Below are 72,089 nucleotides of genomic sequence, written 5' to 3' on the forward strand. Positions count from 1 at the left end.
TACAAATCAAAAATAATAATTTATATTTAACTACCTTCCCACCCTAACCACCTAGAAACTCAACAACATGCCATTGAATGAAAAATTGCTAATTGTTTTAAAAAATGTTAAATTATACATTAAACATTACAAAGTGTAACAAGAAGCAATTATTATTGTAATATTGATTCCTACTGATAATATAATTGTAATAAGTAATATATATTCAATAAATTTAAAAACAGTATTTAATACAACTATCGTAAAGTGAGCAAATTATTTACAACTATATTTCAACTGATATTGAAGATCTATGTAGTGCAAATATGGCCTCCAGGCACTGTACACTAACCAGTTCCATGGTCTTGGGTGTGTGAAAAGAAGGGGTGGTGGAATGGGAAATGTAATTACCAGCCTCCTCCTGCACAGTGTCACCCCTAAGGGCAGGTGTCAATACTACAATATTATCACAGGCAATACCAGGTATCACATTGCACAATATTATATATACACCCATGGACTGGTGGGTTGTTTGCATCCTTATATTTTCACCTTCTGTGCATATTGTACCATACACAGGATCACTAATATTACAACATTGCCTTCAGTTGTCACAGTGTGTATTTTCAACAAAATTAATATCAAATCTTGGAAATATCTTTTACAGCAATTGAGACACTAGGCGTCCTGACCACCGCAGTGATTCCAAACAACACATGAACTCAAACAACATCCCACCCCACTGCCTCCACTGTTCATCCAACATGAGGCGACATCCGTCTCTTTGTTGCATGAATGGAATTAGAATCCAAAATACTACAGTTTCAACATAAAATGCACTTGTGTAAAATCAATTGAGGACTTACCTATATATGCGTCCCCTCCAGATCTGACACCATTAGCAATATATTGCAGGCTGCTAAGATTGATGACTGACCTCATGCTGTCCTCTAAGGGCTCTAGGTGGATCTCTGGTGCTGGTCCACTTGCAGTGGATAGGTTCTTTCAAAGGTGTTTGGTCATCAGGTCTTTCATGTTCTTCAGCCTCTGACATTGGTGAGTCACTTTTTGCAGTATTCCACATCACTGAGGATAGAGAACAACATTGACAGGAACACGGGACCTCCTGGGCTTTGGCCCATCCCCGACTCCCCCACTCCTGAAGGAGCATGAGACCCATTGGTCACCCAACTTCACAGGGAGCTGCCTACATTGACACAAATCTCTCCCACCCATGGTTGAGAGATGGACGCCCATCCAACTGAGGAGCACCCCCCAGGTCTTTCCAGCATCCAGTTTGAAATCCCCCTTCTAGGAAGAAAATGTTGCCCCCCCCCAAACATATTAACCAAGATGGCCTCACTTAGGATCCCTCCCCCTGTTCTCTGACCCTCATGAGTGGGCTTCTACCCATGCTTGTAGGGCCTTCTGAAGGTCCACCTTCATGGCCCTTAACCCGTCTAGCACCCCCCTCTTCTGACAGAACTCCTCAAGCTGCTCCATCATATGCAGGTCCAGATCAGCCAACATAAAGTAGTCCCCATTACGTAGGTCTCCAGGCATCGTTGAATACTAGTGGGAGCTGAAATAGAAATCAATAGGGAGCGAAACATCACCAACACTAAGGTCACTCCTTCCTCCACACACACTTTAGAAAACAAAGGAACAATTTTGCCTATGTGAAGTTGTGGCACACAGCTAGTTATTGTGTGATGCTGTGAAAATGCAAGTCCTATCCCATCACTTGACCGTCAATTGTTGGACGTGGCATGTTCTAGTTGGTGAGAACCTAGCCAGGCAGAACCTACCACTCCTGTGAGGGCTGGGTGATCACCATCACTGTATAACCTGTGCTCACCCTTGGGTAGTTTGACACAGAGCAGTCAGGCTTATCACAGGGGCAATGTGTAAAGCATTAGCACAACACTACAACAAAGTAAATAACCTAAGCATCACAGAAGAGACTTCACACAAGGTGTATGTAAATTTTTTTTTATATTCAACATACATTAGTTAACACAACATGAACATCATGTAAATCTGGACATAAATCACACTTAGAAAATCACTAGCAGTACTAGGCCCAACCGTGTTAAAACAACATTAACAGTATGTACACATGAGAAAAATAATATTTTCCTTCCCAGCATCCTCAGGCAGTGCCAAGACACTGTCAGTATGAGGCCCAGCCTAGCGATTTCCCCTATTCAATGTCACATGTTTCTAAGATGCACCCCAGTTCACAGCAAAAGCAGCAATGTGTATATAGAGAGAACAGCAGCCTTTTTAGATAGTTCCGCAGACTAGGCTGCACAGGAAAATCCAATGTCAACTGTGATGGTCCTCAGAACAGGAAACTACATGCTTGCCCCACCGCTGTGAAGTCTAGTCAGTCATAGGCAGTCACTCCCACTAACTCGCTCCACACCACTACGCAGTGCCATGGATATCAGGCAGGCTAAGATAACATGCACTCGCTCACACTTGCTGCAAACACCCTAATGTGGTGCACTGATATCTGCCAGGCTAGGGGTCACTGCACAACCAGTTCATACCATCCTGTACCCTCAATAGCTGGAGATGATAGCACTCTTTCCCCGGATACTAGGCCACTTGTGGATAGAATTACACTTATTCAGGATTCTGGGGCAAAGGTGTGAGAGGGTAACGGCTGATCAGGCAATAGTCGGCAAATGGAGATCTTGCCACAACGCAGGGAGCTCACTCAGGGGCCTCTGTACCATGCCTTCCAGCGCAGACCCTGGTCTGCCTAGCACAGATGAAGGGTCACTCTGGGACACATGCTGATCACAGTGGTGCCCAGCCCATTCAGGTTCTCCATATACAGATATTTACCAATTGTGCACCTCTCTGTAGGACTTGAGTCATCCTGGACAGTACCGGTTGCACAAGAAGAGTTACCAAATCCACACCTACCTGGAATGAGGCACAGAGTCTGGTGTATGATGATTTGAGTCGTACCAGATGATTCTGAGCATGCACAAGAAGTTGCCAGTGTTGTTCCTCTATGGAATGAGACACAACGACTGGTGTGCGATATCTTGAGTCGCACAAGACAAATCCGGTCACACACGGTAAGTTACCAATGCCAAACCTCAATGGGATGAGGCACAAAATCTGGTGTTCAATGACTTGAGTCGCACCAAACAAATCCGGACACACACAGAAGATTACCAGTGCCATACCTCTCTGGAATGAGGCACAATATCCAGTGGACGATGTCTTGAGTCGCACCAGACAAATCCGATCACACACAGACAGGTACTAATGTCAGGCTTCCCTGGAATGAGGCACAACATCTGGTACGCAATGACTTGAGTCGCACCAAACAAATTCTATCTCACACGGAAAGTAACCACTGCCGTTCCTCCTTGGAATGAGGCACTGTGTCTAGTACTGGATGACTTGAGTCACACTGGAGAAATCCGGTCACACACACAGAGACACAAGTTCAGTGGTGCTGCACAAGGTAGAATGCAACATTGCTCCTGTTATGCCCCCACCTGCTAGGGTCACAACCAGTGAATCAGATACTGCACACAATAAGCATGAGGTTGGGTGTCGCATAAGAGAAATGTGACATGCTCGATAAATTCGGGTAATGTGGGGTCCCACAACCAGTGAATCCGCTCAGTACCAACCAGAGGCCTATGGATGTCATGGCCCCATGATGAAGAACCACACTCCTTGAATGCAGGCAGTAATCTTAATGCCCTGCATCTGGCAAATCTGGTCTCTACACACAATACTTAGTTCCACGTCCACACCGCTGCTACCAGTTGATGTCCAGCAGAAAATGTAGGCATTTAAAAGGGCACCCCTTTACAGATGACAATGGTAGAAGGTGTATATCCCTCACAGGTGGCCTTTGATGTCCCTGAGACCTCCACCAGAGACAGGGGGCAACCCAGGAACCCCTAGGAAAGCACTTCTGAGTGCCACACAACAGCAACCAGTTTGCCCAGGCCATCCACGATGCAGGAAGGGTGTGCAGTCCATTTCTAGGGCAGTAATTACACCTTGTTCTCAACAGATTCTTTTGGCAGTGTGCACCGTGTCCCTGCAAGTGTATCTCGGCTTTACTGCAGTGAGGCCCGATGTAGAACGTTCAGTAAGATATGAATTTCATAGGAGCCACAGCACAACTTGACCCATCATGACAGTAAGAATGCCCTTAACAGGCCATGCTACCAGGGAGTGCCCACAGCTGTAATGCCCTTTGCCACATATGCAAGCTGCACTGTGCCCTGTAGCTGTTGATTAATGACACTGAAAAAGGCCTGTGCTTCCTTCCCACAAAGGCTTCAAACAAACACTAAGTCAAAAACTATCACCAAAATGTCTGTCTTGAACCCAAAGCAGACAGGTCCAGCAGTGTGGAGAATCACAAAGTGCAGTACATTGGGCTGGGCTTAGGAGTATGATATGACGAGGCCCAATGAGGCACCACTACAGCTGAAAAGTTCAAGGAAGAAATAACACATTAAGCAGCAGGGTCTATGGATACTTTGACACATGGCTACATGGGTTATTTTTTCAATTGAGTTGAAACACATTTATAAAGCTAACTCAATGCCAGTTTGTCCCTGGGTACCTAAATTACCACATCTACATGGTCAGAGTGGGTCAGAAAATATTCTCAGCTACCAAAATAAAAGAGAGCCTCATTATTGAATCAGATAGGTAAAAAGTGGTACACATTTGCAAATCGGGCAGTTTTCAACTTATGAAGAAACAATGTAAATAAAGGTGTTTTGCACGGGATGGGAGACTGCATGCATTTTTGCTTGCTGCAGGAAAATCAAGAGTACAAAATTGTCCCATTAGACCATGCATGTGGGCAAGTCTGTGGAAGACTGAGCCAGGCTCGAGACTGACGCCTAACTCTGACTCATCGTGATGTCCTGTTAGAACCTAGCGCCCATATTGAGCTGAGCTTTCATGTGGCTTCTGCCTGTTACTCTCCCTATACCCTGGATACGGCGCAATGGCAACAGCTGCAGACTTTTGGAACTGGGGAACCAGGATCAAGTCTTGGTGTTGGCTCAATATCCAGTGATTCTGAACAAATCATTTAATCTTCTTGTGCTTGAAAATGAGTGTCACCTTGTGTAATGTAACTGGTGTTCATGTGAGTGCTCCACTGCCTTCGGGGCAAGTTCATACTATGTATAAACTGCAGAGATAGTGAAAATTACAAAATACACTGTTCCAAAAATGAACGTGCTGAAAAAGACACAGGGCTATTGATGGTCAGAAGCTAGGAGAGTCCTCACACACCCAATAGGATGTCAAGCTTCATCACTGGGCAAGCTCCTCGTCAGACTGGCGCTACAGTGTCTTACGGGCCACCCCTTGTAAAGGAGGTGGTTTTTAACCAAAGATCTTATGCCAATAATGGTCAGATCTATGATGAACACAGACTATAGGTGTATGTAGGAGAGAGAAAAAAGAAAAGAGTAAAATTGGCTCAGAACCATCGACATCATATTTAATAATTCAGAAATAGGTTAAGGCCAAGATTAAAAAATGAAAAGGGGAGTGCTGGTGGAGATAATGCTCAGCTGCACTCTGGTAAAGGATAATGGGTCGTGCCCCAGATCCTATGATGCTAGGTCAACATGTTTCGCATCTAGATGGTCCCAAATGATCCAGTGACGCTTCTTCAGGACCACTATTAATACTTCCCCTATAATAATACTAAAGCCCGAATAGGGTATGTGAAAGTAAGTACTGGTCGATCACATACTCCTATAAGCTGCACATCATAGTCAGTCTAGTCAGCAAGTCGCCCTGTGGAGAATGAGAACAGTTATTCATTTTCTATGAAAATATAATGCACAGTGAGGTAAAAACCACAGTGACAAAAAAGTTTGTGACTAGTCCCAAGTGAGGCAGACAAGAAATCATTTGGCTTACCATCCCATCACAAGGTAGGGGCTTCCTAGCAGTACACAGGCCACAAGACCAAGAGTGTGGTACTGGACATAAAGACATAGAGAAAACAAAAATACACATGTCTTCCGGTTGAACATTGAAATCACCAAAAACATGTATATTAATGAGATGCCACAGCTATTTTTAAGATTCGAAGCGATCATCCAAAGTGTATATTGATTTAAGTATAATGATGTAAAAATTATTCCATGTCGAGTAGTAATGTAAGGTGTATAGAGAGGCCAGGCATCAAAACAAAAAAGACCTAATAGTCGAGAGTGAGAAATAAATGGCAGCCCAATCGGTTAGTCGGGTGAAAAAACAGGCAATTGTCTAGATCAGGTACTGTATTGGACAAAGGCTCGTCGGCCCCTAAGGACCGATACAATCAATGGTAGCAAATAAATATACTCACACGTCCATGTCCTGGAGTGAGCCAGGGACCTACCCTGGGCCATGCTCCTGCAGATAATCAAGGAGCGCGGTCACCGCGTTGTCAAAGAGATTCACGGCGGTAAATCGCGTGGAACCCGGAAGTGGTTCCCGTGTTCCAATTGGTCAAACGCCAGCGTGAGATCATAGGGAAGCGGGATATACATAAAAGAAGGACAAAAGTACCAGCAGGTAATGGCAGCCATCTTGGAAAGATTACCAAGATGTGAACAAGACCAGAAAAAGGCAACAGCTCTTAGTAGAGTACAAAGATCCAAAACGAAAAAAACAACAAATAGTCGAAAAGATTCATGTAATCGTGTGAACATCGAATGTGGAGATATCCATTCAAAAATAATGAGTGAATAGGTAGAGCAAAAAAAAATGTGTTCTGCTCATGTGGAAATTGAGCAGGTACTCATATGATACACCATCCCTATTGTGTAATCTAGAACCTTATTTTCTCAGCTAATTATGAGGGGACCGAATGGGGGGAAAACTGGCTGGACATCATAAAGCTGGAAAAAATGTTTTAATACAGATGCCTAAGGCAAAAAAGCCTAAATCAATTCAGGACAAAAAAGTATCATATGCCCTGAATTTGAAAGCCTCGAGTAAAGGAAAAAGCAGGTCCGAAACTGAATTGAGGGAGGGACCAGTGGAATAAAAAGATGCAATCAAGCTGTTAAACTGCACCAAGGAATATCATCATTTAAACCAACAATATGTGTTATTAATCTAAAAACCCAGCGTTATTCAATCCTAAACAGAATTGTCATAACTAGCACATCTCGGGGCTTGTAAGACCACCCACCATAAATCATCAGGACCATGGTGCACTTCATCATGGTACATGTAATGTCTGCCCCCTCACGAAACACTTAGACAAATTGGATCTTGAACACATCGGGACATGGTACCTCAATAGGGACACCAATTGTAACACACGAAGCTGTATCTATATGATTACTTGCTGATGTGGCCTACGGTACATTGGTATGACCACTAGGCCAGTGAAACATAGGATTAATGAACATGGAAGTAACATTAGATGCGCCTGTGTTACTACAAAATTGTGAGCCCACTTTCTTGAAGTACACCATGGTCCTGATGATTTAGTGTGGGTGGTCTTACAAACCCCGAGATGTGCTAGTTATGACCCTACAATTCTGTTTAGGATTGAACAACGCTGGGTTTTTAGATTAATAACACATATTGTTGGTTTAAATGATGATATTCCTTGGTGCAGTTTAACGCCTTGATTGCATCTTTTTATACCACTGGTCCCTCCCTCAATTCAGTTTTGAACCTGCTTTTTCCTTTACTCAAGGTTTTCAAATTCAGGGCATATGATACTTTTTTGTCCTGAATTGGTTTAGGCTTTTTTGCCTTAAGCATCTGTATTAAAAAAAAAAAATCCAGCTTTATGATGTCCAGCCAGTTTTCGCCCCGTTCGGGCCCCTCATATTTAGCTGAGAAAATAAGGTTCCAGATTACACAATAGGGATGGTGTATCATATGAGTACCTGCTTCATTTCCACTTGAGCAGAACTATTTTTTTTTCCTAACTAAGCACTCTACCTATTCAGTCATTACTTTTGAATGGTTATCTCCACATTCGATTTTCACACGATTACATGAATCTTTTCGACAATTTTTTTTTTTTTTCGTTTTGGATCTTTGTACTCTACTAAGAGCTGTTGCCTTTTTCTGGTCTTGTTCACATCTTGGTAATCTTTCCAAGACGGCCGCCATTACCTGCTGGTACTTTTGTCCTTCTTTTATGTTTATCCTGCTTCCCTATGATCTCACGCTGATGTTTGACCAATTGGAACCCGGGAACCACTTCCGGGTTCCACGCGTTTCACCGCCGTGAATCTCTTTAAAGACGCGGTGACCGTGCTCCTTGATTATCTGCAGGAGCAAGGCCCCGGGTAGGTCCCCGGCTCACTCCAGGACGTGGACGTGTGAGTATATTTATTTGCTACCATTGGTTGTATCAGTCGTTAGGGGCCGACGAGCCTTTGTCCAATACAGTACCTGATCTAGACAATTGCCTGTTTTTTCACCCGACTAACCGATTGGGCTGCCATTTATTTCTCACTCTAGACTATTAGGTCTTTTTTGTTTTGATGCCTGGCCTCTCTATACTCCATAAATTACTACTCAACATGAAATAACTTTTACATCATTATACTTAAATCAATGTACACCTTGGATGATCACTTCGAATCTTAAAAATAGCTGTGGCATCTCATTAATATACATGTTTTTGGTGATTTCAATGTTCAACCGGAAGACATGTGTTTTTTTGTTTTCTCTATGTCTTTATGTCCAGTACCACACTCCTGGTCTTGTGGCCTGTGTACTCCTAGGAAGCCCGTACCTTGTGATGGGATGGTAAGCCAATTGATTTCTTGTCTGCCTCACTTGGGACTAGTCACAAACTTTTTTGTCACTGTGGTTTTTACCTCACTGTGCATTATATTTTCATAGAAAATGAATAACTGTTCTAATTCTCCACAGGGCGACTTGTTGACTAGACTGACTATGACGTATAGCTTATATGAGTAAGAGACCGACCAGTACTTACTTTCACATACCCTATGCGGGCTTTAGTATTATTATAGGAGAAGTATTAATAGTGGTCCTAAAGAAGCGTCACTGGATCATTTGTGACCATCTAGATGCAAAACATGTTGACCTAGCATCATAGGATCTGGGGCACGACCCATTATCCTTTTCCAGAGTGCAGCTGAGCATTATCTCCACCAGCACTCCCATTTTCATTTTTTAATCTTGGCCTTAACCTATTTCTCAATTATTAAATATGATGGCAATGGTTCTGAGCCAATGTTATTCTTTTCTTTTTTCTCTCTCCTACATACACCTATAGTCTGTGTTCATCTTAGATCTGACCATTATTGGCATAAGATCTTTGGTTAAGAACCACTACCTTTACAAGGGGTGGCACGTCAGACATTGCAGCGCCGGTCTGACGAGGAGCTTGCCCAGTGATGATGTTTGACATCCTATTGGGTGTGTGAGGGCTCTCCTAGCTCCTGACTATCATTAGCCCTGTGTCTTTTTCAGCACTTTCATTTTTGGAACAGTGTATTTTGTAATTTTCACTAATTAAATTTGGGAGAGTGTACACTGGACCAATGATATCCCTGTTCCCTCCTTTATTATAGTAAACTGCAGAGATATGCACAAAGAGGTCAAAACAAAGCCTTAATGTTGGACTTGACCTGTTTTTGTTGGCTTTCACCACTGTTATCCAGTGCTAAAGTGCATATGCTTTCTGTGTGAATTGTATTGTTGATTGGTTTATCCATGATTAGCATATCTGTCTTCCTAGTAAGTCCCTAGTAAAGTGCACTAGAGGTGCCCTGGGCCTGTAAATCAAATGCTACTAGTGGGCCTGCAGCAGTGCTTGTACCACCCAATTAAGTAGCCCTGTAATCATGTCTAAGGCCTTCCACTGCATTGTCTGTGTGTGCACAGTTTTAAACTGTCAGTTCGACTTGGCAAGTGTACCCACTTACCAGGCTTAAAACTTCCCTTTTTATACATGTAGGGTAGGCCCCAGGTAGGCCCTAGGTGGCCCCATGGCAGGGTGCATTGTTTGTAAAAGGTGGGACATGTACTTATGTGCTTTACATGTCCTAACAGTGAAAAGCTGCCAAATTCAGTTTTCACTGTTGCAAGGCCTACCTCTCTCATAGATTAACATGGGGGCTGCCTTTAAATATTATTAAAGTGCAGATTCCCTTTGGGAGCAGATAGAAATATGGAGTTTAGGGTCTCTGATCTCACAATTTAAAAATACATCTTTTAGTGAAGTTGGTTTTTAGAGTGTGTGCTTGAAAATGCCACTTTTAGAAAGTAGGTATTTTCTTGCTTAAAGCATTCTGTGACTCTGCCTGTTTGTGGATTGCCTGTCTGGGTCAGTTTGACAGTTGGGCTGTTTGCACCTCTCTCCAGACAATGACACAGAGGGAACTGGGGTGTAGCCTGCATTTCCTGATGAGCCATCTGTGCTGGGAGAGAGGAGAGAAGTGGTCACTAACACCTCAATGTGCTGTGCCTGCCCTCACACAATGCAGTCTCCAACCCCCTGGTGTGTGTCTGGGGCCTTGCCTGGGCAAAGGCAGGATCTCACCAACAAAATAGACTTTCCTTTGAAGTCGGCCTACCTCAAAGGCAGAAAGGGGTATAAGAAGAGCACCCAAAACCCCTGAAGATTAGATCACTTCTGGAATCAAGAGGAACCTCTGCCAAGGAGAAAAGCTGAAGAGCTGAGAAGTGCCTGTGACTGTGCTTGTTGGGCTATTCTGCAGTTGCTGCTTCTGCCTGTAAAAGGGTACAAAGACTCAACTTTGTGGTATATTCCTACTTGAGAAGAATCTCCAAGGGCTTGGACAGAGCTTGCCCCCTGTTCTGAAGTCTTAGAGCCATCAAAGACTTCCCTTACCAGCACCTGAACTCTCTGCTGAGACTCCTGCCCCGACAAGTGGTGCCCTATCCAGTCCCTGGGCCCTTGAAAGGAGAAGCTGGTGAAAATCCAAGAAAACAGACTTCGGATGACTTCTGACCGATGCCGCTGCGGAATCACATGACGCTGTCTGCAACCGTCTCTGTGATCCTTGCTGGAGTGTGACGACCCTCGCAGGCCTGACACCGCTGCAGCCCCACTGAAGTCCGTGACTCTGTGGAAGTCGCCGCACCAGGTCATGACCGCCGGATATCGACTCTGCCCGAAGTACATGGATTCTTTACATCGATGCCACCTCACCTCCACCATTCCGCAGCAAGGACCTGACACCTCTTTGTGATGCCTCCGCTCCTTTGCCTCGCAGCACCGAAACCGGCACCTCCTCAGATCTAGAAACGCCACGAACCCCGACTTCGCGCACCAGCTTGGGTTCACATTTTACTAAGGTACTGTACCTGGAGGGTCTGCTTGACTCCGTACCCGGTGCCATTGGTGTCAGATTGTTGGGAGCAAATCTGTCACAACGCTGTGTTGTCACCTCATCAAAGCATTTTGTATTTCTAAGCGCTATTTTTGAGTCTAATCTTTAAAAATTCATAACTTGACTTGTGTATGTTGGATTTTTGTCATTTTGGTCTTGTTTTCTTTAGGTAAATATTGGCTATTTCTCGAAACCTGTGCTAATTCATTTTGTGGTGTTTTTACTATATTACTATGCGTGCTGGTACAAATACTTATCACCTGGTCTCTGAAGTTAAGCGTACATGCTTGTGCCAAGCTACCAAGGGGATGAGCGGGGGTTAACTGAGTGTGATTCTCCTTTACCCTGACTAGAGTTAGTGTCCTTGCTTGGACTGGGGGTAACCTGACTGCCAACCAAAGACCCCATTTCTAACACTTAACATAAGGAAAGACAAGTAGATACCCATTTAGCAGCTGATTTGTACAAAATGAAAACAGAAAATCTGTGTAAATCACAGATGTTTTACTTAAATTGTGTGATCTCATGCAAATATGTTACTTCACCAAAATTCAATTTTCTCCATTATTGTATATGAAAGCACTTTGCAATATGGGAGTTCAGAATTTCAGTTGTACAAAAACCTTTTGTATTTTATTTAATAGACTATAATGGTGCTCTATAATATTCTGGGCCACATATAGATTTTATATGACAGCAGTCTTACCTCGTAGTTCACTAATGGTTCAAGTGCCAGTCCCACAACTCAGCTCCGGCTCAACTCTCTGGTAATTTGTTGGCTCGACAACTTCGCCTAGACCATAAAAAAGGCCCACAAACATCCAAAAATACGACACACACATTGACCTGGCATACCAGCCCTTCCGGCACTGCCCGATTTCCCTATAGCCCAGCCCCGCACATGTTTAACTAGAAACCGGTAGATGTTTTCATAAAAAAATGTATGAATTAAAAATAACAGATTATGAAATATGAGCATAATTCAAATTTGCGCTCATCTAGGGCACAAACAAGAAGTTTCAGATCTTGCAGTTTTGCTTTAGATTTAATGGGGAGATGCCCCGAGTCATGTATACTTTTCAGTTCTGTCTAGTTGAGGGTGCAGCCAGAAACACATTGGCTAACACAAGATGATTACTTTTATTTTTATCGGCTGTTTAAATGATTTATTCATCACCCTATCTTGCAAATAGTAATGTTCTTTTATAATGTATTTGGAAAACTGCAGAATCGCATTTAGTATTCTCACAGTGGAAAGTGGGAAACTTTTTGACCCTGAAAGGACACTGGCGTTTTAAAATAGTGTTGTGACATTCGATAGCAGGTTGAATATCAACAGATAAATCTGCACGCCTTTGCTGCCCCGGTATCATTTATTCATATGTTCCAAATGTAATGGATTCCTGAAGCTGCATTAGCCATAACATCTTGAGATCCAAAATGAAATGTAGGTCACGTTGGGTTCATATTCTGCCACAGAGCTCTGAGAATTCATTGGCTTCTGTAATTAAATGAGCTACAAGTAAATCCCAGCCCTTGCTGCATGCAGCTCATCAGAGCTGATGTCTGAATCTTAATAAGCTCTTTAGTCTGATCTGGTGCCAAAATGGCAAGGTGTCAACATTTTCCCAGTGCTGCAATTCCGTGTAACAATTTGTGGATGCAGCTATCTGAGAGCACAAAAAGCGAAGGAATCTCATTAAATCTAAAAATAAAAAAACACACAAACCTACGAGTGACAAAATGAATGTGTGCATGCATCAGGGATGGGTTAATTGGTTTGGATGTGAGCCAAATCCATCACAGGAGAAGTACTGAGAGAGAGGTGTTCGCTGCTAAAATACAAATCTAGGGCCAGGTTACAAGGGACTGCACTGGTGAAAATTTGCAGTGGCGTTTCTAGATTATATGGATCTGATTGCACAAAGTATAATTTCATAGTGACTTTAGCAACACTGCATCGCAGTTTTTGGACGTTGAAAAGGTTGTTCTGCAATGCTGCTTTGTTGCAAATGATTTTTTTTTCATTGACCAGTGGGTGCAAACATAGCTGCAGTCAATTAAGTGACATAGCTGTCACCAAATAGTCTGTAAATAAAGAATCTCTCACACAGAAGGACTCACAAAAATGCGCGCACCGTCAAACATTCACAAAAAGAGATGCACACGTGAGCACACACATTCATACAAACTTCTAATGCGCGTAGATTTATTACACTGAAGATCGACTTCACTGAAACATCAATCGATATCTCAGTCCACTGGAGTCTCTGGACCGAAATCAGATGTTCATATTTGTACATTAGTGACTAGGGGCGTCTTATAGAATTTGACAGAGAGGACGCCTAGTGTGGCTCTGTCACTGACTTTCTCCGGCGGCGACTTACAAATAACTCTGCCCGTCCGATTTAGAGTGGGCAGTGTTGTATGTTCCTGCCAATGTTTAAAGGTGTCTGCAGGGCCAGTGGACATCTCTAAATTTGGTGGGCAGAGATCCACTAGTTCTGTGAAGGTAAAGTCCTCTGCCATACCGACGGACTTACCTCCGCCCACCAAATTCTAAATCAGGCCTTAAACCTGATACAGCTCAGGTCTCGCACCACAGTTCTTGAAGGAGACTATGGTCCTCAATTAAAGCTTAGTTCCTAAACCTCAAGTGTTGGAGGCACCATTTCTACTGGCCCAGCTATCCCTGACCCACCATATTTAAAGTGTCCTACAGGGTTATTGGGTTTTGGTGAACCTGTGGCCACACAGGTTGCAGTCATCTGCCCACTTCTCAGTCGTGGGTACAAGTGGCAACAGATCTAACTCCTCAGGTCTCCACACAGTCACAGACAGAATGCCCAATTTGTTTCTATTCATCCACAGATTCATACGTTTTTTGTTGGACTAGGGGTGAAGAGCAACTTTTGAAGGACTCATTAGTCAAAGGGGGGTTAACTATTGGACACTCCCTAACCAATATGAAAATGTTTACAAGGGCGAACATTCCCCCTGATGGCATTACATCTTGTTTGCATTTCTACATACTATGCCACAGTGCACTATCCTAAGTGAAATCTAACATGACAGAAACCTACTGGCCATTTAGGAGCCTTGTGACCTACCCAGTTGTGTGTCTAGGAAAATAAGTAGTTTCCTCCTCTTCTACCATTCCAAAATGGTTGTGAGACAAACTCCTTAACCCACATGTTACCAGGATGGCCACATCGTTCCCTGAGATCAAAGGGATTCTTTTCTCCTGGTCTCACCTTCCATAACTATGAATGGGCAAGCCTCCACTCTGGTCCAATTCCAATTAATTTTCTGAACCCTCCCTAATTACTCTTTCTGAGGTGGAATGAGTTACATTTCACACACACAGGATTTCCATGCCCAAATCAATGCTTCTGCTCTGGCAGCAGTTTCCACACTTTGCTAAAGGAAAAACACTGACCTGGGCAGCTGCTGGCATGCTAATGCAAATACTCTACTGGAGCTTTAAGCAGACAACTCTACATTTTTAAAAATAACTTTTCCTCTATATTTATCTGTTAGACTTTTCATCCTTGGTGTGGTCTCCCTTAACTTTTTGCCTCTGTTCCCCAGGTTTTTGATGTGTGCTGGACTCTGATTTTACTGTTTTTGTTACTCTGGGCACTTTACCACTGCTAACCAGTACTAAAGTGCAAATGCTCCTTTACTAAATGTGTATGTAATTGGTTTATCCATAATTGGCATATTCGGTTTACTAGTAAGTCCCTAGTAAAGTGCACTAGAGGTGCCAGGGCCTGTAAATCAAATGCTACTAGTGGGCCTGCAGCACTGGTTGTGCCACCCACATAAGTAGCTCTGTAATCATGTCTCAGACCTGCCACTGCAGTGTCTGTGTGTGCAGTTTTAAGTGCAAATTCGACATGGTGCTAGGAGGGAGGGGAGGAGTGGTCACTCACACCTGAAAGGGCTGTGCCTGTCCTCATACAATTAAGTCTCCAACCCCCTGGTGAGTGTCTGGGGCCTGGCCATGGCAAGGCAGAATTTCACATTCAAAAAGGACTTTACTTTGAAGTTGGCCTACTTCAAAGGAGAAATTGGGTATAAGAAGGGCACCCAAAACCACAGACTTTAGAAACACTTCTGGAAACAAGAGGAACCTCTGCCTGGAGAAGAGCTGAAGAGCTGAGGAAGAAGAACTGCCCTGCATGTGACTGTGCTTTGTGGACCTATCCTGCAGTTGCTGCTTCTGCCAGAGTAAGAGGGCAAAGACTGCAATTTGTGTGCCTTCCATCTTGAGAAGAAATCTCCAAAGGCTTGATTTAGAGCTTGCCTCCTGTTCTTTGAAGTCTCAGGGACAGCAAAGACTTCTCTCTGCCAGCACCTGGAGTCTCTGGAGAGACTCCTACTCTGCCTTGTGGTGCCCATCCCGTTCCTGGGACCCTGAAAGGAGAGGCTGGCAGCCTAAAGACAGGGAAATCCACCCACAGAGCGCCGTGCGGGGAAAAGATTGACGCAACTCCGATCTGAGGCTGAAGAAACGATGCGCCGCCGGCTCCGTAGTTGAGAAACAACACTCGAAGGGAACGCGATCGAAGAATCGATGCACGGAGCAGGAGAAACGACGTGCACCATCGCTGACGGAGGCTGGGAGATCACAACCCCCGCTGCAGGGTTTTCATATCATTGTGCGGCTGGATTTCCGACTCAAATACCGATGTGCGTGGAAAAACAATGCAAGGCCTGCCCGGACCCGAGAGTGCTGATGCGGATCGACGCATCGCTCTCCTGTGGAGAGAAGAAACGCAGCGCCCCGACCCGGCGAAAGGAGAAACAACGTACAGTCCCGCTCGTTAGTGGGATCAACGCCTCGCAAGCCCTTTTTGACGTGCACTCGCCCGTGCAGGTTTTTTTTGACACGCCCAAGGTACTTTTTCACGCTGACAGCGTTAGTGTGTGTTTAAAACTACTTAAAGACTCTTTTTAATTTTTAATTGATAACTTGACTTGTGTATTGTGGATTTTGGTCGTTTTGGTCTTGTTTTGTTTAGATAAATACTTCCTATTTTTCTAAACTGATGTTGTGTCATTTTGTAGTGTTTTCATTACGTTACTGTGTGTGTTGCTACAAATACTTTACACCTAGAACTCTGAAGTTAAGCCTACTGGTCTGCCAAGCTACCAAGGGGGGTAAGCAGGGGTTAGTTGAGGGTGATTCTCTTTTACCCTGACTAGAATGAGGGTCCTTGCTTGAACAGGGGGTAACCTGACTGCCAACCAAAGACCCCATTTCTAACATTATCAAAAACGTCTTCACCATTGAATAAAATTTTTAATATCTATTAAAACAGTGGTTGGGAAAATTCTGTAACATGTTGCAAACCAAAGTTAGTAAAATAGTTATTTAATTGCAGTTTAGGTATTTTTATGGGAACAACCACAACCCCACCTAGCCACTAGACGTAGATGCCAACATGATGTTCTTATATTTTTCACTTGCAGGTTACAAATCCTCCTTAGTGATGATTTACTTATTATTTAAATGTAGGGCTGCTGCCTGTAAAAAATTATTATTATGGCAGATTCACCTTCAGGTTTAAAAACTGCAGCATTTAGACCACACATGTAGACCTGAAGCTGTGCTTTCATTGTCAGTCTATTAGCTAGCAAATGTGTTGCAGTCCACATGTATTTTTACACCGTTGGCATGTTTCCATGCACCATATATCGGGCCCTACTGGAAAGTTAAATATGTCAATTGGGAATTAGTCAATTTTACCATGTTTTTGGTGGCAGACTACATTTACAGGGGTTAATCAGCACTTTCCCAGTATGCAGAGTTAAAAAAACAGCAATACCAATGATAGTTTTGGCAGTTTTGATTCAGTGAATGCAAACACCAAAATGCCATATTTATGGTATGCAATGCACATCATAACTCACCATGGCCACAACAACTCATCTACAGTTATTTTTTTCAGTGATCTATCTATCTATCTATCTATCTATCTATCTATCTATCTATCTATCTATCTATCTATCTATCTATCTATCTATCTATCTATCTGTCTTAGTAACTAATGTAGTATATTGTTTATTAAGGCATAGAATACTGGTGAACATATACAAGAGAACATTACTGTACGAATTTAAATGGTATTCTTCTCATAATATGCCAGTGTCACAAGACCACCTTCTGCTGATCCTCATGCAAAAGGGCTACAAATAGGGCACCATATTCACTTTCAGGCAGTGATGACATTTAATATAAACTTCACTTCATCACTTGTAAAAATGCTGACATGTTTGATGGGCTTTTACTTTGTCTTTCAGCCACGGGTAGGTGGTTATTGGCTTGCAGCGGTGCCTTCACCCTTCACTCTTGCCCCCTAATCCTGCTGAGCCGCATTCCCGATGAAGGCAGGAGGGCATGACTTACCCTCGCTTTCCACTGCACTAGGCCTACAACCACTACAATTTACTATGTCTCTTATCTATTTGTGAACACAATACGTAATATATGTTACACATTACACTGGTGGAGCTAATGCCAGTGTAGTTATAATTAGATCTAACTTTCCAATGGAAAGGCATTTTTGATTCTTGAATACGTTTGGTGTCGTTTAATTACTCTACATGATGAACTTTCCAAAAATTTTTCACTCACTTTGGCTCCCTCACGGAAAGTTTTGTGCTGATCCATCTATCAGCGGCCATGAGAAAAGAGGGTTCCAGAACATCAATCCCTTAGGAAACGCTTAGGAAACTTTGCTTTCTTATACAGGAAAAATAGTTGAACAGAATGACACCACATTTGGCAGAAAGTTAGATTGTTACTCAGAGAGAGTGTGTTGAGATGGAAGTCCCCTGTTTGATGACAGGTGTGCACCTCTGCCCTAAGTGCTCCAGTTGCAATGATACCTTGATCCTTGGTACCGATTTTTGATCATGGACGAACAGGGATCAGCTGTGGGCCATAACTTAGGCCTGTCTCACGGATTGTGGTCTTGTTAGATTGAGGGTCAGAGGGGTGCACAAAGTGTTACCCTTGTAGGGGTAACTATCTACTGCTCTTACCAAGAGTTAAGTAGCAGAAGTGCAGTATTCCATTTTTGTAATAGTGATCAGTAGTGTGAACAGCCCTTTTTATCTGTGTCGCTGGAGTAAGGCCTAGTAGCCCACTTATACTTAAATCGTTATTAGCCTACATAATTTTTAGTACATTGCTCTTTCCAACATGTGTGTGTTTGCATGTACGTTCAAAGCATATGTGTGCCTGAGTGAGGTGCAGTACATAATGACCTGTGGTTTCCATAATGGAAACCCAGGGCCTTGGAAAGACATGTGGAGTTGGAGGTGAAGGTAGAGGAGTCATGCCAGACAGATTGGCAGATTGCCTGCATTCTTGAGAGCTGAATGGAACTCACACACTGGAGGAAGGTAGAGCCAGGATCTCTTGTGCACTTCAAAAGGGCTCTTTGAGTCTGGAAAGCTCACTGGTCTGTAGGGCCTGGACACATTGTCATAGAGAATATGGAGCTCAGAAGTGAAAGTCTGTAGGGACAAGGAATCATAAAGGGCAGAGCCGGGGCCCATGTAACCTTTTTTGTAGGCATATATCAGTGAGGATGACATCCACATGTGATGCTTTAGTCACCTCCATGGTTTGTTTTTTTGGCCTATAAAGTGTGAAGTCAACTCTGCTGTGACAGAGTTCTTCCTGAACAAAGGACATAACAGTGGGCAACACAGACAGCACAAACCTCAAAGACTGAGGCACCAAATCACATCTGGGACTGGAATCAAATTATAAAAATTGGAGATTGAGCCTCCAAAAATTCTAAAATGTCAGACAGTCAACGGTGGCTGTCTGTCAACATGGAGAAGTTTGGCACAATGTTTGGCAGTTATAATCAGGACTAAGCATGAGGCTCTGCTACCCTTCCTACTTAGTGAGGGAAATCAACCAGGAGAATCACAACCACTTGCTTTGGACCCTGGAGTGCCAGTGTCTGCCACTAAGACCAGAAGGTCTTTGAGGAGAAGGAGAGTGCCTCGAGGGAGCGAGGTCCAGTGGGGTTCCTTTCAAGGGGGTCCCTGAAGTAAAGTGCAAGATTTTTGTCTAGACCGGATTGCCATTCCGGTCAGCCTCAATGCCTATGTGCTGCCTTTCGCAACCCCAATATGCCAGGTGGGGTCATGGTGGAGATTAAAGGTTGTCACTCTGGTGCATCACTGCGACCTAAGAGAACCATTGTTGTGTGAAGTGCTGGGACCTTGTGGGGTCATCACCCTGTATGCTGGTGTTCATGACCTATGTATGCCAGGTGGGTGGTGCAGTGCAGATTAAGGGCTGTGGCCCTAGTGCATCACTTTGATTAAAGTGAGCCATTGACCTGTGCAGTGCAGCGACCCAGGCAGGCAGTCACCTGGAGGGTGTATGCTAGGTAGGGGTTGTGGTGATGTTGGAGGGCTGTCACCTTTGAGCAGTGTTTGAAAGTGAACTGTAGTGTGTTGTGACCTTTGTAAGCAGAGCATCGACTCAGTCACAGAACCCAGAAGCCAACCGAGATTTGCCACTGGAATCAGGAAGACTTGCCCAGAGCAGCACTATGGATGCCTGCCACTTCACCTACAGCATCCACACTACCGCTCATTCCCCAGGCTGCCAACACACTCCTGGGCCTTTGGTATTACAACACCAGCAAGAGCGGGTAAGATTGTTCACTGGGCTGCAGAGCCTCTAGATACATTTGTTCTGACTTTAGAGCTGTGGTGCTAAGAAACTTTGGACTAGTGCCATCTAATGACACATTAATGTCATTTTTTCATGCTAATGTGGTGTTAGATGGCCAAAAACGCTGTGCCAGATTTACAAAGTGGCGCAATGCATGTATGCATCAGGCACAATATATGCAAGGGGGGTTGTTACTCCATTAAGAGGACCGAAAAAATGGCACAAAGAAATCTAAGAGATTTCTTTGCGTCACTTTTTACAGCATTTTTAACGCCTGCTCAGAGCAGGTGTTAAAAGGGGTACCCCATTGGTTACAATTTTGGTGCTAACCCTGAACAGTACATCAATAGCGTCAAAAATGTTGACGGTATTGCCCCCCACCCTGTGCCATGGCGTGCCATAATTTAAATACGGTGCACACATGGTGGAGGTGGGGGGGGCGCTAAGAGGTGAAAGGAAAGTGGTGCTGCACTGGGTGCAGCGCCACTTTTCTTAAATATGTCCCTTTGACATTTAATAAGCTATCATGGAATTTCTAATACTTGCACTCACTAGTGGGGCATAGCCTGAATGTTGTCTCACCTAAATAAGGCATAAGGAAAATCCTTAGACAGGAATGTAGAGATTCAGGATCTTCCTGAACATGGCCTTACTCAGAAAGTGTATATTAAGTGAAGTGTGCCGTATTTCACATATAATTAAAGGAAAGTATCTGGTCAGTCATTCATTTACTGCGGTTATTGAGTGTATTTTGGGTCTTGTGCTTGTGTAAACCTTACATCTACCTCACCCAGAAGCCTTAGGCTGCTCAACATGTTCTAAAAATGTGAGTCAAGTGCTGAAGGGCTAGTAGTTGCCCAGTTACTCAGATCTCATAGTGGGTTGGAAGCCGGACATCAGTAGTCAAAGTTGTCAAACACAAGGTTGGCCCCAGTAGCTCCTGCTTGCAGCATGGCACTCTGAAACAGGTTCTGATTTCATGAATTACATCATTTAGTGTAAATCTGTTCAGTAGAGAAATCTGCTTTATAGAGATGTTCAGTGGGCTTGAAGGGATTCATTAGAAAAATGTGTGCTATCTGGACTGTAACATACCATGGGACTTCCACAGGAATCCTGCAATATTTGAAATTAAATACTCAAATCCCAGTGTCTGAAGCCTTTCTCCCATCAACCATTTCAGTACCAAAGTACCGAGAGCTGTGCTGTGGTTCCTCGTGATCTGAATGACCGGCCAAAACAGTTCAATAAAATGTTGTTGAGTACCAGTTTTTGCGGTACCAGTCATGCTAGCATCTACCACTGGAATCAGGAAGACATGCCCAAAGCAACGATACAAACTTGCAAGAGAGATACTGCAAGAGTCATGCAGTACACAAAACACTATACAAAAGATAAAAGGGAGACATTTATTCAGGTTGGGCATGCACATTCAAATTCCATGTGCAGCAGAAATTTGCCATACATGGGGGTTAGGTACAGGGCCTGATCCAACCTGAGAGGTGGGTTTTCCGCACAAGGATGGGTGCAGGGCCTGGTCAAAGTCCAGTGCATAATGTGGGCAGGCGTTACAGGTTTTTACTAAAGTATAACTGGTGTATTTTAGAGCTTTTTTTTTATTTATTTTTTTAACGTTAGCTCATGTCTTCCACAGGAAATTGATTTTTTAGTTTGCTAATAGCGGAGACCTGTTTGATAAATCTTCGGAAAGCTTCTAAAAAAGTCTTATTCATCTCAACTTCTTCCTGGAAATTTTTGGGGTGAACCGTCAAGCATGGGTCGAGAAAAAGGGGGATGGTTTCAAAACACATTTTCCCCAATACAAATTTCCATTAGAACATTTTAGAACCTGCTCGCACAATCGGAGGAATTTGGTGACTCACATTACTGTTTTAATGTGGAGTTCTGGTCATATTCTGCCAAATGCCACATGGTGGATTCCTTTCCTGTTTGAGCAATGCAATAACAATGGGAATAATGCGAGGCTCCAGCAAGAAAGCTGGTGAGTGCAAGCGAGATTTGACGATCCATGTTGTGATTTCAGCTCGCTAGGAAGCCTTCCAAAGCACATTTCTAACAAGAGCTTCGTGGGAGCAGTCACGGGCATAGGGCTGTTTCTCAAGTAGATTTTTTACTTGAGCAGCAACAAAATCAACTCACATGGCCGTGCACTCTTGTGCAACACATGTTGCGTTCACCCTGATTTTTTGGCACAGAGGAATCTACTGGCGCAACATGCATTTTTTCCATCTGTTAGAAGAACTCTGTGAAATCCTTGTAGAGTGAAATTTCCAACCACCCCTAAAAATGGCTGAATGGAATTACACCAACTGCCACGGAAGGCTACATCTTGATTTATTAGTTTTCATGAAATTAAAGCTCAAAACAATGTATTTATCACTCAGTGAAGGATCTGCGAATCCCCCAGATTTAAACATAATATTTGATTGGCTGTCACCACATCAACAAATATGTGGCTGCATTCATTTTAGGACTCAGGACTTACTCTCCTGTTATGCAAATTATATCTCTTGAAATTTCATAATTGTTAACAACACTGAGCATGGCGGGTGCATAAGCTATAGTTACTTTAGGGCATGAGTTATAGTTACTTGATATAACTGTAACTGGTAAATTTCAATAGTTTTGATCATTTAAAATGTCATGTTTTAATTGTCATTTTCACCTAACTGTAACGTACCTTTAACCTTTGTTTTTTCCGGTGCATGTATATACTGTATATATATGTATATACATGTCCTTTGCCCTGACTAGAGTGAGGGTCTTTGCTTGGACAGGGAGCAACCTGACTGCCAACCAAAGATCCCATTATTGTTAAAAATGGGGTATTTGGTTGGCAGTCAGGTTACCCCCTGTCCAAGCAAGAACCCTCACTCTAGTCATGGCAAAGGAGAAACACACCTGGTTAACCCCCACTCACCCCCTTGGTAGTTTGGCATAGGAAGGTAGGCATTACTCAGAACCAATGTGTAAAGTATTTGTACCAACACACAAAGTAATACAGTGAAACCACAACAAAATGGATACCACTCCAGTTCAGAAAAATAGGTAATATTTATCTAAATCAAACAAGACCAGAACAACAAAAATCCAACATATGCAAGTGAAAATATGAATTTTCAAAAGGAAAGAGTCTTATTACATAGAAAACAATGGAAACAATGATTTTGCACAAAGTAACTGGTTTGCGTCAAAAATAAAGCTGAATTGGCGAGCGTGCGTCGGAAAAGTCAGCGATGTGTATATTCTTTTCTCGCAAGGGAGGCCGTGCATCGTTTCTTCTCCATTCAGGTCGGCAATGCGCCAATTTCCGGATGAGGCACCTCGGATCCGCGCAGGTTCATGATAACTTTGACTCCCAGGGACGATGAGTGAGAAATCTGATCGCACGGCGATAGAAAACCCAGCTGCATGGGGTTCGCATCGTTTTCATCAGCCGCAAACATGTGTTGCATGTTGTTTCTCAAGCCATGATGTGTCGATCTCCCAGCCGCAATGCAGTTTGAGTGTCGATTTCAGCAGCGAAGCTGGCGGCACATCGTTTATCAGCCGCGTTGCAGATGGTGCATCGAAAATTTACCCGCACGCCATTGTGGGCGTGGATAGGACACCACTTGGCAGGACAGAAGTCTCAGCAGAGAGTCTAGGCGCTGGAAGAGGAAGTCTTTGATGTCCCTGAGACTTCAAAACAGGAGGCAGACTCCGTCTAAGCCCTTACAAATTATTCTCAAGCAGGAATGCACAATAAAGTCCAGTCTTTGTCCCCTTTCATAGGCAGAAGCAACAACTGCAGGATAGCCCAACAAAGCACAGTCACAGGCAGGGGTAGCACTTCTCCTCAGCTCTTCTCATTAACAGAGGTTCCTCTTGAATCCAAAAGCGATCTTGACAAAATCTAAAGTATGGGGTTTTGGGTTCACTATTAATACCCCTTTCTGCCTTGAAGTAGGCAAACTTCAAAGGAAAGTCTCTGTTGTCCGCAAAATTCTGCCTTGCCAAGGCCAGGCCCCAGACACAGACCAGGGGGTTGGAAACTGCATTATGAGAGGGCAGGCACAGCCCATTCAGGTATAAGTGACCACTCCTCCCTCCACTCTAGCACAGATGGCTCATCAGGCTATGCAGGCTACACCCCGGCACCTTTGTCTCACTGTCTAGAGGGGATTCACAAACAGCCCAACTGTCATATTGACCTAGCAAGGGAATCTACAAACAGGCAGAGTCACAGAATGGTGAAAGCAAGAAAATGCCCACTTTCTAAAAGTGGCATTTTTAAACTAACAATCTAAAAACCAACTTTACTAAAAGACTAAAAAATTGTGCATTCAGAGACACCAAAATCCATATTTCTATTGGCTCCCTTCTATCTGCTCCCAAAGGGAATCTGAACTTTAAAGTTATTTAAAGGCAGCCCCCATGTTAACCTATGAGAGAGATAGGCCTTGCAACAGTGAAAAACAAATTTAGTAGTATTTCTCTGATAGGACATGTAAAACACATCAGTTAGTTTCCCGCCTTGAACATACACTGGACTCTGCCCATGAGGCTACCTAGGGCCTATTTAGGGGTGCCTTACATGTATAAAAAGGGAAGGTTTGGGCACTTGCCAGGACGAATTGGCAGGTTGAAACTGCACACACAGACAATGCAGTGTAAGGTCTGAGTCATGTTTACAGGGTTACTAATGTGGGTGGAACAACCAGTGCTGCAGGTCCACTACTAGCATGTGATTTACAGGCCCTGGGCACCTCTAGTGTACTTTACTTGTGACTTTCTAGTAAATCAAATATGCCAAACATGGAAAGCCAATTACACATACATTTTACACAGGAGCACTTCCACTTTCGCATTGGTCAGCAGTGGTTAAGTGCCCAGAGTACCAAAAACAGCAAAACAGAGTCCAGCACACAGTCAAAACATGGGAAGCAGAGGCAAAAAAGACAGGGGAGACCATGGCAAGGATGCCAGGTCTAATATATATATATATATATATATATATATATATATATATATATATATATATATATATATATATATATACATACATATTGATCATGTGTGTGCATTTACAACATTTAGCTAATTTGTCTTTAGTTTATATTATTCCTCAATTGTTTTTCTGTTTTACAACATGCACTCCTTAGACACTGCCAATGAGTCATATTTACTTTTTTGCTCGAAACAGACAAACCTAGTCCACTTTCAAAAATATGTCCTTGCGTTGTCACTGGAACTGCATATGAATGTTTTGTCTAGAGCTCCTGTAATTGAATGTCTAGTACAGAGAAGGAACTGAGTATGATTCCCTTCTCAATGTTCTTTATGCTGTTCTGGTTGCCAAGGAAACAGTTTGCCTAATACCTAGATGTTCTACCGCGTCCGCTTCTTTTGAACTTAAACAGAATATGTCCAGGATATAGTGCGAAACGATCGTAAAACAGGGTACAAATACGTCTGAAATTAAGGAAAATCCAATTGACAAACCACACAATTGTCCTTTAGAAAAAATGAAGCTTATAACAGTGTTGCCAAAGAATGTCCCAACATGTATCTACTGTACCTGATGTAAAGCTCTCAATGCGACAAAGCTCTTGTGAAATAAGCAGGAATCCGCATGGTCCACTTAGCCACCAGACCTTGTTATAGTCAACAACGAAGAATTGTTGTCTGCGTTGTACAGAACACATTTTTTGTAATGGGGTCCACTCAACATCTGTGACTAACGCACCCAGTGAGGATGCCACTTTCTCTAAACTTGGATATTCGTACAATCTATAATTGTGCTATTTTTTCTTTTAATTCATTTAAAAAATACTAATTGAAGACATATAGAAATCAAATTGATTTGCAGTTTTATTTGTAATGACCGGATGAGAAGAGCAAATTCCATACACAGTTCACAGCTGACATGGATGCTCCACTATCCTAGTATTTTGCACCAGTTTTCCTGTAATGCATGATGGTAAATGCAGTCTAGATTAACAGTTTCTGAGAAGTGGGGTGCAAATATGATGGTACTTGTTACAGCTCGCTCCAAATGAGGTGTGATTTAAATGTAGTTTGGATTTTCAGTAATTCACTGCTAATTCTTAGTTCCATTAGTAACTCATGTTAGGCAGACTGTGCACAAATAACTATGGAAATATGCACAGCCAAACTCAGACTAGCGTGTATTTTTGCTTAAATACCTGTCCCGAGGTGTAAAGTGGCATGATGCTTTTGTCCGGCAACCAGCTTGTTCACAAACAAACTCATGAAGCCTTTTTCCTAAACCAAGGCACCGCTTACCACATTACAAACACATCAGTCAATGACGAAGGGATGCTTATTTGATGAGCCATGCCAGGCTAAGTGGCCATCTATCAATATCTTTCTGGTGCTGCTGAAATTGTTGCTAATGAGCCTGCCTGTAATTTGTAGCCACTTGGCTTCTCTCCATTTGACGGTCTACAATAGTAAGACCCGGGCTACTCGGAATTCCGTGAAGTAAAAAAAAAACTCTGTCGCGCTACGTGGAGTTCTGCTAGTGGGTGGAGTTTTCTGCTGCACCCGTTTGCGTGACGTTTAACATCCCTGGCAACATGAAGTACTTCCTCGCTTTGGGCGTTTCTCATATGAACGGCACCACATGGTTTGCATGGACATGGCTATCTTGTTTTTTTGCTTGTTATGGTGCTGTGGCCTACTTTTCTGTCCCTCTATATCTCTCCCATCCCTCTGTTTTAAAAATTATTTTCCCCTAGTTTCTTTTTGTTATATTACTTTTTCATTTTCTCGTTTCATAATTTAACTTTTCGCCTATTTTTGTGTGGTTTTTGCGACTTTTTTACTTTTTCACTTTTTTTGCTTTACTTTTCTTCCTCCCTTTTTCCTAATCCTTCATTTTCTCTTACCCCCAAGTCCCCAAAGCCATCACACAGCAGGGGAGTAGCAGCATCAGGTCCCCAACCACAAGCGTCAGCTGTCATCCTTGTGGATGGCGGCGACGGCAAGGGGTGCAGCCCTGCGCCATATTTTCCGTGGTGGAGGTGGCTGCCTTAGTGTTCTATGTGCAGCGCCACTTCACCTCCACCTTGGCAGCAGGCGGCAGGCCCGGGTCTGGGTACAGCTTCTGGAAGTACCAGCAATGCTGGGAGAGGGGGAGCTGGGGTGTGCGCCGCAGCCCTGGGGTCTGGCACACTCAGCATTAGCTGACGCAGCGGTGGACAGACATCCTAGATGAGGAAATGAGCCAGCTCCACCTGCTAGGCTTCGAGGTTGTGGGGCTCAGTGAGTAAAAGTTATTTATTAGTTGTGTTCTATGCGAATAGTTTCTTCCCAAATAGCAAGCATGCTGCTCACACACAGGTAAGTTAACTTTATGTTAGAAATATAATATTATTTGATCGTCATCTAGACAGATGCTCGCCGCTACCTAATTGTACTTGATTTTGGCACTTGCTTGGGCTGATTAAGAAGTAATTTAGAGAATCCCCCTTTGCCCTGTCTAAGATAGTCATTGTTAATACTAGTACTAGTGAGTTTCCATGTTCTCTCACTTCTCTGTGCCTTTATTCTTTGTAGCTTGTACAGTGCCAACTGTCAAGAAATTTCCCAGTGATGTGTAGTAGTTTTGCATTAATCCAATCTAAGCATTGAGAGATTGAGAATGAGATGAGAACTGTAGAAATCATTCACTGCAATTTATTAGTACCTCCAAAATGTAGTTTAGGAAAATTGGAATAGGGTTCGGAAACTTAGAATAGGATGGTCCATGATACTGGTATTATTATTATACAGGTACTCTGGAACTCTGATGTAGAAATGTTAATGTGTTTGCCTTTTCCTTTAAATAAAAACTTAATATTCTTGGAGAGATTATTCATTAACATCTAGAAACTAATCTTTTCTATTTCTTTCTTACATCATCCAGCATTTAGGGGCAGGAAGAGGACTGGTGGTGACAAGGCGGACAAGGCAGCTGAAGGTGGCCCGCCCACCAGTGCTGGGTCTGATGGCTCTGCTGGCCCCAGTAAGTCCTCCTGTTGGTTTTAATATTAATATTTATTTCCCTAACTTTTAGCCCTCCACAATTATTGTCTACCTTTTTACTGTGCCTGTCTCCTAATGTATTGTCAACTCCACTTCTATGTATCTATTTAATAAATTCTTCTTATCCCTGCATTATACTGAGTTTCTTTCCTTCAAACTATCTGGCTGTACTAGTCTGTCTGTAGCTTCCTTTCTTCTGCTCTTTCTTATCTTGTGGAGTGGTGGTAAGGCTCAGAGAAGACTTGTACTGAAGATTGCATCTTTATGTAAGGTATTCTACCCATGATTCATAAGAAGAATTTCTTTTTCTTGCTCCAGGCTCCAGCTCAATCATTAAAAAAAAGAAAAAAAGTTATTTTTGAATATGGTCATGTAATTGTTTGTACCCTCCCCTTTCTTGTTTTATCATCCTGTCCTTATGTGCATTAGCATCATCTGGCAGAGGAGCAGAGGCACCGGCAGCCGATGGAGCTGCATCCCACAGGACCCTGGAGGCAGAGTCCACCCACGCTGAGGCAACCAGTGGGATGGAGGGCGAGGGGAGCACCAAGGCAGAGACTGGAGGGGACAACACAGACTCTGATACCTCCTCTGAAGGGAGCTTCCTGGTGGTGGTGGACCCCAGCTGCAGGTACAGCCGCCACCCCCATACCAGCACTGCCCTCCTAGTAGCCTCTCAGTGACTTGCCCATGCCCGCTCACCCAGGAGGATGGGCATCTCCTTCGCCCCAGGCACCTCAGGCCCTACCCCAGTGAGCCCTGCTGACTTGAGTGAGGAGGCTATTGACCTCTTGAGATCCATCTCTGTAGAGCAATCAACCATTGTGAATGCCATCCAGGGGCAGGCATCCCAGATGCAGCAATGCAATGCATTCCTGGAGGGCATTCATGGTGGATTGGTGGCCAAACAGAGATCGATTCAGGCTCTGGCCTCCTCTCTGATGGCAGCCATTGTCCCTGTTTCCACTGTCCTGATTCCAACTTCCACTTCCCGGTCCCATTCTCCTCAACCCCAACCCATCGCAAGCACACAAACAGACGAGCATGCACACAAGACAACACCTAAGAGTTGCACAGGCAAACACAAGCACCACACTTCATCCCATAGGCACTCACACAAACACCGTACCGTTGCAGACATGACAACATCCACTGCCTCCACTGTCTCCCCCTCCTCTTCTTCCTCCACCTCCCTCGCAGTAACGTCCACACTCACACTTGCATGCAGTACATCAACATCCACCACCAGCATTACCACACCAAGCAGAACACACACCTCACTGGCAGACACCTCCAAAACATCCATGCACTCATCGCCTGTGTCCTCTCCCACCGTGTCTGTCCCCCGCTCCTAAAGGACACAAACGCAAGCACTCAGACACCCAAACCCCATCCACCTCACAACAGCATACAGCCCATGCACCTGCACCCAAATCCAGCAGACATGCACCTCCAACAACCACTCCCTCATCCTCCACTCCCATGTCTCCTCCCTCCTCCATCCCCAACGTACCTAAAAAGCTTTTCCTTTCCCCAATTGACCTCTTCCCTAAAACCCCCCTGTCCTGCATGTATGAGCAGGGTACCAAGGACACAACCCAGCACCTCAGCCAAACAGTCCACGGGGACAGTGGAAGCACCACCTACTCGTGGTGGTGAGGATACAAGACCTACAACATTGAAGGGGAAGGAGCCAGCACCACCTAGGATGAAAGGGAAGAGTCCTCCACCAGCTGTGAGGAAGGGGAAGGAGCCTGCACCAGCTGGGAGGAAGGGAAAGGAGCCTGCACCAGCTGTGAGGAAGGGGAAGGAGCCTGCACCAGCTGTGAAGAAGGGGAAGGAGCCTGCACCAGGTATAAAGGAGGGGAAGGAGCCTGCACAGCTGTAAAGAAGGGGAAGGAACCTGCACCAGCTGTGAGGAAGGGGAAGGAGCCTGCACCACCAGACAGAGAGGGGAAGAGCCCATTCATCCCTGCCAAAAAGGGTAAGGGATCCCGACCCATGAACAGGAGGACAAGAGGCACTCTACACCAGCGGAAGCTGTCAGGCTAACACTGCCACCACCGCCAGCTGTCACGGGGCCCCCACCACCAGCCGTGGATGAGCAGCCATCAGTGAGTGCAGGGGCTGCCCAGGATCCTCCCCGACCACCAATACCATGCAGCCATCAGTGAGTGCAAGGGCTGCCCAGGAGCCTCCCCTAACCACCACCACCATGCAGCCATCAATGAGTGTAGGGGTTGTCCAGGAGCCTCTCCCAACCACCACCACCATGCAGCCATCAGTGAGTGCAGGGGCGGTCCAGGAGCCTCCCCCAACCACCACCACCATGCAGCCATCACTGCCGGCGTACGCTATGTAGTCCACCCTCCACGGACTACTGTGCGGGCTGCCCCCTCTAGAACCAGTTGGAAAGTCACCCACTTGAGAGACTGTGGCCTTGCACTCCCCAGGACAAACCAATGGGCATGTTGCCCCCTCCAGAACCAGTGGGCAAGTCACCCACTCGAGAGACTGTGGCCTTGCACTCCCCAGGACAAAGCAATGGGCATGTTGCCCCCTCCAGAACCAGTGGGCAAGTCACCCACTCGAGAGACGGTGGCTTTGCACTCCCCAGGACAAAACAGTGGGCATTTTGGCCCCTTCAGAACCAGTGGGCAAGTCACCCACTTGAGAGACCATGGCCTTGCACTCCCCAGGACAAAGCAATGGGCATGTTGCCCCATCTAGAATCAGTGAGCTTGTTCACCGTATCCGGCTGAGGTGTCCCCCCTCCCCCTGAGGTGCCAGCCTATTTGCAAACTGATTCTCCCGCAGTGTTCTATCCGGATGTGCTCAGGATTAGAGTTGAGCCTTCAACTGTGCCCTGTGGCCATGTGGGCTCTTTGAACTTTGGACTGGGCAGTGTCCCTTTTTTGTACATGTGTACATATCTGTTTCATTGCCAAATCAACTTATTAATTTTGATGTTGATCTGATTACAATCACTTTGGTCAATTCCTGTTGTCCTTGCATTATTCTGCCGATTTTCGGGTGGAAATTGTTTTTGTGGTGCAGCTGGTTGTGTGAATGGTGTGTGTGTATCGGATGTGTGTGGTGCGTGTGTGTGTCATTCTCATTTTCCTCCCACCCTCCCTTGTGTGCTAGGCAGCTGTACTCACTGTCATCGTCTTTGTCGGTGTTGGTGTTCTAGGTGGAGCATAACGTAGAAGATCATCGGGAAGACTTAAAGTTCGGGTTCCATGGCAGCGTGGTTCTTTCCTGTGTTTCCAATGGTGAGTCCTTTTACTTCTGACCTCTGTTTCCACCAGGCTTTTGTTGGTGTTCGTACTGCCCCGGAAGAGGTGGTGGTTTCCTGTGTCAAAATATGGTGGGCAGAACTTTGTCTTCCGCCTGGCTGTTGGCAGCCACCTCCGTGGTGAATGTTGTTTCCGCCCTGGCGGTTGGTGTGGTACATTGGCTGTCTATGTGAGCTATCACCGCCATGGTCATAATTTGACAGTAATTACCACCAGCCTGTTGGTGGTATTACCGCCACTTTATCACCCAACGCCAGGGTCGTAATGAGGGCCATTGTCATTACCAGGGTGTACTAGTGTTGCTGGCTCACTCGTCAACACCCTGCTTTAGCAGATGCCATGGGATTTAAGTAAGTATTAATGGCCTCTTCTATCTGCAACTCAGCAGACTAAGGTTTATAAAATAAACTTGAACTATGATGTGTTTTGGAAAATTAAAAGAAGGATGGAAGTAGAATGAATGGGTGAAATATAATATTAGTGAAAGAATGTGTGTGTGGATGAAAGGGTGCACAATAATCACATAGGTGGGTGATGAGAAGAATGATAGAATGCATGGGTGGGTGAAGGATGGATGAAAGGGCATACGGGTGAAGGATGCCAGAACGGGTGGGTGAAAGGATATGGGTGAAAGGATTCCATGCCTGGATGGATTAACAGACTCCTCAGTGGGTTAGATCTCTTGGATGTGTGAATTGCTGAAAGCATAAATTGGCAGTTATTGGATAAATGGATGTTGGTGAAAGGTTAATAAAGAGCCAGGTTTGCAATGTGGGTGGTTTTAGATGGCAAAAGACTGGATGAGAGAATGTAAATCTTAGCTTAAATGGTCTGTATCATATATGAATACAAGAACACATTTGCAATGATGAATAGATACATGCTTGTAATGAAGAAACAAGGGAGCTCTTCTGGATAGGGGCATTCTTCCACCTACTTTACTTGTTTTGAATGGCTTTTATCATAGATTTGATGCAAAGGTTTGGATGGTATTTCAGAATATTCCCTTGACTCACAATATTTATCAAGTGTGGCATGTAATATATATCCCGGCATCCATTTACCATCGACTTCTTCCTGGCTATGGCCCTTCACCAGTTCCACCCATGATGACCTAACACCTGCATGGCTTAGTTCAGCAGAATCAGCACTGCAAAGTTGGCTGTGCAATTTGTGTCTGTCAGCTTAAGTTAAGTGAATGTGTCAAACACTTTTCAATGCATGGCAATGCAAAGACAAGGTATGTTTCCTTTTCCTCCCAGTGCCCATTGTGTCAGTCACTTCCTAGTACTTCACTCGTTTAATCTTTCCTAAGTTCTGTCCCAGATTTCTGAATAATTTGAAAAATCCAATCTTTGCTTGTGTCACATTTTTCAAGCCAAGTGATAAATATAATTTGCCAACCACATTGAGTCACACTATTAGCCAAACCTTAGGCACATGATGGTGATGTTGATGATGAGGAGGAACTGATTGATCTGTAAAGGGTGTACTCTATCTACCCATCTTACTGCCTTCTACCTTGCCCTGCTGTTGATTATGTTAAGACGGTTCCTTTCCTTACTGCAAAGCAAATGTATTATTTTGGGAAAAAGTGGTTATTACAAAGTGTGGTTTAGGAGGGGCATGAGGACAGTGAGTAAAGTGCCCCATAAATAAGTGCCTTGTTTTTCCTAAATGGGATAGTCTGTGTTGATGCGAATGAACCAAATACAATCTACATCCCTTTCCTTAATACTTTCCCTGTACTGCAGTGCATCACTTTTCCCACTGCCTACTTGACCCACCACCTACTAAGACCTGGCTTTTCCCACGATAGTCTGGACCCAGATTCTCTCTGTAGAGACGGCATAGCCTCACCACAGTTAGTGCTTCTATGCCCTCGGGCCAGAATGCGCTTTATAAATACACTATACATACATACATGCATACTTATGGCAGACAGGATATCTGCATGATTGTTTATATTATACCACATGGAGTGTTTCATTCTTAATATTCATTGGCCTTTTAGTCCAGGTACAAAGAAAAACAGGACCATTAGAATAAAATAATTTTCGATCACAGCTGCAGACAGTAACGAGTATGACTACGGCGCCAGCTGAGCTAGCAATGCCACCATTAGTTTAGCACCACAGAAGAGAGAAGAAAACTTGTACTCGATAATGCATTTTGTAGTTGTGACAGTTATCACCTCAAAATTGAATGTCCTGAGGTGACCACAAAATGTACTGCTACTGTGTCACTACACTACTTGATTTTGAACAAGTGTTTTTCTCAGAGCATTGTTTATAATTTCTCTTTTTTCTTTCTTGATATGGTTATTCCTGCTGGTCTACCATCAGGGCAGGAAATAGCAGCCCTGCTGTGGCTCATAAAGCTGTAGACCATATGGGTCGAGTACCAGCGGCTGGTGATCCTTGAGGAGGAGGATGAGGAGGCAGCAGTTGTTGTCAGTACTCAGGTCCCAGCCAGGCCCTAGCACCTCCAGCCCTGCAACACCTATGCTGCAGTGCCAGAGCAGCTGCCCACCTTCGTATCCTCCCTGCTGCCACCCACCCTTGGAGACCGTGTTCCAGTGCTCTTTGCTTCACAGGCTGGTGCAGTTAGAGGCCCATCCGGCACATGTGGAAGGGCTCCTCAGAAGAATCCTGGCCCACCTTTAGTGCCTTTCTCTGCCCATTTTTTAACCTCTTATTTTGGTGGGTGGTACTTGTTGTGGATGGAGAGGATAGAAATGGGTTTTTGCATCACTTTTCTTTTTTTTGTTGTTCTTCAAGTCAACAAATGGATTTTTTTTTTTGGAACATTGCTTGGGGAATGGGACATTTGTTTGAGGATAGGGATGGACCAGTTATGGAAAGAAGGGGAGGGTATTTAATATTTTTGTTAGGGACAGGGTAAAATAAATAGTTATTTACAGTTCTATATACCTAAAATCTTTTTTGTGGGGTTTTGCTTCACACTGCTGCCTTTACGCAGCATGTTTTCAAAATCTGCTCATAATGTATTCCTTTAAGAGGAACATGTTTTACAAATCTTCTGATAGTGTGTAACAGTTATTTAAGTGGTTAAGTAACCTTGTCCTAATACTCTTCTAGTCTCTGCAGTGCATTCTGCAAAATGTGACCCATAGGAGTGAGGTGGAGAGATTTGCCATTGCCAAACATATTGTCCAAACTAAAAGTACAACAATGCTCCAGAATTCTCTCACCTGAATGAAAGAAGCGAGGGCTGCATGGTTTATCAAGGTACTATGGTGGTGTAGTAGTAGCATGCTAGCAGACAGTGACGGCATCAAAAGCAAGGTCCCACTCCACTTAGGTGAACTCAAATGAAGATCCTGCACACTGAGTTGAGGTTGCTTCTATCACATCCACCCCACCAAGTGTGTGATTAATCAATGGTATAATTTATTAAGTAACACTTCAATAAATCGCACAGCCAAGGGGAAGAGGGTTAGGGATTTGATGAATGAATGGGAAAGGGATTTCAGGAAAGGTGTGACAAAAAGACAAACACTACACAAACACAATATTAATCTGGGAAATGAATAGTAGCCTGTTTTGGGAGGAATAGAAAAACATGAATATGTATGACACAGACAACTTACATTCTGTCAGCCCCAGTGAGACCCAAGTTGTATATATCTAAGAAAATGGTCAGTCACCTACGCTTGCAAAATAGTACATATGATTAATCTTGAGGTGAAGCTAACACACACAGTTCTAAAAAAAAGAATATTGAAATAAAAATGATACTAGTCTGTATTGCCAAATTGGGTGGTGCATCTGCAATCTTCTTGCATTGCTCCGTCAATCTTTTTGGGTGACTGCCTGAAGCAGTCCGATAAAGTAAGCATAACTGTTATGGTGCAGGAGAAGAAAAGGCCTTCGGATTGTAAAATATAAATGATTATCATGATATTGTAGGATCAAGAAGGCTGGAATGGAAGTTAAGCTTCATGAGGAGTAGTGTACCAAGAAGACACAGAGGTGGCAGAGCAAGAACAAAGACCTTTGTGATCATTCACCAACAATGACAGACAAGTGTCAGCATGTATCCGGATAATTGAACTCACCACTGTCATGCTCATTGTAAAATTTAGCCAAGAGTGCTGCATAATGTAACATTATCATCCATCACATGTCTGTTTCCTTCAGTTTCCTACAACAGTCCCCCCACCCAACCAAATAGTTTCAAATTTGAGCCAGCGAGCGGACACACACAGCAGCATTGTGTTTCCCAAATCAAGTAATTGATGCACCTGTCACCACCAGTCCACAGATTTGAGTATGCCTCTTAGACTCATCCTTACATCATCCATGTTGATTTCCATGAAGTTGATAATTTCCTTCTTCTGGTAGTTGTTTAAGGTGTCAAATCACACTCTGATTCCTTCCATCATCCTTCAGACTTTGATTAAAGATTATTATGTCCAACTCAGTACTAACTGCCACTGAGAGTCACAGTCTTCCGACCCAATTGAGACAAAGCGACCTGTAACTGTTTAACAACAATAGAAACATTGAGTAGTTTTTTTTTCTGAACTAGAATTTTGTTTGTTATCTAAATGGTCTGCTCGGGTCTTCTTTGACAAATGTGAACCAGAAAACAAAGTACCAGAAAACAAAGCAGTGTGAAAATGCTGGGAAACAAAATTCACTAAGGGCCAGATCTAGGAAGCTGTTTGCATGGTGCAAAATGCGAAAATCGCAGTTTACGCCATGCAAACAGCCTCGCAAATTGTGAATGCGACTCGCAAATAGGAAGGGGTGTTCCCTTCCTATTTGCGACTAGCATCGCAATGCAAAATTGATTTGTGACCACGAATGCGGTCGCAAAGCAATTCGCAGTCAGCACCAGTGTCACACTGGTGGTAACTCATTCGCAAAAGGAAAGGGGTCCCCATGGGCAAAAAGGGGTTTTCAGAGCAGGCAGTGGTCCAATGGACCACTGCCTACACTGAAAAAACAAAACCAAATGGTTTCATTATTTTTTTTATTTTACAACACGTTTTCCTTTAAGGAAAACGGGCTGCAAAATAAATTAAAAAAAAAAAAAAATGCTTTATTGAAAAAGCAGTCACAGACATGGAGGTCTGCTGACTTCAGCAGGCCACCATCCCTGTGAGTGCAGGGACTCGCTATGGGGTCGCAAAATGCGACCCACCTCATTAATATTTATGAGGTGGGTCTTTGCGACCCCATAGCGAGTCGCAGATGGTGTCTGAGACACCGTTCTGTATCCGAATTTGCGATTCGGAAATTGCGAGTCGCACTGACTCGCAATTTCTGAATCCCAAATTCAGACCTTGCTACATCTGGCCCTAAGTGTCAAAGGGGAAGGGAAAAAAAGCACCTTCAGGAAAAAATATTATCACCCATTATTATTTTTATGCCACCAACATTATACAGCAATCAGGATACAACACAAGCCAGCATAATATATTTAAACAATATAAACACCCACTCTCACTATCTGTCACCACTAGATATGAGTTACACAAACCATCTCAATTCTTGACATTGAAACAAGTATCCCTCATATCAGTCGTTGAGGCATATAATTTGACTTACCTGTTCCAAACAAGCATAGTGGCACATTGCTGATCCTCTTTGATTCAGTAAACAAAACATACATTGGCCAGTAAGTTGTAAATCCAATATCTAGGACAGACCTGCTAGTGGACAAAAAGGAAGGATGGGCCCAGAATGGAGCCAGGCATTTTCTCTCAAATCTCCTTGAAGTGATTTTGGGGAGTTTGTGGGCTTCTTCAATGAACACTGGTCTGACTCCAATTCATGTGCCTGAAACAGTTGTGGATCATTACTCACTTAGACAGAAACAAATTATATAAAACAATAAGGTTCCCCCAGCTAGCTATTTTTTTCTCAAAGCAGTTGATCAGTAGTAGAAAGTAGAAAGTTCTATGGTGCCCCAGGTCTAGTCAGGGTAGTAGATTTATTCCTCAAACTCAGGTGGTTCGCCCAAAAGCTAACACACTACCATAACCTGAGTCTGACCAACCATCACCCTCATCCACCTCCTGTTGTACTTCAGGTACTGCAGATTCATTTTGATAATGGTCAATCTCTCAATGTTTTGGGGTGAGAGACTGGTCCTTCTCATTGTGACAACCACACCAGCTGCACTGTACACACCCATCAGACACACTGGTTACAGGGAAAGCCAGATACTTTACTGCCAGTCTGCGGAGAACTGACCATTAGCGCCTCCTCCCATACCAATACATTAATGAGTTTTGATCAAGATAGACGTCCGTTGGGTCATCTAGGTCAGCCTGGACCATCCTCTCAATAGTCATTGGTGCTCCACCTTGCTCAAGCTTTTTTGCCTTCACCTCTGCAGTGGAGTTAAGCACTGCCTTTAGAAACCAATCAAATGCAGAGTTTGGGTTTAGGGGTGTTGCTCCTGTTCCTGTTGTTGTTGCTGGAGTTGATGTTGGCTGCTGTGAGCCAACATCACTGTCCGCAGGCTCTATGAAAGTTGTAGGCTGCACCCCATAAACTCTGTCCATGAGTGGGCCTCTAATTTCCAGCCGTTCTTTTTCTAGGTCTTTGACTTGCTCAGCAATCCATGTCTTGTAGGTTGAAACATCCCGTCAGGAATGAAAGTGGGCAGTAATTGTTTGTACTGTGGGTACAGAATTGTGGCACAGATGCAATGTTTAGATGACACAATGTGTCTTTGCAGCCTTGTATTAACTGATAAGCCAAGGATTAAGCTCTCTGCCTATTCCTGCGCATCTGTTTTTTCATCCACATCCGCATATGTTTCAGACAGCCCTGTTAGCTGTTTCTGCAGCATATGCACCAATGGGATAGCTTGGCCCATGGTACAGTCCTGCTTGCAGACCTGCCATGTGAAGGTTTTTAAAAGAAAGCAGCATTCCTGTCAGGCATTTGACCAGGCCCCATTGGTCCATCTCAATGATCATGCCTTTCACAGTTGCATTCCCTCTTTGAATAATATATTCATTGATTGGTCCTTACTGCTCAAACAGACGTTGTAACATTTAATAAGTAGAATTCCAAGATGTTGGTGCCTCCTGTATGAAGAGTTTAACTGGCATTCTATTATCACGCAGGATAATCCTCAACAGCTTGTGGGATTTAAAAGAATGGCTAAAAATGAGTGAAGATTCTTCTGCATGTGGACAGTAAGTTCCTGACTCAGGGTTCTTTTTTAAAGAAGTCCTGTGCAATGATATGTAAGCAGCGTGGCAAACACAGGACCCTGAAAAAGACACCATCTGACATGGCCTTAACTATATTACTGCTATTGTTCGTGTCAACAAATCAAATGGTAAGCCCTCTGGGGTACAGCCATTCAAAGACCTTGTTGTTAAAGTCATCCAAGATGTTTGCAGCTGTATGGGATTTCTCCATGGCGAACATAGCTACAGTTGCATGCTTCTGAGCACCATTAAATATTTCAGCTGTGTTAACACATGCAGATATAATTTCTCTAATCCCCACAAAAAAGATCCAGTGTGCAATGATGCACATGTAATCAGTGCCATGGTAACTGGTCCACATGTCTGTCGTCAGGTGGATTGGTAGACAGCACTCCGCTGCAAAGATTGTCCAACCAATTCCAGGACATTGTGATGTAGAGTTGAAACAGCAGCAGAATTTGGGCCAGCTGGCAACCTTCCGTTTTGGGCACATAGTCAATACTAATTCTAGAAAACCCACTCCTTCCACAAAAGAAAAAGGGAGGATTTCCAACACTAGAAAGCCAGCTTCCTGTTGTACAAACGTGCCATTGGGTGGTTGAGAAAATATTGCCCCTCAAGCCTAAGCATGGCAGTAATAGCCTGGACTTTTTTTTTGCTGATGCCACTGATGCAGGTGACCTAGAAGGTGGTGGTAGGCTCAATATGTGTCTGTAGGGGGCAGCCACTCTAAGTTTTGCCTTGGTGTTTCAATCTGACTCTGAGTTTCCCTGTGCCACTGCTATGTTGCTGATGTGGGTGACGATACTACTGCACTGCTGGGGACAGGGCTGATTTGCATAACAAAAATGTCACCTTCTTCCTCACCTTCACCTTCCACCATGATCGGATCAGATGCCCGGCTTTTAACTCCTTCACTAACACCACTTGCAGGCTTTTGGCCTCTAAGGTGTGGCTCCCAGAGGATTGCGTGGTGTTGGTTGTTTGATCTCTGGTTCCATAGTTTGTACCAAGCTTACCCTAACTAACACTTGCTCAGCAAATGGAGCACATGGCAATGTTTGGCTCCTTTTCACTAACTGTAAAGAAGTCTCAAACTGGGGAGGTCAACTTTCGAACACTGGGGCCACTGTCAATGTCTGAAAAGTGGGCGTTAGATGGATGTTTTTTTTATGACGTTTCCCTCTCTGCAGTGCCTTCTTCTACTGAAGTGGCTGTGGAAGTAGAGAGGCACCCGGGGCCTTGTGAATACAGTAGCTGGTGGAGGTGGTGCGATCTGTGCCACATTCTTCAGAGCAGGTTCAGAATATGGGATAATGTTTAACTCCACTGGGGCTGGGTTAACATTTATGATGACTGGATCGTCGTCAGACTCGTCATCCTACTCATCTTCATCCATAACTCATAGGCTTTCGGGAACCTTCCTTTTCACTCCTTGCCACTCCTGGCGTGTCTCAGACTGAGGTGGCATCCAAGTTGAGTCTTGATCAGTAGAAGGGGGGGGCTTGAAGAAGAAGATGGCAGAGATCTGGAAGACAGTGGATCTTGTGATAGAGGGTCTTCTTCAGCTTCCTCTGCATAAAGCTCTCTATCCTGATGTGCTCCTACTTTGGGATGAACTGCTATTGCTGGCTGTGGCTGTTGTTGTCCCCTGGCCTGAGTTACTGGCAAAGATTGGGTACTACTTTGAGAAAGAGATAAGTCCAATTCAACGTCACTGCTTGTCAGCATTCCTGTGATTAAAGAGGCTGTCTTTGAGTCAGACATGGGATTGAACCTAGTATGGAATGGGGCTGCTGATGCAGAACTGCTGCACCCATCTTGCCTCCCAGAGGCTGGTACAGCAGGCACATGTTTTTGCCCAAAAAAGGTCTGGGGTGACATACCTGTGGTAGGAAGCTCCTTCTTATTACTGGCTGTTATCTTGGTAGGAGTTTTCTTTGGGGTCATCTTGAAGCTGTCAGTTCACAAGCTGAAGAGATGTTTGTGTGGTTGTGAGTGTGGTCACACATCACATTGTGCACAGGCCTTCTGTCTGGCAGTACAGTGGGTGCTGTCTCTTTCTCTTTGTGCACCTAAAAGCAAACATGCAAGAAGAATCAGTGAAACGTGGCATTATTGCGGTTTCATTAGTAGGAAAAACAATATCAAATAGTGGTTACTTAACTAAAATTATAAAGAGTTATGAAATACAGTGTATCCATTTGTAAAAACCACACCAACACCAACATTAACTTTCATTATCATGTACAGTCATGAAGGACTGTACCTGTTAGCTTCATTTGTCTGCATCAAGTTGGCATGTGGTACTCAGGGAGGTGCTGGTGACAAATGAAATAATAATCCTTGGATAATTTAATGTATTGCAACTGTGGCCTATGGCAGAGATGGAACTAATTGGGCAAATAGGCAAAAAAATTACAAAGGTTTCATTTATTAAAAAAAAAATCTAAAACCAAGATTTTTAAAAAATATATATTATTATTATACTATTATTATAGAAATAAATAAAATAACATTTGTGAAACAAATTGGAAAAAAAAGAAACTAAAATTAAAGGGGCTAAATATTTTACAACAACAACACACATCATACAAAGACATCAAGTACTATAATTCTACCACACACTGGTTGCAGACACAAATGTGAAATACCACCAAACAATTTTTTGTTATATTTAATCCAATGCCATCCATGGTGTTTCAGTTCCACAGATACCAAAAATGGTTGTTTCATCATGCAACCATGACTAGTACTGGACCTACAGCTGGAAGGCCTATTCCATTAGCAGGATAGGCCACTTAACATTCACATAGTGAATTTAATGAATATTGCAAATTTACAAAACAAAACATGGAGAAAATGTAGTGAACTATAGAAATGTTTTCTTTTGTAGAACAAAAATTACAAGTAAAACTATAAATAGGGCGCAAATGCAGGCCACCCACCACAATAAATTTTAAAATCCAATAAAATTACAGATACATCCTGGTGCATGCCCTCTATCAAACAAACATGTTGACCAACACCTTTATACAAGTGTTTTTAACTTACTTGTGAAATCTCAAATACAACAAAGCCATTAAATCCAATGATATATCCATGAGACAAAAAAAATTATCCTTCCAGCTCCAAATCCAAGTGAAAAGTGACCAGGAGATGGACAGTGGGATGAGCCTGCTGGACAGGAATAGGAAGTTGGAGTCTCTGGGGCACTTCCTGTTGTTGGAAAAAAAAAGTACTCCTTGCACAACAATATCAATGCGAACTGTCAATTAGAGAAAATTTTCACTCAAACTTGTAGATTTGAGCTGCTTTAGCGTCACCAGGTTGCAGCAGCAGTCGATCGCGCTCACTCGTGCTCGCCTACATCACAAAAGATATTCCAGAAGTCACTGGTGCATGGCTACCTCTCGCAAGCAAGTAAAAAATCTTGTTTGTGATTGCAAGAGGCTGGAAGTCTCTTCTCACTTTTCGCATGCGCAAAATGACAGTAAGCGTGTGCCAACATGGGGAATAACAGAAAAAACTCAGCTACGTTGCAGAGTGCAGAGTCTATCAGTAACTCTGCATTCTCCGTGGAACGCTGAGTTGCCAAGTTCTGCAAATTCCGGCAGCGGAGCAGAGGTTTTCGCCCAGCCCTTTATAATACTTGTTGTGCCTGTCCTTGATAGCTTTCCTGTGGTCACTGTCTACTTAAAAACACATTAAGTGTTTCTGCTGTCTTTGATATGCAAAGTCACTTAGGGCAATATGTACGAAGGCATTTTGTATTTCTTAGTGGTGCTAATCACTCTTTCGGGCTGTTAGAAAATGTAAAATGCCATTTTGCTTCTTCTGAAAGATATTTGTGGTGGTGCAAAATGCAATTTTTATCTAGTAGAAATCAAATTTTGGAAATTGGTAAATAGGAAATACCAAATATGGATTTTTAAATAGCAAATCTCTATATACACTATATACAAGGGATTTTCTAGTAGTGAATATTCACGGAATGGCCATTTACAAAATGCAATTACCATCAATCTGGATCTGGTGGTAACCAGATGCAAACTAAAACAAATAATCCAAAATGAATCAGACTCATTTAGAATGGTGGCTCTTGGAGAGGAGGGTGAGGATGTTAGCTGGTAGGCAGAGACGGGGGTGGAGACAGGAGAGAATATTCAGGATTAGGAGACTGAGGAGGAGGTGTATGAGAAGTACAGACTCAGTAGTGAAGTAGTTTTGGAAGTAATTGCTAAGTCATAACCTTAGCTACAGACCACAACAGCCAGACCAATGTAATCACATCACATGTGCAGGTACAGTGTGGTCTACAATTTTTGGTTTCAGGCAGTCAACAGGGGTCACAGCAGTGGCATGAGAAATATCACAAAGTGTGTTTTCTCCCAGGTTTCAGGACATCGTGCTTAGGAAGGTAAACAAATACATGTGTCTATCAAATATGCCCCAATATTTGCAACAGACCAAAATATTGCAAGGCAGCACAGTAGCCCAATGTAATTGGCTGTGTTGATGGTACACATATTGCCATATGCACCCTTGTGAACATGAATGCATATATAGAAATATGAAAAGCACCCATTCACACAAAGTACAGGTATTGTGTGATGCCTCATGCATCATAACTGACCTTGTATGCAGATTCCCAGGTAGCACTTATGACTCCATGTTCGGCCACAGTGGAAAACATAATCAATTGTCTCAGGCATATTACTTGATAAGAGAATTGCTGACTCAAAGCATAGAATAGCCAGAACTGTTTGTTTAATGTGACCTAATGGCTTATCCTTCTTATGCTTTTTAAGGAGGCAGTGCGTATGCCTTGCGACCTTTGTGACTGACACCATATTTGACTAAGAACCAGAATTGAAAGACCATACAAAAGGATAATACGGTCCATCATCGAACAGACCTTTGTCATTCTGAGCACAGGTTCAGCTGCCCCCACAAACCTGATGGATCACTACTTTACAGACCTGAGACCACCTAATTTGGATGGGCAGAGTTAGAGGTCAGTTTTCAATGGCCCTTGCTCCCAGTAGAACCTTGGCAGAAAGGGGCAGTAAAAACTGCTAAATTCACCCCTCGCCATGAGGAAATTCGATTTTTAATACGATCGTATCGACCCGCCATTTTGTGGCCCGCTGCCATTTTATGTTGCCTTCACTCAGGCAGCACAGCGAACGAAGTCCATTCTGCCTTTTCTGCTTATTCTGCAACATGGTGTTCAAAACAGTCTTCTGCCTCTATCTTTACAAGGCTGGTATTAAGGTCTGACCGAGTACACTAATCCCTGTCTGGTTTTCTAATCCTTGTTTCAACTATCTGTAGGCTCACACTATTCTCCGCCGATCTTATCTTATTGTCTGGCCTTCGCTGTCCTTTGCTAGTATTCTCTCATTTCACAACTGTCTTCCAAACGCACACAAACTTATCGCACCACATGCAACTTCGTTGTGGATCGGTTAATGAATTAGTTCAAGGGAGGGGTGACAAACACAGCTGGAGGGGAGGCAACCTTAAGTCACTTGATACTTTGTTCTGTCTTGTTTTCCGACATTTCTATTGGCTCTGTTCTATCTTTACGTTATTCTTACTGGCTCCTTTCTATGTGTTCTGGGAGTGTATGTAGTTAATAAATGTTTTTATACGGTATATAAGATTGTGCGCCACAAAGTAAAGTGGCAGTCTCCTGAGAACATACCTTGTGTACTTCTTGGACAACTGTACTAGCTGCAGCTAATAAAATCTGATCTTTTACGCCTGACAGAGTGTCCCGTGTCTCTGTTAGTTGAGGCAGGTGAATCCAAGGAGATTTTAGGCGTACCCTGCGCCGCCAGGCCCAAAAGGTTCTGGTTCTTCAACTGGCGCCCAACGTGGGGCGGCTTCAGCGGTACCGGTTCTGCCTGAAGGTCGTGAGGAACCCCACAAGAAAATTCTGGAGGAATCGCGAGCCACGTCAAGCGACCCCTGTATGTCGAAGTGGTCCGAAGGTCTTTTTCAGCGCGGTTACTCCTTCCTGACGGCTACTGACGACTGCTGCCCTGACTGCCGCCCTGCCTTGGCCCTTTCTTTGATGATGTATGGTAAAGCGAGACGATAGACGGGCCTCTGTTGGTGTAAGAAGACATCCTTAGTTAAGTATTTGGTGGGTCGCGCCCACAAATTTTGGTCTTTGTTTTGTCCTTAGGTTCTTAGATTTGGCCATTGCAGTGGCCAAAGCCGAGGGGTAAGTGCATTTGTGCTGTGTAAACTGAAAGTTTTACCCCCTTGATGTTTGTGAACAGCCAGTAAAAATCGTGAGATGTCTGGTCTGACTAAGTTTGGAAAACTTTGTTGCTTTGGTTGTAATAGGGACTCCCAGCTTGAGGACTCCTGTCCGATTCCTTCGGTTGGAACTCCCACATATGAGCTCTATTCTAAACATGGTGTTGGTCCTATTGCCTTTAATAAGACATGGACCCGATATACAAAGAAAGATGGTGTTTTAAAATGGCCAGAAAATGGTAGTTTCGAAACTGATGTGCTAGATAATTTAGAAGCAACGTTATTTAAAAGAAAAGCCCGGCCGGCAATGTTTGACTCTTTTCGCCTTTGGCGTAAGGAAGCCAAACAGAGAGAAATTAAACAAGCGAAACGAGATAGGAAAACACAGGGAATGACGATTATACAGGCTGCTCAGCAATTCAAAGATGATGAAATAGATAATGCAATGGAAATTTCAGACAGACAGCATCGAATGGCAATAGATAAATACTATCCGACGTTGCCTATCTCTTCCCTTGATAAAAGAAAAGATTTTGAGGAAGATTCCTTAATGTCCCACTTATTGAAATTGCCTCCGCCCTATGTACAAGGTGCTAATGCACCCCCGATGTTACAGCCTGTTCAGCCGCCAGTTGTGCTTCCGCCTGCTCCAGCTTTTCCACATTTGCCTCCTCAAGTATTGCCTATGCCAGCTTTGCCTTTAACTCCTTTGCCTTCTGCTCCTTTGGCAATTCCTAATGCTCCTTTAGTTAATTCACCTAATACCTTGTCCCCTATCCTTATGTCAAATTCTCCATCTACGCGTAAGCGATTTACCGATACTGTCTCTGGTCTCTTATCACCTTTCTTTGAAGCTTTAAATGTGTCTCCAGCTTTTTCTCGAAGACAGTCTCGTAGTCAATTCCCAGACTCCGAAGAGCGAGAAAAATTGGACTCACTTGCTTGTAGATGGATCAAGAAGGGTCCCCAATATAGTACGTCTGATATTATGTCCACCTTTCTGCAATGGAATGCACCTACGCAGAGATATGTTTTTAAAGTTATGTGCGATACTCTCGCTAAAGAATGGGAGGATATGAATTTGGGTTCGGTCCCACAGGATCTGTTAGATGTTCAGGCTGACTTTGACAAAGGACTTATTTTGGGTCCTAAGGTTGAAAACGCTGTCAGAACACTTATTTCTTTCAGATCCCTATTGTTCTCACAGACTTTTCCTGATTCTGATCCTTCAGTTAGGACAGCACTGAAAAACTATCCCATGAGAGAGGTTTCTCCAATATGGAAGGAAGAAGTTGCAGCAGCAGGTGCTAATCCAGCTATTCCTGCGCATTTTCAGCGCATATGGATACATGTCCCCTGGAAAAGGTCTGAAGTTTTAGCACTTAAACAGTCACTACCAGATTCACGCAAAAATCCTGCTGGTTATTATAAAGAGTTGTCGCAAACAGTTGATGCATGTATTATGAATCTAGCAGATATTGACATGTTGATGGGAAATGTAGTTCCACAGACAATATGGGCTAAAATTCGTAGAGAGGATCACGCTCAAGAATTAGGCGGCGATTGGAACGCTATTATTGCCGCAGATAGAGGTCAAGTAGGTGGTGCAAAGCCCGACGCTTTGATCTCAGAACTCCCTGGTAGGATTATTACATTAATGAAAACAATGATGCCTGCTTTGAGAGTTAATTGGGATAAGCTAGCAGCATGTAAACAAAAGAAAGATGAAAGTGTTTCCGATTTCTTTACCCGATTCGAGGAGACATTCATTGATCACAGTGGTCAAGATATGGCTACAGAAGGGGGACAGCGATTATTTGTGGATAAGTTTGTATATAACTTGCTTCCTGAACTATCACACAAGCTAAAAGACTCCGAGAGTTCATGGGCAGTTTCTTCTTCCGCCCAGATATTGGCTACTGCACAATATTATGAAAATAGAGACAAAGAAGAAAGGGAAAAACAAGAGAAAAAGACGAAAGAATTAAAAACTAAAGTTCTCTTGCAACAGGCTTATCCTCCTCGTTATGTTCAGCCTCAGTTTCAACAGCCTCCGCAGTTTCAGAGGTTGTATCAAAAGCCTGAACCATTCATTCCAAGACCTTTGCTAGGTCCCAATCAATGTGCTTATTGTAGGGAGGAAGGTCATTTTAAGAACAGTTGTCCGGCATTGTTGCAGCGTAATGGAGCAACATCTGCTTCACGAGGTCGTGGTGGTCTTCAGTCAGCAAATAGAGGTAGAGGTCGAGGTGTGTTAACCCAAGAGCAGCGTTCTTTTGTTCCTCCAAATTCCGGAAATTATTTTGATCAGCAAAATGTTAGGTCTACACAGTATTACAGTGAGGATCAGTATATTGAAGGAGGGAATGAAAGTCTTCATTTTGAATAGGACAGCCATGGACAAAGTAAGGGGGTTACGTCAATTCCAGTGGATCAGAATGGACCTTATGTTAATGTCACTACAATGGGTGTTTCAGAGCCATTTCTTTTAGATACTGGTGCCATGAGAAGCTCTATCATTCATTCTAAACTCCCTGGCGCACCTTTGTCTGGCTTAACGAATGTATCTGTAGGATTTTCTGGCGCCCCTGTTCGCAATCCAGTTTCTTGCCCTTTGCCTGTTTCAATAGGCCCTTATGATTTAGAAGCTCCGCTTCTTCTGACGAATGGTTGTGGTGAAAATCTGTTGGGTTTAGATCTATTAAAAAGAATGCATGCTACGATATATTGTTCACCTTCTGGTGTATACCTCACTCTAGGACAGAAAATGACTAGTCCAATGTACTTATCAAAAGATCAATTCCCACCTGAATTGCTTTCTCTTCCCGAAACGCTTTGGGCTACGGGTCCGAATGACGTTGGTTGTCTTGAGATCCCACCTTATGTTGTTACTCTCAAGCCCAATGAAACTTCTGGCTCCAGTGTGGCAAAATGAGGGGATCCCAAAGTGTGCAAATAATGTAGTAAAACATTGTATTGTTTGCTTGATGTACAATCCGGGAAAGGGAACCCCAACTCCAGCAGGTCATTTTGCTCCTCCAACATATCCATTTGAGGTGTTGCAGATCGATTATATTCACATGGAACGATGCAACAACCTCAAATATGTTCTGGTGGTAGTATGTGCTTTTTCTAGATGGGTAGAAGCCTACCCTCTGAAGGACAATACTGCTTTATCAACTGCCAAAATACTTTTGAAAGAATTCTTCCCTAGGTTTGGTTTGCCGCGCATTGTCTGGAGTGACAATGGGAGCGAATTTGTGGGTCAAGTCATGCAAAAAGTTTGTGCAGGTCTTGGCATAAAACAGAAGTTCCACGCGGCGAATCACCCACAGTCGGCTGGTTTAGTAGAATGCTACAATGGAACCTTGAAGCTTAAAATTGCTAAGGTGCAAGCTAGCACAGGACTTAATTGGCCTGATGCTTTACCATTGGCTCTTCTGTCCACCAGAACAGCAGTACACTCTCGTTTGGGGCTTAGCCCTTACGAAGTGATATTTGGTCGCCCAGCTAATGTATGGGGAGTTCCTCGCCCTAAGAAATACTCAGACTTGCCATACCCGATGTTGATTGACTACTTGCATGACCTTACAACTAAATTGCGTGTTCTTCATCAACAGGTTCAGAGTGCTCTACCAGAGGCTTCCACAGACCCAGGTCATTCCATCCGACCAGGTGACTGGGTCTGCACGAAAAATTTCCAACGACAGAGAAATTTGGAGCCCCGATGGAGAGAGCCACGCCTGGTTCTTTTGACCACAAGAACAGCAGTTAAAGTCGAAGGAAAGAAAAACTGGGTGCATGCCGTGCACTGCAAGAAAGTGCCTTTGCCTTTGCCTTTCGATCAGTGGGTCCGTAGAGGCATCAGTGACTCTGAAAGTGAGAAAGTTCCGCAATTTGTACCATTCAGTGATGCGCGTCTAATTGGAACACTTTCTGAGAAAGAGGACGACGACATCCTTCAAGAAGCAATACCATCGCATTGTCGCTTGAACACGACAAATCCAGGAACATTGTTTCAAAACCAGACTGCCTCTGGACAGGAACGCTATAATTTGAGACCAAGACCAAAGAACTTGTAACTTTCTCTCCTATGTAGTACTCTATCCCGGTTGCAGGGTCACGGTAGGAGTCTTAGTCACGACCTGAGTAAGTGGCAATAGGCCTGCAGGACCTCACAGTGTCATAGGACGGTAGACAATCGTGACTACAGTGATTGAGGAAGATTGCCGTGAGCATCCACTTAGAAAGATGGAGGCTACATTAGATAAAAGAGAAAGTAAAAATGTAAAGAATAATTGTAAAGAGATATATAGTCGTTGTAGTATTGCTCTATGCGTCATTATATTGTCGTGTATTCTTTTGGCATCTATAAACTGGATCATTATTACTCTGCAGCAAAAAGTTGTCTCTTCTCCTACCTCTACATCTTCTTCTACTATCTCTCCGCACCTATTTCACACTCTTCCCCAGCATGAACTCATTAGAAGAACTGAATACTTTAACAATTCCTTCGTCCAGTTGTTACATCAACATCAGTTAGTGATCAATACAACTGACTGTTGGGTGTGTGGACTCATGCCACATACGGTAGAAAAAGGAATGCCATATTTAGTTCTTCCATTCTCCTATGAAGGTTCCGCTTGGGCTTATTTTGTCATTTTCAATAATGCATATCAAAGTAAAATTAAACAACCTGTCAGTTCACATAGTGTTGGTTCAGATTTCAGTCATAGTTTATTGATAAAGGGAATGGTAGCTATGGCTAAAATCATGGAAAAAAGTGAAGCTTCCATAGATGAAAGAAAAGCATATACCAATTGGAACATAACTAATTACATTTCCAGCCTCAATGATAAGGTTGAGCAAGGAAAATCTCCTCCGATACGGGTCATACCCCAACAAGGAAATTTCTGTCTGCAAATAAATGGTAGAACTCCAAACACCGGACAAAGAGAAAGTTTATGTTCCCATACATATGTTTATTCAGCCCTGAATTCACCGCCGTTAGTACCATCTCAAGGTACATACTTTGTTTGCCACGATAGGGCTTATACATGGTTGCCAGCTGATTTTTCTGGTACTTGTTATATAGCCTTTCTTCTTCCCCCTACATACACCGCTCCTGCGAACCATCATAAAAATAGATATGGCAGAGGGATTGTGGATTCGAAAGACACAGCAGGACAAGAGGGAGGAGATTTCCTCAAAGGATTTCTTCCCTTCTGGGGTCCAATGGCCAACAGCAGAAATATAAGGCAATTGGTTCGTGTCGTAGAAACCACCATAGACATCACTGTAGGAGCTTTAAGTAACATTACAGCTGAACTACAAGCTGATCGTCTTATGACCTTGCAGAACCGTGTTGCCTTAGACTTTGTTCTTGCGGACCGTGGTGGAGTATGCAAATTGATCGGATCAAGTTGCTGTATTTTCATACCTAATGACGCTCCGACAGTATACCAAGCTATCTCTAAGTTACACATAATCTCCGAATCGATTCATCAGGACGAAGGAGATTGGTCCTTTTCAGAATGGTTTTGGGGATTACTGTCCAAATGGGGTTGGAAGGTATTGACATTCTTTGGAGTAATTTTAGCTTTTATATTCTCTTGTTGTCTTTGTATGCACTGCAGTCCTGCCATCTGTAACCTATGTGCTACTGCATGTATTCCCGAACCCAAGTCACAAAGAGCAGAGAATATCAAAATGATGGTACAGCAACAGCTTGATGACCTCATGGCCATAGACATCGACTCAGATTAACATGAGTTTGTGTATCTTGCCTGAGTTCTGGCAAAAGGAGGGTCTGAGGAAATTCGATTTTTAATACAATCGTATCGACCCGCCATTTTGTGGCCCGCTGCCATTTTATGTTGCCTTCACTCAGGCAGCACAGCGAACGAAGTCCATTCTGCCTTTTCTGCTTATTCTGCAACATGGTGTTCAAAACAGTCTTCTGCCTCTATCTTTACAAGGCTGGTATTAAGGTCTGACCGAGTACACTAATCCCTGTCTGGTTTTCTAATCCTTGTTTCAACTATCTGTAGGCTCACACTATTCTCCGCCGATCTTATCTTATCGTCTGGCCTTCGCTGTCCTTTGCTAGTATTCTCTCATTTCACAACTGTCTTCCAAACGCACACAAACTTATCGCACCACATGCAACTTCGTTGTGGATCGGTTAATGAATTAGTTCAAGGGAGGGGTGACAAACACAGCTGGAGGGGAGGCAACCTTAAGTCACTTGATACTTTGTTCTGTCTTGTTTTCCGACATTTCTATTGGCTCTGTTCTATCTTTACGTTATTCTTACTGGCTCCTTTCTATGTGTTCTGGGAGTGTATGTAGTTAATAAATGTTTTTATACGGTATATAAGATTGTGCGCCACAAAGTAAAGTGGCAGTCTCCTGAGAACATACCTTGTGTACTTCTTGGACAACTGTACTAGCTGCAGCTAATAAAATCTGATCTTTTACGCCTGACAGAGTGTCCCGTGTCTCTGTTAGTTGAGGCAGGTGAATCCAAGGAGATTTTAGGCGTACCCTGCGCCGCCAGGCCCAAAAGGTTCTGGTTCTTCAACTGGCGCCCAACGTGGGGCGGCTTCAGCGGTACCGGTTCTGCCTGAAGGTCGTGAGGAACCCCGCAAGAAAATTCTGGAGGAATCGCGAGCCACGTCAAGCGACCCCTGTATGTCGAAGTGGTCCGAAGGTCTTTTTCAGCGCGGTTACTCCTTCCTGACGGCTACTGACGACTGCTGCCCTGACTGCCGCCCTGCCTTGGCCCTTTCTTTGATGATGTATGGTAAAGCGAGACGATAGACGGGCCTCTGTTGGTGTAAGAAGACATCCTTAGTTAAGTATTTGGTGGGTCGCGCCCACAAATTTTGGTCTTTGTTTTGTCCTTAGGTTCTTAGATTTGGCCATTGCAGTGGCCAAAGCCGAGGGGTAAGTGCATTTGTGCTGTGTAAACTGAAAGTTTTACCCCCTTGATGTTTGTGAACAGCCAGTAAAAATCGTGAGATGTCTGGTCTGACTAAGTTTGGAAAACTTTGTTGCTTTGGTTGTAATAGGGACTCCCAGCTTGAGGACTCCTGTCCGATTCCTTCGGTTGGAACTCCCACATATGAGCTCTATTCTAAACATGGTGTTGGTCCTATTGCCTTTAATAAGACATGGACCCGATATACAAAGAAAGATGGTGTTTTAAAATGGCCAGAAAATGGTAGTTTCGAAACTGATGTGCTAGATAATTTAGAAGCAACGTTATTTAAAAGAAAAGCCCGGCCGGCAATGTTTGACTCTTTTCGCCTTTGGCGTAAGGAAGCCAAACAGAGAGAAATTAAACAAGCGAAACGAGATAGGAAAACACAGGGAATGACGATTATACAGGCTGCTCAGCAATTCAAAGATGATGAAATAGATAATGCAATGGACATTTCAGACAGACAGCATCGAATGGCAATAGATAAATGCTATCCGACGTTGCCTATCTCTTCCCTTGATAAAAGAAAAGATTTTGAGGAAGATTCCTTAATGTCCCACTTATTGAAATTGCCTCCGCCCTATGTACAAGGTGCTAATGCACCCCCGATGTTACAGCCTGTTCAGCCGCCAGTTGTGATTCCGCCTGCTCCAGCTTTTCCACATTTGCCTCCTCAAGTATTGCCTATGCCAGCTTTGCCTTTAACTCCTTTGCCTTCTGCTCCTTTGGCAATTCCTAATGCTCCTTTAGTTAATTCACCTAATACCTTGTCCCCTATCCTTATGTCAAATTCTCCATCTACGCGTAAGCGATTTACCGATACTGTCTCTGGTCTCTTATCACCTTTCTTTGAAGCTTTAAATGTGTCTCCAGCTTTTTCTCGAAGACAGTCTCGTAGTCAATTCCCAGACTCCGAAGAGCGAGAAAAATTGGACTCACTTGCTTGTAGATGGATCAAGAAGGGTCCCCAATATAGTACGTCTGATATTATGTCCACCTTTCTGCAATGGAATGCACCTACGCAGAGATATGTTTTTAAAGTTATGTGCGATACTCTCGCTAAAGAATGGGAGGATATGAATTTGGGTTCGGTCCCACAGGATCTGTTAGATGTTCAGGCTGACTTTGACAAAGGACTTATTGTGGGTCCTAAGGTTGAAAACGCTGTCAGAACACTTATTTCTTTCAGATCCCTATTGTTCTCACAGACTTTTCCTGATTCTGATCCTTCAGTTAGGACAGCACTGAAAAACTATCCCATGAGAGAGGTTTCTCCAATATGGAAGGAAGAAGTTGCAGCAGCAGGTGCTAATCCAGCTATTCCTGCGCATTTTCAGCGCATATGGATACATGTCCCCTGGAAAAGGTCTGAAGTTTTAGCACTTAAACAGTCACTACCAGATTCACGCAAAAATCCTGCTGGTTATTATAAAGAGTTGTCGCAAACAGTTGATGCATGTATTATGAATCTAGCAGATATTGACATGTTGATGGGAAATGTAGTTCCACAGACAATATGGGCTAAAATTCGTAGAGAGGATCACGCTCAAGAATTAGGCGGCGATTGGAACGCTATTATTGCCGCAGATAGAGGTCAAGTAGGTGGTGCAAAGCCCGACGCTTTGATCTCAGAACTCCCTGGTAGGATTATTACATTAATGAAAACAATGATGCCTGCTTTGAGAGTTAATTGGGATAAGCTAGCAGCATGTAAACAAAAGAAAGATGAAAGTGTTTCCGATTTCTTTACCCGATTCGAGGAGACATTCATTGATCACAGTGGTCAAGATATGGCTACAGAAGGGGGACAGCGATTATTTGTGGATAAGTTTGTATATAACTTGCTTCCTGAACTATCACACAAGCTAAAAGACTCCGAGAGTTCATGGGCAGTTTCTTCTTCCGCCCAGATATTGGCTACTGCACAATATTATGAAAATAGAGACAAAGAAGAAAGGGAAAAACAAGAGAAAAAGACGAAAGAATTAAAAACTAAAGTTCTCTTGCAACAGGCTTATCCTCCTCGTTATGTTCAGCCTCAGTTTCAACAGCCTCCGCAGTTTCAGAGGTTGTATCAAAAGCCTGAACCATTCATTCCAAGACCTTTGCTAGGTCCCAATCAATGTGCTTATTGTAGGGAGGAAGGTCATTTTAAGAACAGTTGTCCGGCATTGTTGCAGCGTAATGGAGCAACATCTGCTTCACGAGGTCGTGGTGGTCTTCAGTCAGCAAATAGAGGTAGAGGTCGAGGTGTGTTAACCCAAGAGCAGCGTTCTTTTGTTCCTCCAAATTCCGGAAATTATTTTGATCAGCAAAATGTTAGGTCTACACAGTATTACAGTGAGGATCAGTATATTGAAGGAGGGAATGAAAGTCTTCATTTTGAATAGGACAGCCATGGACAAAGTAAGGGGGTTACATCAATTCCAGTGGATCAGAATGGACCTTATGTTAATGTCACTACAATGGGTGTTTCAGAGCCATTTCTTTTAGATACTGGTGCCATGAGAAGCTCTATCATTCATTCTAAACTCCCTGGCGCACCTTTGTCTGGCTTAACGAATGTATCTGTAGGATTTTCTGGCGCCCCTGTTCGCAATCCAGTTTCTTGCCCTTTGCCTGTTTCAATAGGCCCTTATGATTTAGAAGCTCCGCTTCTTCTGACGAATGGTTGTGGTGAAAATCTGTTGGGTTTAGATCTATTAAAAAGAATGCATGCTACGATATATTGTTCACCTTCTGGTGTATACCTCACTCTAGGACAGAAAATGACTAGTCCAATGTACTTATCAAAAGATCAATTCCCACCTGAATTGCTTTCTCTTCCCGAAACGCTTTGGGCTACGGGTCCGAATGACGTTGGTTGTCTTGAGATCCCACCTTATGTTGTTACTCTCAAGCCCAATGAAACTTCTGGCTCCAGTGTGGCAAAATGAGGGGATCCCAAAGTGTGCAAATAATGTAGTAAAACATTGTATTGTTTGCTTGATGTACAATCCGGGAAAGGGAACCCCAACTCCAGCAGGTCATTTTGCTCCTCCAACATATCCATTTGAGGTGTTGCAGATCGATTATATTCACATGGAACGATGCAACAACCTCAAATATGTTCTGGTGGTAGTATGTGCTTTTTCTAGATGGGTAGAAGCCTACCCTCTGAAGGACAATACTGCTTTATCAACTGCCAAAATACTTTTGAAAGAATTCTTCCCTAGGTTTGGTTTGCCGCGCATTGTCTGGAGTGACAATGGGAGCGAATTTGTGGGTCAAGTCATGCAAAAAGTTTGTGCAGGTCTTGGCATAAAACAGAAGTTCCACGCGGCGAATCACCCACAGTCGGCTGGTTTAGTAGAATGCTACAATGGAACCTTGAAGCTTAAAATTGCTAAGGTGCAAGCTAGCACAGGACTTAATTGGCCTGATGCTTTACCATTGGCTCTTCTGTCCACCAGAACAGCAGTACACTCTCGTTTGGGGCTTAGCCCTTACGAAGTGATATTTGGTCGCCCAGCTAATGTATGGGGAGTTCCTCGCCCTAAGAAATACTCAGACTTGCCATACCCGATGTTGATTGACTACTTGCATGACCTTACAACTAAATTGCGTGTTCTTCATCAACAGGTTCAGAGTGCTCTACCAGAGGCTTCCACAGACCCAGGTCATTCCATCCGACCAGGTGACTGGGTCTGCACGAAAAATTTCCAACGACAGAGAAATTTGGAGCCCCGATGGAGAGAGCCACGCCTGGTTCTTTTGACCACAAGAACAGCAGTTAAAGTCGAAGGAAAGAAAAACTGGGTGCATGCCGTGCACTGCAAGAAAGTGCCTTTGCCTTTGCCTTTCGATCAGTGGGTCCGTAGAGGCATCAGTGACTCTGAAAGTGAGAAAGTTCCGCAATTTGTACCATTCAGTGATGCGCGTCTAATTGGAACACTTTCTGAGAAAGAGGACGACGACATCCTTCAAGAAGCAATACCATCGCATCGTCGCTTGAACACGACAAATCCAGGAACATTGTTTCAAAACCAGACTGCCTCTGGACAGGAACGCTATAATTTGAGACCAAGACCAAAGAACTTGTAACTTTCTCTCCTATGTAGTACTCTATCCCGGTTGCAGGGTCACGGTAGGAGTCTTAGTCACGACCTGAGTAAGTGGCAATAGGCCTGCAGGACCTCACAGTGTCATAGGACGGTAGACAATCGTGACTACAGTGATTGAGGAAGATTGCCGTGAGCATCCACTTAGAAAGATGGAGGCTACATTAGATAAAAGAGAAAGTAAAAATGTAAAGAATAATTGTAAAGAAATATATAGTCGTTGTAGTATTGCTCTATGCGTCATTATATTGTCGTGTATTCTTTTGGCATCTATAAACTGGATCATTATTACTCTGCAGCAAAAAGTTGTCTCTTCTCCTACCTCTACATCTTGTTCTACTATCTCTCCGCACCTATTTCACACTCTTCCCCAGCATGAACTCATTAGAAGAACTGAATACTTTAACAATTCCTTCGTCCAGTTGTTACATCAACATCAGTTAGTGATCAATACAACTGACTGTTGGGTGTGTGGACTCATGCCACATACGGTAGAAAAAGGAATGCCATATTTAGTTCTTCCATTCTCCTATGAAGGTTCCGCTTGGGCTTATTTTGTCATTTTCAATAATGCATATCAAAGTAAAATTAAACAACCTGTCTGTTCACATAGTGTTGGTTCAGATTTCAGTCATAGTTTATTGATAAAGGGAATGGTAGCTATGGCTAAAATCATGGAAAAAAGTGAAGCTTCCATAGATGAAAGAAAAGCATATACCAATTGGAACATAACTAATTACATTTCCAGCCTCAATGATAAGGTTGAGCAAGGAAAATCTCCTCCGATACGGGTCATACCCCAACAAGGAAATTTCTGTCTGCAAATAAATGGTAGAACTCCAAACACCGGACAAAGAGAAAGTTTATGTTCCCATACATATGTTTATTCAGCCCTGAATTCACCGCCGTTAGTACCATCTCAAGGTACATACTTTGTTTGCCACGATAGGGCTTATACATGGTTGCCAGCTGATTTTTCTGGTACTTGTTATATAGCCTTTCTTCTTCCCCCTACATACACCGCTCCTGCGAACCATCATAAAAATAGATATGGCAGAGGGATTGTGGATTCGAAAGACACAGCAGGACAAGAGGGAGGAGATTTCCTCAAAGGATTTCTTCCCTTCTGGGGTCCAATGGCCAACAGCAGAAATATAAGGCAATTGGTTCGTGTCGTAGAAACCACCATAGACATCACTGTAGGAGCTTTAAGTAACATTACAGCTGAACTACAAACTGATCGTCTTATGACCTTGCAGAACCGTGTTGCCTTAGACTTTGTTCTTGCGGACCGTGGTGGAGTATGCAAATTGATCGGATCAAGTTGCTGTATTTTCATACCTAATGACGCTCCGACAGTATACCAAGCTATCTCTAAGTTACACATAATCTCCGAATCGATTCATCAGGACGAAGGAGATTGGTCCTTTTCAGAATGGTTTTGGGGATTACTGTCCAAATGGGGTTGGAAGGTATTGACATTCTTTGGAGTAATTTTAGCTTTTATATTCTCTTGTTGTCTTTGTATGCACTGCAGTCCTGCCATCTGTAACCTATGTGCTACTGCATGTATTCCCGAACCCAAGTCACAAAGAGCAGAGAATATCAAAATGATGGTACAGCAACAGCTTGATGACCTCATGGCCATAGACATCGACTCAGATTAACATGAGTTTGTGTATCTTGCCTGAGTTCTGGCAAAAGGAGGGTCTGAGGAAATTCGATTTTTAATACGATCGTATCGACCCGCCATTTTGTGGCCCGCTGCCATTTTATGTTGCCTTCACTCAGGCAGCACAGCGAACGAAGTCCATTCTGCCTTTTCTGCTTATTCTGCAACATGGTGTTCAAAACAGTCTTCTGCCTCTATCTTTACAAGGCTGGTATTAAGGTCTGACCGAGTACACTAATCCCTGTCTGGTTTTCTAATCCTTGTTTCAACTATCTGTAGGCTCACACTATTCTCCGCCGATCTTATCTTATCGTCTGGCCTTCGCTGTCCTTTGCTAGTATTCTCTCATTTCACAACTGTCTTCCAAACGCACACAAACTTATCGCACCACATGCAACTTCGTTGTGGATCGGTTAATGAATTAGTTCAAGGGAGGGGTGACAAACACAGCTGGAGGGGAGGCAACCTTAAGTCACTTGATACTTTGTTCTGTCTTGTTTTCCGACATTTCTATTGGCTCTGTTCTATCTTTACGTTATTCTTACTGGCTCCTTTCTATGTGTTCTGGGAGTGTATGTAGTTAATAAATGTTTTTATACGGTATATAAGATTGTGCGCCACAAAGTAAAGTGGCAGTCTCCTGAGAACATACCTTGTGTACTTCTTGGACAACTGTACTAGCTGCAGCTAATCAAATCTGATCTTTTACGCCTGACAGAGTGTCCCGTGTCTCTGTTAGTTGAGGCAGGTGAATCCAAGGAGATTTTAGGCGTACCCTGCGCCGCCAGGCCCAAAAGGTTCTGGTTCTTCAACTGGCGCCCAACGTGGGGCGGCTTCAGCGGTACCGGTTCTGCCTGAAGGTCGTGAGGAACCCCGCAAGAAAATTCTGGAGGAATCGCGAGCCACGTCAAGCGACCCCTGTATGTCGAAGTGGTCCGAAGGTCTTTTTCAGCGCGGTTACTCCTTCCTGACGGCTACTGACGACTGCTGCCCTGACTGCCGCCCTGCCTTGGCCCTTTCTTTGATGATGTATGGTAAAGCGAGACGATAGACGGGCCTCTGTTGGTGTAAGAAGACATCCTTAGTTAAGTATTTGGTGGGTCGCGCCCACAAATTTTGGTCTTTGTTTTGTCCTTAGGTTCTTAGATTTGGCCATTGCAGTGGCCAAAGCCGAGGGGTAAGTGCATTTGTGCTGTGTAAACTGAAAGTTTTACCCCCTTGATGTTTGTGAACAGCCAGTAAAAATCGTGAGATGTCTGGTCTGACTAAGTTTGGAAAACTTTGTTGCTTTGGTTGTAATAGGGACTCCCAGCTTGAGGACTCCTGTCCGATTCCTTCGGTTGGAACTCCCACATATGAGCTCTATTCTAAACATGGTGTTGGTCCTATTGCCTTTAATAAGACATGGACCCGATATACAAAGAAAGATGGTGTTTTAAAATGGCCAGAAAATGGTAGTTTCGAAACTGATGTGCTAGATAATTTAGAAGCAACGTTATTTAAAAGAAAAGCCCGGCCGGCAATGTTTGACTCTTTTCGCCTTTGGCGTAAGGAAGCCAAACAGAGAGAAATTAAACAAGCGAAACGAGATAGGAAAACACAGGGAATGACGATTATACAGGCTGCTCAGCAATTCAAAGATGATGAAATAGATAATGCAATGGAAATTTCAGACAGACAGCATCGAATGGCAATAGATAAATGCTATCCGACGTTGCCTATCTCTTCCCTTGATAAAAGAAAAGATTTTGAGGAAGATTCCTTAATGTCCCACTTATTGAAATTGCCTGGATTTTCAGTTTGAGAGTAATAAAGAAAACAGTTTGGTGCAGGGCTCCACCATGTTGATGGAGCCATGCACCAACCTGTAAACAGCATTGACAGGAACCACTGCAAAGGTAGTTCCTGACAATTTTTTAGAAATGACTGCCAGCTTGGTGGTCGTTTCAAAATTAGATGGGATACTAAATTTAGTATCACAAACATTTTCCCCCAGAATGGGAAACAACATGTGGTCCGAGCATTGCCAGGTCTAAATCCAGAGTGCAGTGTCCCTTTTATGAGGACAAATCCACATTGATTCACCACATGATGATAAATTGGAGTAGGGGTAAGGCAGTGATGGTTGAAAGAAAAGCAGAGGCTGTGTACTGGCAGAATGGAACATTTCATGCTCCTCTGTGCCATGGAAGGTTGTCAGGTGGTTGAAAGGAGTGAAGGCATGGCTACATTTGCAACCCAAACCTAAAGTAAAATGATGTTTCCTAATTTGCAGTTTCTTATTAGTAAATCACATTTTTGTGATGTTCAAAATTGCAATTTCATAATTGTGAATGCAAATTTGTATAAATCACTATAGTGGTCATTACAACCCTGGCGGACGGTGTTAAAGCGGCGCTAAGACCGCCAACATGCCGGCGGTAAACATTTTGCCATTACAACCGTGGCGGAAACCGCAAACAAAGACAGCCACTTTAACACTCAGACCGCCACAGCGGTACAAACAAACAGCACGGCGGTCCCCGCCAACAGACAGGCGGGAGACAATGTACCGCCCACACTATTATGACAGGCCAATCCGCCACCTTTTCCGGGGCGGATTCACTGCGGATAAAAACACGGCGGAAACAGGCATTTCGAAAGGAAAACGCTCACCTCTACACACTCCACGAGGAACAACGACACCATGGAGCCGGAACTCCATATTCTTCCTGCACTAGTCTTCCTGCTCCTGTACCAGGAGCACAAACACCAGCGGCGAAGACCACAGTGAGTACTGCACCTACGACACAGGGGAGGGGGAGGCAAAAAACAGGGACACGCAACACGCAACATCCCCATCCCCACCCTCACCCACTACAACACACACCAATGCATATCCAAACATTACAGTAACACCCCCCAACCCCCCGGAAGAACGCAAAGACAAAAGGAAATGAGTGTAACCATTGTAATATATCAAAATGGAGTAAGCAAATATATACATATACACACTATTGCCAAAATATACACCACGGAAAGTAGTCCAGGTATTGCACCATTCATAGTCCGTGGGCCACTGGGCCCAAAATGCATGGGCGAGGCCCACACAAGATACCCGAACATGACGGAGAGAACACTAAAGGGGCATCGGATAGAAATACAACAGGCACCTCAGGGGGAAGTGAAGGGGGGGCACCTCAGCCGGATGAGTGCACGACGCCAGATCCACGAGGGGGCTCCATGCCCATTGATGTATCCTGGGGAGTGCAAAGCCACAGTCTCTCAAGTCTCTACAGTGGGTGGGTTGCCCACTGCTTTATCCTGGGGACTGCAAAGCCATAGTCTCTCAAGTCTCTACAGTAGGTGGGTTGCCCACTGCTTTATCCTGGGGAGTGCAAAGCCACAGTCTCTCAAGTCTCTACAGTGGGTGGTTTGCCCACTGTACCATCCTGAGGAGTGCAAAGCCACAGTCTCTCAAGTCTATACAGTTGGTGGTTTGCCCACTGTAACATCCTGGGGAGTGCAAAGCCACAGTCTATCAAGTCTTTACAGTGGGTGGTTTGCCCACTGTACCATCCTGGGGAGTGCAAAGCCACAGTCTCTCAAGTCTATACAGTGGGTGGTTTGCCCACTGTACCATCCTGGGGAGTGCAAGGCCACAGTCTCTCAAGTGGATAACAGTCTCAACTGGTTCTGGAGGGGGACTGGTGCCCACAGTGCTTCATCCTGTGCAGGACAGACGGAGTGGATGCAGGTCTCCACTGGTTCTGGAGGGGGACTGGTGCCCAGAGTGCTTCATCCTGTGCAGGACAGATGGAGTGGACGCAGGTCTCCACTGGTTCTGGAGGGGGACTGGTGCCCAGAGTGCATCACTCACCCCGTGACGGTCCCTGTTGCATCACTGCCCCTGCTGCTCATGGGCTGGCGGAGCTTGAGTTGGCGGTGCTTGCCCTGTTCAGCGGTGCTTGCCTTGGCAGTCCTTGCCCTGTTCAGCGGAGCTTGTCCTGTTCAGCGGTGCTTGCCTTGGCGGTGCTTGCCCAGTTCAGCGGTGCTTACCCTGATCAGCGGTGCTTGCCTTGGCGGTGCTTGCCCTGTTCAGCGGTGCTTGCCTTGGCGGTGCTTGCCCAGTTCAGCGGTGCTTGCCCTGTTCAGCGGTGCTTGCCTTGGCGGTCCTTGCTCTGTTCAGAGGTGCTTGCCTTGGCGGTCCTTGCCCTGTTCAGCTGTGCTTGCCCTGTTCAGCGGTGCATGACTTGGAGGTCCTTGCCCTGTTCAGCGGTGCTTGCCTTGGCGGTCCCTCATTGCCCAGCTTGGCTGGGGCCAGCGGTCCTTCATTGTCCAGCGGGGCTGTGGCTGGCGGGGCCCTCCTGGGCAGCTGGGCTGTGGCTGCTGGCGGGGCCCTCCCGGGCAGGGACGATGGGGCTGGTGGGGCCCTCCTGGGCAGCGACGATGGGGCTGGCGGGGCCCTCCTGGGCAGGGACGATGGGGCTGGCGGGGCCCTCCTGGGCAGCAACCATGGGGCTGGCGGCCCCCTCCTGGGCAGCAACGATGGGGCTGGTGGGGCCCTCCTGGGCAGCAACGATGGGGCTGGCGGGCCCTCCTGCCCAGCGGGAATGATGGCGGTCTTCTCCGCCGTGCTGCTCCTCCCAGACTTTGCGGTTTTCTTCTACCCCTTCCTCACCTTGGGAGGAGTCACACTCCCCCCGAGACCCCTGTGAGCTACTTGAGTGGCTGGAGCCTTCCCCCTCTCCCGCCAGGCACTGGCCAACTTCTGGTGCTTCACAGGGGGGGACTGGCTGTGCTCTGGCTCCGTGATACACTGACTGGCCTGGTGGCCTGTGCACTCCACATACCTGTGACAACAGGCACCACTGGTCCCGGTGATTTTGTGGCTGAGGTGCTAGTACAGGACCTATGAGTTGGACGGGGGGTGGTGAGAAATAGGTTAAGGGTGGACAGGAAATGTTGTTTGGAGAAACTGGGATGGGTAGCTGGAGGGGGTTTGGGAGTGGAGGAAGAGGAGGTGGTTGTAGGAGGTGTAACTTTAGTGGCTTTGGGTGCAGGCTGTCGTAAGGTGGATGTATGTTGGGTGGGTGTGTGCCTGCGTTTGTGTATCTTGGGAGGCGGCGTCACAGACACACTGGGAGAGGACACAGGGGACGTGTGTATGGTAGTGGGGGTGGTGACTTCACGTGAGCGGGGTGTGCTGGTGGGTGTGCTGGTGCAGGACGTAGTGGCTGTAGAGGCGGTGCATGCAGGTGTGAGTGTAGACGAGACTGGGAGGGAGGAGGGAGATGAGGAGGAGGGGGACACAGTGGAGTCAGTGGATGTTGGTGTGTCTGCATGTGTGTGATGCTTGCGTGAAAGCCTGTGGGATGTGTGGTCCTTATGTTTGCCAGAGCTTCCCTTGTGTGTTGAGGAGTGTGCAGGCTGGTCTGATGGTGTGCTTGGGATAGGCAGAGGTACAGGGGATTGGGTCTGGGTGGAGGTAGTTGGAGGGGGGAGGCTAGACACAGGGACAATGGCTGCCATCAGTGCTGAGGCCAGAGTTTGAACGGTTCGATGAAGGGCAGCCTGACCAGAATGAATGCCCTCCAGGAATGCATTTGTGTGTTGCAACTCCCTTTCTACACACTGGGTGGCATTCAAAATGGTAGACTGCCCAACAGTGAGGGACCTGAGGAGGTCAATGGCCTCCTCACTGAGGGCAGCAGAGGTGACAGGGGCAGGGGCTGAGGTGCCTGGGGTGAAGGTGATGCCCACCCTGCTGGGTGAGAGGGCACGGGACAAAGGCTGAGGGGCTGCTGGGAGGGCGGTGCTGGTAGGGGGGTGGCAGCTGTACCTGTTGAAGTAGGGGGCACAGATGTTGCCAATACAACAAGGGAGCTCCCATCAGAGGACGAGTCCGTGTCGCTGGTTGCAGATCCTGTGACCGCCGTGGTGATCCCCTCACCCTCCGTCCCACTGGTGTATTCAGAGTCCGTAGTGTGGGCCTCCATGCCCATGTGGGATGCAGCTTCCTCGTGCTCCGGTGCTACTGCACCTCCACCTGATGATGCTAATCCACACAAGAACAGGGAGACCGCAAAAAAAGGGGGGGGAAACAGAAGAAAGACATGTTGAGTGCATGCATTACCGCTACCGTTGGCGAACAAGACAGACACAGCAGCCCCCTGCACTGCGTCGCGCTGTTGGGCTCTACAGTGCAATTCCTGGGAAATGGCCTACAAGGCTGTGGACGACATCTGCACACATAGATGGCACAGGTGCATGAATAGCTGTACTTGGCACTCTACAGAGGTGGGGTGGGGAGCCACAGGGCCATGCCTTACAAAGGGGCATAGCCTACGGCAGTGTTTTTCAACCTTTTTTGGGCAAAGGCACACTTGTTTCATGAAAAAAAATCACGAGGCACACCACCATTAGAAAATGTTACAAAATTTAACTCTGTGCTTATATTGACTATATATAAAGTAATTCTCTTGAATAGGAATCAAATAAACGCAAAGAAAGTATTTTATAATTACTTTATTATGAAATAGTAAGTAAACAGAAATATGAAAAATTATAAAATACTTTATTCAGTGCGCAACCTGGGCCTGTTTGGCTGAACGGGTAATGGTGAGGGGTCTCTAATTTAGTGCATCGTGCTCCCAAGTGGACAGGAAAACAAGACTGTCCTCGGTTGCTGTTATTGTGCCCCTACCCTTTCTCCTCTCCCAGCTCCCCTATTTCCTTCCCCAGTGCCCTTTTCCCTCTAGGTTCCCGCGTCCCCAGGAGGGACCTTACCTTTGCAAGCCACGACCCTCCTGGGTCGTGGCTGGCTCCTCGGCTGTTCTGCTCCGGCTCTTCTCCGTGGTAGACCTCCTTCTCCTTGTCTCTCGTTACTGCCGCTCTCTCGTCCTCCTCGTCCCGCTCCTTGACTCCAGTTCTTCCTGACTTGACCTCCTTCACTCCTTCGTCTCGTCCTGACCTCGTCGCGCTCTCCCTCTCCGCGTCTTTCGGCTCCGGCCCCTTTTCACCATTGCTGCCCCGGAAGTCCTCAAGCGTTTCCCTGGAAACAGGGAAACGCGTCATCGACGCCCGGAGCGTTCCCATGGAGACATGGGAACGCGGAACTGACTCATCGGGCTTTCCTGGCGAGAAGCTGGTTGGCGCTGGCGTGGACGTGGTCGTAACGACCCGTTCACAATGTCCTACTGTGATAGGTCCAGGCTGGAGTCTGGACCAATCACACCCCGGACATCAGAAAAGTGGAGGGTGTCCCCCTGAGGAGCGCCAATCGGCGCCCCTGCTGGCCGAGGGTGGGGTCAAAAACCCCACCCCCCCCATACCCAGGACACAGTCCGGCGCCCACCTAGTGGGCGAAAATGTGACTTTTTTTATTTTTTTTAATCTTTCGAATTTTTGAATTTTTCCCACGGCACACCAGGCAACATCTCGCGGCACACTAGTGTGCCGCGGAACAGTGGTTGAAAAACACTGGCCTACGGAACTCGCCCTGGCCTAGGGAAACCCACAGCCCTCCTCCGCCACCCAGACCCCTCCACTGCGCGCAAAGTCAGCAGAATGAGAGTGTACTCACCCCCTTGTGTCTGCTGTGATGCCCTCAAGCGCCCATCCAACTCAGGGTAGGCCACCGCCAGGATCCGGAACATCAGGGGGGTCATGGTTTAACAGGCACCCCTCCCATGTTGGGAGGCCATCCCCAGCTGGGCCTCCGCCGTCTTCTTGCTCCTTTGGCGAATGTCCTCCCATCTCTTCCGGCAGTGGGTGCTCTGTGGTGGACCCCCAGGGTCCGGACGTCCTTGGCGATGGCACGCCAAATATCCTTCTTCTGGTGGGCGCTGACCTACATGAAATGTACAGGGGAAGAAGAGAAGTCATTACCTACTGCGAGTGGAGTGAGTGGCCCCCATCCCTACCCTTGCCATGTGGCACATGCACCCATCGTCTTTCATGCACGCAGAACTCTGCCCCCTTCCTTCTTACAACCAGCCCTCTCCACACAGCCCTCTCCACACAGGCATAGCCCATACAGCCCATACAGCATGCTCCCTGTTGGTCTGGAGGACCGTAGATTAGCATGTACTAGGGGAGGACCCCGTCGACCAGCTTCTCCAACTCCTCCGATGTGAAGGCAGGTGCCCTTTCCCCAGACGCACCAGCCATTGTCTCTTCCAGACCAAGGTCACAGCAGCACTTGCAGTGTAGGTCCTCTCCTGTCGAAGATCAGGTATTGAGTGATTCAACAGCTAGAAAATGGCAGTCACGTCCTCGGCGGTCAGGTCCGCGGCGGTGCGTACCATCACCGCCGGCGTACATCGTCATTGTCTCCTGGGACTCATAGGGTCCAATGTTAACCAATGCAGCATTGCACCGCTGTCTTCGACCGCCAACCGCGACGGTGTACAACGCCAGCGCAGTTACCTCAAATCCCATTGTCCCGCTTTAGAGGTCAGGCAGCCGCCATTTCAGGGGCCCACATGGCCTAATTACCAACTGCGTCACACATACCTAGGGCCTACTCTCAACACACATACAGGCCAGATTTTGTGTATGAATCGTGTTCTGTCTAGACTGTGGGTACATACCTCTGAGTTGTTTGACTCTGGTCTCGCTGTTGTCCTTCATAGGCACCGTCCGCTGGGACATGTGAGGAGATGGCAGAATCCCCCGGTGTACCGACTGCTGGTGGACCTGTCGACAATGGAGGAAAGAAATGTGATCATCACCTACAGGTTTGACCGTGCCACAATCCAGGAACTGTGTACCCAGTTGGAGCCAGACCTGATGTCAGCAATCGGCCATCCCACAGGAATCCCCCCTCAAGTGCAGGTGCAATCATTGCTCCATTTCCTTGCAAGTGGGTCTTTTCAAACAACTGTGGCCATGGCATCAGGGATGTCCCAGCCTATGTTTTCCAACGTGTTGTCCAGAGTGTTGTCTGCCCTGCTGAAACACATGCGGAGCTACATCGTTTTCACTCAGGTGGAGGATTTGCCTACAATGAAAGGGGATTTCTATGCCCTTGGACATATCCCCAACATTATAGGTGCCATTGATGGGACCCATGTGGCTTTGGTCGCCCCCCCACAGGAGTGAACAGGGGTACAGTAACCGGAAGAGTTATCATTCCATGAATGTACAGATGGTATGTTTGGCAGACCAGTACATCTCCCATGTGAATGCCATGTTCCCTGGTTCAGTGCATGACGCCTACATCATGCAGAATAGCAGCATCCCTTATGTGATGGGTCAACTACAGAGGCACCGGGTGTGGCTATTAGGTGACTCTGGTTACCCCAACCTGTCATGGCTACTGACCCCAGTGAGGAATCCCAGGACCAGGGCAGAGGACCGCTACAATGAGGCCCATGGGTGGACTCAGAGGGTGATCGAACACACCTTCGGCCTCCTGAAGGCCAGGTTTAGGTGCCTCCATATGAAAGGTGGATCCCTATTCTACTCACCAAAGAAGGTGTGCCAGATCATCGTGGCCTGCTGTATGCTTCATAACTTGGCTTTGCGACGACAGGTGCCTTTTCTGCAGGAGGATGGTCCAGATGGCGGTGTTGTGGCAGCTGTGGAGCCTGTGGACAGTGATGAGGAGGAAGCAGAGGAAGAAGACATTGACAACAGGGACTCAGTCATCCAGCAATATTTCCAGTGAAACACAGGTGAGAATACATTCCTGCCTACTACAAGTACTTTTACACTTCTACCTCTCTCCTGTCTGTTCACCCAGTGTATGGTCACTGAGTTGTCCCTTTCCCTTACAGTTTCACAGGTGTGGGTCCCAACGTGTGTCATCTGCTTAGATTCCTCATGGACTAGAGCTGTGTGACATCGGTATGTTGACATTACTATTTCCTGGAAATTTTGCCACTGTAATTGCAAATACACTATTTCAAAATCACAGACAGACTCCAAATCTTTTGGTGCTTTTGGTGTGTTTATTTACATAAAAAATATTGGAGGGGGAAATTAAATGGTGAGGGGTGATGGTGGAGGAGTGTCCATGGCAGAGTCCAGTCTATTTGTCTCATAGGTGCATTGCCCATATGGGCATAGGAAGTGGAGCTGGGGCAGTTCCAATATGGACAGGGTGACAAAGTGGGACAATGGATTGACAATCAGGGTGGTCTCATTTCTTGGCGGGGGTCTTGGCATTGTGCTCTGTCTTGTTCCTGGATCTCAGGGACCGCTTGCGGGGTGGTTCTCCATCTGCAGGGGGTGGGGTGCTGGTGTGGTGGTCCTGTGGCGGTGCCTCCTGTCCACTAGCACCAGCGGAGGTGGTGGGCAGTTCATCGTCCATGCTAGTGTCAGGGGCCCCTTGGCGTGCTACAGTGTCCCTCCTGGTGTTGAGTATTTCCTTCAGCACCCCTACGATGGTGCCCATGGCGGAGCTGATGGTTCTGAGTTCCTCCCTGAACCCCAAATACTGTTCCTCCTGCATGCGCTGGGTCTCCTGAAACTTGGCCAGGACCGTTGCCATCGTCTCCTGGGAGTGGTGGTATGCTCCCATGATGGAGGAGAGGGCCTCGTGGAGAGTGGGTTCCCTTGGTATGTCCGCCCCCTGTCGCACAGCAGCCCTCCCAGTTCCCCTGTGTTCCTGGGCCTCCGTCACCTGGACCGTGTGCCCACTACCACTGGCCCCAGGTTCCTGCTGTTGTTGGGGTGGTGGGTTATCCTGGGTTCCCTGTAGTAGTGGACACACAGCTGATTGACGTGTCCTGGGGACGGAGGTATGGGCTCGCTGGGTGGGTGCTCTGCTGGTGTTACCAGAGGGTGGAAGGTCTGTGTTGGCCTGAGCCTGTGTGAGGGGAACCGACTGTCCCGAGGCCCACGATGGTCCGGGCTGGTCATCTAGATCCAGGTGGACAGAGCTGCTGTCATCACTGTGGGCCTCTTCTGTGGGTGGGGTGGAGATGTCTGGACCCTCCTGTCTGGTGACGTTGGGTAGGTGGTCCTGCAGGGGTGGAAATGCATGATTATTCCATCTGTGTGTGTCATGGCGTGCAATGGGTGGGTGACCGTGTACCCCAGTGCTGGCATTCCTATGTGGTTGCTTGTGTGATGATGGCTTAGGGGGGTGTTATGGGTATGTGCAGTGGGCATGCTTTAGTGATGGGTGTCCATGCTTTGGTGTTGCATGCAGGGCTTGGTGTTGGGATGGGTGGTTTGTGATATTGGGACATTTGTGAGGAGTTGGAGTGATGGGGTGAGGTTGGGGGTATGTGATGGCATGCAGGTAGGGTGGGGGATGTAATAGTTAAGATTTGTCTTACCAGGGTCCATTCCTCCACCGACTCCTGCGAGGCCCTCAGGATGCAGAATCTCCAAGACCTGCTCCTCCCATGTAGTTAGTTTGTGGGGGAGGAAGTGGGGGTCCGCCGCCAGTCCGCTGAACCGCCTGGTGGTGTCTTGAGACCACGGAACGCACCTTCCCCCATAGGTCATTCCACCTCTTCCTGATGTCGTCCCGATTTCTTGGGTGTTGTCCCACTGCGTTGACCCTGTCGACTATTCTTCGCCATAGCTCCATCTTCCTTGCAATGGAGGTGTGCTGCACCTGTGCTCCAAATAGCTGTGGCTCTACCCGGACGATTTCCTCCATCTTGCCGTGCCATGGGGCGTGGTGTAGGTGATGTGTGGGGTGGTGTGTGTGGTGATATGTAGTGGTGTGTGGTGTTTTGTGCGTGGAAGTTGTGTGGGTGATGGTGTTGAGTGCCTGTGGATGCTAGTTTGTGGATGGTGGTGTCTCTCTCTGGCCTTCTCTCTGTAATAATGGTCGTAGGGGTTTTTGGGTGATGTGGGTGTGTGTTTTATATTGTATTGGGTGTGTGGGAGTGGTGTGTGTATGTGTATCAGGTGTGTGTATTTCGAATTGTCCAATGTGGCGGTGTTTTGTAGAAGTGTGTGCATTTTGAGCGCCAATGGAATACCGCGGTTGAAAGACCGCCGCGTGGATTCGTGTGTCGTGATAGTGTGGGCGTATTTCTGTTGGCGTGACGGTGGAGGTTTTGTTTTCGCCAGTTTATCACTGAACTTTGGTGTGGCGGACTTGGGTGGGTGTCTGAATTTTTTCAGATTCCGAGATGTGGGTCATAATAGCTGTGGGGGAATTTCACGGCCGCGGCGGTGTGTTGGCGGTCTTCTGCACGGCGGTAAGCGGCTTTTACCGCCAATGTTGTAATGACCCCCTATAAGTGGAATCCACTGTTACATACACCTAATTTTGGGAGTCCCTAATAAGGATTTGTTAGACCTGACAGCCTTAGGATGGTCATCCCCCAACTTTTTGCCTGCCTCCCTCCACTTTTCTGACGCAGTTTTTCTTGGTTTTAGGACTCTGCTAACCAGTGCTAAAGTGAATATGGTCTCTCCCTTAAACATGGTAATATTGGTTCATTCTGAATTGGCATATTTGATTTACTTGTAAGTCCCTAATAAAGTGTGTTACGTGTGCCCAGGGCCTATAATTTGAATGCTACTAGTGGGCCTGCAGCACTTGTTGTGTCACCCACATAAGTAGCCCCTTATCCATGTCTCAGGCCTGCCATTGCAAGGCCTGTGTGCACAGTTTCACTGCCACTTTTACTTGGCATTTAAAAGTACTTGCCAAGCCTTAAACTCCCCTTTTTCTACATATAAGTCACCCCTAAGGTAGGCCCTAGGTAACCCATAGGGCAGAGTGCTATGTAGGTGAATGGCAGGACATGCACATGTGTGTTTTATATGGCCTGGTAGTGGAAAACTCCTAAATTTGTTTTCCACTACTGTGAGGCCTGCTCCTTCCATACAATGATATTAGGGCTACCCTTATATACTTTTTGAGTGGTAGATTGTGTTCAGATAGTGGTAACCAGGTGATATTTAGTATGGCCGGAATGGTAGTAGAAAAACCTGCTTATTGGTAAGGTTGGATTTTATATTACTATTTTAGAAATGCCACTTTTAGAAAGTGAACATTTCTCTGCACTTAAAATCCATCTGTGCCTTACAGCCTGTCTCCAATCAATGTCTGGGCAGGGCTATTTGACAGCTTCCTTGTGCATTTCACCAAGACAACCACAAACACAGGGTACTCAGTCACACCTGCACTAATCTGCATACTGAATGGGTCTTCATGGGCTGGAAGGATGAAGGGCCTGACATTTACATTTAAATGGCTAGTGGCCTGCCCTCACACAATGGACTGCCAAACCCCCTACTGGGACTCTGGCAGACAGAACTGTACTGAAAGGGGACCTTGTGCACTTCAAAACCACTCTTTGAAGCCTCCCCCACTTCAAAGGCTTTTTGAGTATATAAACTGGGTTCCTGACTCCACAAACTCAGACACTTCTGGACCTGAACCTGCAACCTGTAAAGAGGAACTGCCTGGCTGCCCAAAGGACTCACCTGGACTGTTTTGCTGAGAAGGACTGCTGCCCTATTGTTGCCCTGCTGCCTTGCTGCCCTCTGACTCTGCTGAGAAGTGCTCTCCAAGGGCTTGGATTGAGCCTGTTTTCTGAAGTCTCAGGGCCAAAAAGACTTAGGTGGTCATTACAACCCTGGCGGACGGTGTTAAAGCTGCAGAAATAGCGCAAACAGGCCAGCGGACAAAAAAAGGGAATTATGACCCTGGCGGAAACCGCCAAAAAAGACAGCCACTTTAACACACTGCCCGCCACAGCGGTACAGACAAGCAGTGCGGCGGTCACCGCCAACACACAGGCGGGAGACAATGTACCGCCCAGAGTATTACAACCTGCCAATCCACCACATTTTCCGGGGCGGATTCACCGTGGATAAAAACATGGCGGAAACAGCTTTTGCTATGGGAAAACGCTCACCTGAACATAACCCACGAGGAACGAGGACTCCATGGAGCCGGAACTCCAAATACTCCCTGCCCTTGTGTTTCTGCTCCTCTATGACCAACAGCTACGTAGTCGCCGAATGGTGAGTACTGCACCTACAACACGGGGAGGGGGGAGGCAAAAGTTAGGGGGATACCCACCAAACACCCCCACCCCAACCCTCACATATTATAACATACACACCAATGCATTCACAAAAAATCACAGTAACAACCCACAATCCCTCCGGAAGAATGAAAACACAAAGCAAAAATCGGTCAAACAATGTAATGTGCCAATATACATGTCATACAAAAATATACAGATATATATTTGAAAATCAGTCATAATTATATACAATACGAGAAGTAGTGCAGATATGTACATAACAATGTCCGTGCACCATCAGTCCAAAAATGCATGGGCGAGGCCCATAAATGATACCTGACCACAATCGGAGAGAACACTGCCGGGGCATCAGATAGAAATACTACAGGCACCTCAGGGGGAAGGGAAGGGGGGGCACCTCAGCCGGAGGAGTGCAAAGCCAGATCGACGACGGGGCTCCATGCCCATTTATGCCATCCTGGGGAGTGCAAAGCCACAGTCTCTCAAGTCTC

This window comes from Pleurodeles waltl, chromosome 1_1 (genome assembly GCF_031143425.1).
Source record: "Pleurodeles waltl isolate 20211129_DDA chromosome 1_1, aPleWal1.hap1.20221129, whole genome shotgun sequence".
NCBI lineage: Eukaryota > Metazoa > Chordata > Amphibia > Caudata > Salamandridae > Pleurodeles > Pleurodeles waltl.